Source organism: Hyperoodon ampullatus (genome assembly GCF_949752795.1).
Source record: "Hyperoodon ampullatus genome assembly, chromosome: 20".
Lineage (NCBI taxonomy): Eukaryota > Metazoa > Chordata > Mammalia > Artiodactyla > Ziphiidae > Hyperoodon > Hyperoodon ampullatus.
Window position 1 is genome coordinate 25,132,820 of NC_136933.1, and position 60,948 is coordinate 25,193,767.

Here is a 60,948-nt window from a genome sequence, read left to right on the forward strand (position 1 = left end):
GTGCGAGCAGGTGGCCCAGGAGGGGCTCTGTCCCTGACGGATGGTCTGGCTGATGCCGAGGGCTTGAGCGGCCAAGGGCCTCTGCTGAGAAGTCTGCTCCCTCAGAGGGGGGCCGACGGTCCAACCCAGAGCCCAGGAAGCCGCGAGCCCCAGGGGCCACGGGTGGGCTCGCTGCAGGTGGGAGCTGCCCGCAGGGAGAGCATTTGCCCGCCGCCCAGCCTCCTCCTCTCCCACCTGGTCCCCCCCACCCCATCATCAACCCCCTTTATCTTACAGCTCGGGAGGTCAGGGTCCTACTAGGTGTTGGCAGGGGAGGGTTCCTTCTGGCGCCCAGAGGAGAATCCACGTCTTTGTTTTTTCTAGCTCTAGAGGCTGTCTGCGCGCCCAACAGGCAGGACCCACAGCAGGCGGCCAGTAGGGGAGCAGGGTGGGGCCCCGGGGCTGTGCAGGGCCGGACCTGCGGGCAGGAAGGAGGACACAAATCTACAGCCTTCCAGAGTCCCCAGGCCCGGAGCTGAGACGCGCCTGAGCTCAGGGCGTGGCCTGCCAGTCTCCAGGGTCCAGGCTGGCAGGTAAGCAGCCTGGATGGTGCCACCCCTGTGGTTTTACAAGTAAAAAGCGAACAAATTGAAAATCAACAATGCTTCTTAGACCCCTCAGAGAACTGAGATCACCGGGCAAACCCAAGGTCTCGCCTGAGGTGGGGAGAAAACAGAACTGAGAGGCTCTTGTGAAGGTCACGGTCCCAGCCGCTGGCACCCTCAAACCTGAGATGTAATCACACTCCACCCCGACGCCCACCTCCCCACCCCCTGTCCCCCACACCCACGTTGCTGCCCCCCAGGCCTCTGCCCCCCAAACCCACGTGCCTGCCCCCATGCACCCTCGTCCCTTGGACCAGGCTCCTAGGCACAGGGGATTCCAGTGGAAAACACTGCACGTCTTGATCTCAGGTGGCCTTGGCCTGAGGCAGCCTGAGGCAGGATTTCGGCTCCTGGCCAGAGATTGAAGTCGGGCCGCGGCAGTGAGGGCGCTGAATCCTGTCCACTAGACCAGCAGCCAGTGACAAGGCCCTGACCCTTCGGCTTTGTAGAAATGAATTTCCACAGAGACGGAAAGCAGTGAAACAAGTAAAGTATTTATTAGGAGGAAAAAGAGTACGTGTGGATAGACACATAGATGGACTCAGAGAGTCGCGCCCTCGTGGTAGTTTGAATCACTTATATTCACTTATATTGGCAGTTCTGGCCAATCATCTTGCTCTGTCTGGCTCTGAGTCTGTATTTGGTTTATCTCAAGGTCCTGCCCTGTGTGTGCGTGCATCTCTTAGCCAAGATGGATTCTAGCACAGAGGCCTACGGTTAGGTTGACATCACCTACTATGGGGTGGCGCCCCCTCCTGTTGACCCCCAGGAGCCTTTCTGCACGTGTGTAATCAGGAAGTCTCCTTGACCTTGAGAATGAGGAATATGAGGTCTCCTTATCTCTTATCTGCACTGGGCTCAGGTCCTCCTCCCTCCTGCTGCTGTCTTCCTCTTGGAGTATCTGTCCAGGGGGACAGACTCCAGCTGCTCAGCCTGGGGCCATCTATCTCCCGCCTCACCAGCTCGCCCCACACGCACGTCCTATCGACAGGGCTCCGACGAACAGGGGATTCCAGCGGAAAACACTGCACGTCTGAGACCTTGTTTAAGGGGAACTGCCTCTCCTATGTCTCACTTCTAAACAGTAAATTGTTTATTATACATTTAACAAACCACCTTGTGAGAGCCGTAAAAAGAATGGAAGTTCACATGCAAATCCACTATAAACAGCATTGTGGCATCTACTCATCAGGGATAAGGAAACGTTACTGTGTTTCCATAACCATAAACCGCTTTTCCTGGGTTATCAGGAGGTCTTCCCTCTCACCAGGAATGGATGCGTAGCTCAGGCGGTCCCACCTCTGCGGCCTTATTCCCTGGCATTGACTCTGCTCACCCAGGGTGAACACAGGACTGGCGTTCACGTTCCCCAGCCTCAGGGACTACACCGTCCCTCCTGGGTTTCCTAAACCCTGTCCACACCGGTGTACATAGTCCCTTTACTAAATTCTCCTTCAACTACCCCAAATTTGAACGTTCCATCCTTCCCTATGGGGAGGTAGAGAGGGATCTACATCTGAGGAAGTAGAGAGGGATCTAGTATGTAATACAGACCTCTTTCCACTGGCTTTGTCAAGATAAATGCCTGTAGTTGCTAGAAAAAGCATGTGGTTTTCTGTACCTTAACCCGGGTGGTATGAATGCGTGAAATTTCACTGAGCCATCTCACCTCTTCTGGGGAGACTGGCGGGCAGAAGGAATGCCAAAGCACAGGTTAAATTAAACCCCAGGAAGCCGGAAGAGCCGGAGAATTCTGATTTGCTGCACTTTGGGCAAGGCCCTGCTGCAGAACGCTATTTTTATTTTTGCCCTTTTCTTAACCAAAATACTGTCTGAAATACTTTTACCATTTTCCTGTTGCCACTGTGAAAAGCACTGTTGGGGAACTGACACTGGGTCAAGCGGGCAAAGGTAATTTAACATTTAGTTTTGTTTTAGAAATTGCGGTTCTGTTCCCTTGATGCCATTCCCTGGAATAGCCCTTGTTTGCGCTCAGAGACCAGCATTGTACAGGACGTCGAGCAAGTGTTTTCCATGCGTACACAGTGTTCACAGAGCAGGAGCAATCGCGTTTTGATTCTGTACCCTTGTGTCACATTTGGCGCTGACCCTGGGCTGAGTTCCAGACGCAGTGGACGTCTGTGTGAACTGGGCCTTGCCCCTCTTAGACCTCAGCCGTTCTGTGAAAGTTCGTGGGTTGATTATGAGATGCCAGCCTCCCTGCTGTGTCCCCTGTGGAACATCAAACACATGACAACTGCAGACCACAGAGTGCGGGCCCTGTGCACCGTCACCCGCGGGGTCTCCCCCACCCAGCAGCGGTGTTTAGGCTGCAGGATGGGGAGCCCTCTGGGCACCGCGGAGAGCACAAGTTTTGCCCAGATTTCTCTGATTCAAACAGTAATTGCTTTCGCTTGTTTTACACATTAATTGAAAGCCCAGTCATTGGAACAAAGCGTTTGAGGGCTTAACAAAAATAGGAAACAACTGATCTAAAGCAGGGGCTTCCAAATCTGGCTGCAGAGAATCAACCGGAAAGACTTTGGGTAACAGAAGTGTGTGGGTTTTACCATGATCTTGGGTAACAGAAGTGTGTGGGTTCTACCATGATCAAAGCGAAGAGAATCTCATGGGGATGGGACGGCAGCTTTCACAAGCTCGTCGGGTGATCCTCGCGCACACATCCTGGCGAGCTTGGGAAACGTTCGTCTGGACCAGCAGTTGAAACTGTACTGTGCCTTAGAATCTCCTGAGTAGCTTGTAGATTAGCAGCTGCCCAGACCTCAGCCCCAGAAATTCTGACTAAGAAGCCACAGGTGTGCCTGGGATGCTGCATTTAAATAAACGCACCAGACGATTCTAATATAAGTAGTTTGAGGGCCGTGTGCAGAGAAACACGTGAACACAACTAACAGCACATGTGCCCCATGGTGGACCTTCCCTCTTCCAAAGGTGAACGTTTCCTGCATAGCTATCTGAGGCTTAAAAACGGCTTCTTTTAAAAACAACAGTGGTTGCTTCCGAGTGGTGGAATTATGGATGGTTTGTAGATATTTATTCTTTACACTTGTCTGTATTTTCTATTTTTCGTTAAGCGTATAGTATATTCCATCTACTGTATTGTTTCAGTAATAAAATAATAGTGATCAATAATTTTAAAATATGATAAAGAGGAATACAACTGAAAAATCTGTCTCCTTTCTAAGCAACAAGTTTAGAAAGACATTCTTGCCCATTTTTTAGAGTGTGGTTCTTGGACTCCATTTTTTACAGTTTGGTTCTTGGTCTCCTTTTCCATAGTACTCATGTCATGTGTGTTACATAGATTTCCCAAGGTAGCTCATTACAGCCTATTTAACCAACAGCAGCTGACGTGAGTGTTTGATCTTTTCATGTGTGCTGTCTGCTTTATAAACCGCAAGCTGTGTTGTCGTGCTCCACCTTTTTGTCTTCTATTGTCTTTTTATTTTCTTCTGACTCTTATTGTTTGTGCTCATATGTCCCTTATTCCTCATCCTCTCCCACCATCCCCACCTTGAATCTCTAGTTAATACAGGAAAAGCTTCAGACAAAGCACAGACAATGGTAGCTTTACAAGGCACGAATCCCATTCATGAGAGCTCTGCCTTCGGGGTTCAAGCACCTCCCAAAGGCCCCACCTCCTAATGCCATCACATCAGGCATTAGGAATGCACCTTGTGGATTTTGAGGGGACAAACTTTCAGGCCATAGTAACATCAAACTTTATCAAGTAAATAAGCAACATAATCTGGAAATATCTCCATTTACCGACCCTCCTGGTATATTCCTTCAATTCTGTTGTGACATCAATAGAATCTTCTGGTCTAGAACATGAACCTGCATATTTAACATTTTTTATATGAAGGATGTGTTTCATTGATTTGTTCATTCATTTATTTATTCAGCAAGTATCTAAGTGTCTAGTATGTACCAGGCACTGTCCTGGGAGCCGGGATGCATTGGTGAACAAAAGAGAAAAAAGAAAATTCTGCCCTGGTGAAGCTTACATCCTGGGGTAATTAATAAATTAATAAATTTATTAACACATTAATAAGGGTGAAAAATAGACCAGTGTGAGGGGGTTTCTGAGTGTCTGGGGGACGTTGCAATTTTAACTGAAATACCAAAGGTAGGTCTAATGAGAAGGCAACCTGTGAGTGGAGCCTTGATAAGGTAGGAAGCCATCATATGTAAACGTATGATACTTGCAAGTCACCTGAAGGCCCAGCTTTCACAAGATCTTGTGCAGACACTGTCTACCGGGCAATTTTCCTTCCATCCCAGGATAAGACAAGGCAGAGCAAGGGGGCACTTCACTTGTAACAGCAGGAATCACAGCAAGTCTGTGTTTCCTTCTTATAAATGCCCTTTTAAGGTTTTATAGCTCTAACAACTATTGTAGACAGCACAATTGTCCTTCAGTCAAAGGAGAAACGTCTATATAAAGTAGCTTATTTATTTTCCTCTCAAGATTTTTCTTTAAAATACATGCAATTTCCATGGACCTATGAGGCTTTCTGGCTTAGAACGCTGGCTGAATATTTTCCATCAGTACACTTTTCCTCCTGGTAGGGAAGGATAATATCTTGAAATATGAATCTCCCTGACTTCTGTTTATCTACTTCCTTGTATGTGACTTTGCACTAGTTAGAGCATCCACGTTGCCTTGAAAAGAAGTAGGAGTTTTAGAGCTGGAATGAGAAGCAGAAGGAAGGGTAAATGTTTGATTTATTTTGCTGCAACAAGTCAACATGAGGCAGTGGAGCCAAGAAACAGAAAGTAAGCTCCTGTCTCTAGACTTTGCTGCATCACTGGGGCAACTTGACAGGGTCACTTAAGCAGCCACACTAATCCTTGGGATTTCCATCGGCAGCTGCCTACCCATCAGACCCATGGGTCACAGAGACGAGAGACCCCAGCTGTGCACAAAACCTCACCAAGTCCCAACCAAGTAGCTACACTGGGGACCCTCCACTGCCCTCCACAGCTCCGGACACGTGTAAGTTCCTTCCTCGGTTTGGTTGTGCCTCAAGGTTTCCCCGTTATATCTGTAAAATATGCACCTGGGATTGGGCTCCCTGCGTAAGCATGGTCCTCGCTTTAGCATGTGCTTTTCTTCACTTCTGCCCACTCAGACATAGTAGAGAAGTTCTTCTCGGAAGAATGACTTCAGCAGAGAAGTTGCAGGCAGGTATGTGCCATACCCTAAGTACTCCTCAAATGTTAGGCTTTCAGTGATGCTACACCGATCTGTGGCTCGCGTCACTTACGTTGCTCTGGGTTTCAGGTTGCAGTAAAAGCAAAGAGCATTTGTACAAAGACTGAGCAAAATTGTTGGTATTTTTGCTGTTCTTTGCTTCCCCTGTCCTTGGAGGTGGATTGAGACACTTGGAATGAAGCTCTGTGGGCCAGCAGATAGAAAAAAGGTGAGCCGTCATGGGGCCAGGAAGTGCCTCCTCTGTTTAGACATCTCTGTGAGTGTGGGTCCTGGTGTGCACAGAAACAAATTCTGGCCCTCGTACACACCTACTCTCCTGGCTGTGGCTGCCTTTATCAACTCGGTCCCACAGATGCAGACGCCCTATCGGCGCGAATTCATCCTCTTCCTGTCCTGCCATCCTCAGCATTTCAGATGAAGCTGAGGTTTTCATGTGAACAGAGAAGCTAAATTTCTGTGTTCTGGTTATATAGTTCCATGTGTGCATTAGACACTTTTTTCCAACAGATGAGAATCATTTCTGTTGACATTTTCAACCATTCAATTCTACTTGCTTTTCTAAATTAGATTTGCTTTAACTTCATTTTCTCCCAGACATTATTGGAAGAATGATTATGGAGCCCATTAACCATTTCATCATTTTATTGCTAATAGCCAAACCAGAATTAATTTTCCAAAATTATGTAGCACATTACCATAATGATTTACTAATTAAAACCCAGGTGTATTTAAAATACTGCCTTTCTATTGTTTCTGTTTCTTTTCTTTTTTCTTTTTAAAAATTTTTTATTTTATTTATTTATTTATTTATTTTGGCTGCGTTGGGTCTTTGTTGCTGCATGTGGGCTTTCTCTAGTTGCGGCCAGCAGGGGCTACTCTTTGTTGCCGTGCGTGGGCCTCTCATCGTGGCAGCCTCTCTTGCTGCGGCTCTAGGTGCTTCAGTAGTTGTGGCACGCGGGCTCAGTAGTTGTGGCACACGGGCCCAGCTGCTCCGTGGCATGTGGGATCTTCCCGAACCAGGGCTGGAACCCATGTCCCCTGCATTGGCAGGCGGACTCTTAACCACTGCGCCACCAGGGAAGCCCCTGTTTATTTTCAATTCTATCAAAAAGCAGTAAACTTCTGCTGACAAAATTGCTTGGAAAAACCCAGTTGTTCATCAGGCAATGTTGCTGTTTTCCATTTATTAGGTTTTTGTAGCCCTGGTGACGGGGGATCTGTGGCACATTGCCTTCATTTGTATGACTAGTGACCCTAACCGGGAACTCGGAAAATTCTCATGGCTGGACATGAGAGGATCTGCTCGTGCCTCTCCTTTCGAGGAAGCGTCCCCTTAATAGACTTTGCTCATCTCACCCAGAGGCTGCACCTCTGTGCTTCCTCCCAGGAGGGTATGGTTAGTCGTCCCCCATTCAGCAGAGGGACAGAGCCATGACGGGCAGGAGACCAGGGTCACCTAAGGTGACTGGAAGTCCGGGCCAGTCAGAGAGCAGCCCAGCAATGCTGTTGATAAAAGGCTACAGACACCTTAGCGACCACGCCCAGCCCATGGTGGTCTCGCATTTGGTGGACGTGGGAAGAGGGATCTGGGACTTCCAGGCTCAGAGGACAGCAGACACAGAGACCATCTGCTGTGTTAGGGGAAGAAAACCATGTTTGGCATGGGAGGCTCGCCTCCAGCTCTGCCGTTCCTCCCCCAGCTGAGTCTTGAAGGTGTGGCCTTATCTACAAGGACAGATTAGGCTCCACACAGAGTTCTCTCTTGGTTCTAACAATCTATCGAAGTTTATCCCATTGCTTGGATCTCACAGAAAGCAATATAGAACCAAGAGAAGCACATGCCAGCATGGAAATAACCATGCAGAGGACGAGCCAACTTCAATACCATATCTGAGGTGACTCTGAAGGGGACTTGTTCCCAGTGTTGCAGCTGTGGTCGTGTTGTGTAGATGAAACGATGTTGGCTGGATGGGCAGCCAGCCTCTCCCTCCCCTCTCCACCGAGAATTCTACTTTCAGGGCTCTGTAAAGTGTCACACCCTAGTCCCTGCCTTCAGAGAGCTCACGGTCTTCACGCAAAGCTGAGATGTTTTTATAAGTCGAGGGCAGGGCGAGCTGGGATTTAAGTAACTGAAAGACGTTACAGGAAACTGTGGTTGTCTAGTGACTGGTAAAGACTCAAGCACCGGAGGGCTGGGGGAAGGAGGATCACCTAAAACAGCCCTCTCAGGGGGGCACCTCCCAGGGAGGTGGACACGCAGTGATGGCGTCAGACAAGGCAAGTCACACCTGGATCCATGTCTGCCTACTTGTGGGGTCCCGGCAAGGTTACTGAGCTTTCTCGAAGCCTCGGGGCCTCATCTTCAAGACACAGTAATAACAGGATTGACCTTTTAGGGTTATTTGGAGCATAAGGCAAGCAGAGTGCTTGAGCACAGCCTGGTGTGCAGTGAACAGTAAGTAAAGGCTGGCCATTTACACCATCACTGTCATTATCAAAGCTGTCATTGTTATCAGCATATAAAGAGAGGGTTGGTCTGAGCCTTGAGGAGTGGGGTCATGTGGGCAGGCTGAGACTAACTCGGGACTTCATGGAGATGCTCCCTTGAATTCGTGGATGGAATTTCAAGACACCAGAACTGGGAGAGACTTAGAGATTTACCATTTTTGTTTCTAGATTGAAGTGCCTGCTTTCTGAGATTTACATTAGAGGAAAGGGAGCATGGCTCTAAGAGATGTTACCGAAAACGTCTGCCCTGTTAGAATCCGTATTAAGTTATGAAACTCTGTTTTTCCCCCTCACCTGCCAAAGTGAATTTTAGTGTCTTCTTATGACTGCTCAGGCTAAAGTGGTTTCCCTGCACCTGTGACCCCCATCAAAGTTCACTTGTGCGAATGACCTGGCCCTTCCTTGGGGTCTTTTGAATTTTCATTTAAATGTTCGATTGCTAACACTTCTTACATGTATTTCCTGCCTCAATCACAGAGCACAAGCTCCTAGCTGGCGGGGAAGGTTTCTACATTTCTGCAGTTCCCACAACTCTTGTTTTGTTTGTTTTTTTTCTTTTGCGGTACGTGGGCCTCTCACTGCTGTGGCCTCTCCCGTTGCGGAGCACAGGCTCCGGACACGCAGGCTCAGCGGCCATGGCTCACGGGCCCAGCCGCTCCGCGGCATGTGGGATCTTCCCAGACCGGGGCACGAACCCGTGTCCCCTGCATCGGCAGGCAGACTCTCCACCACTGCGCCACCAGGGAAGCCCTCATTTATCTTTGATAAATACCTAGGGTGGGACGTGCTAGGGCATCTGTATTAATGTAAACATGTCCATGAGTGGAGTTAGAGAGAGCCTTGATACCGAGCAGGGCCCAGTGGGGCTCCTGGGCACAAAATCCTTCCTGTGTCCCCATTTCTTTGATTATAGAAAACAGGCTTCAGTCAGCCTCCATGACCTTCCATGAGTTGCATGGGGCAGATTCAAGCAGTTGTTAATTAGGGAAGGGAGGGGGACTCAAGAGAATAGAGCAGCCTTGGGGCAGGGTCCTGGTTCCCCATCAAGGGATACACAGAACAACGTCTTTGAGCTGTTTTGCAGGTAGAGACCCCCACCAGGTGGGAGAAGTTAACGGTTAATGGCATGCTGCCCACAGAGGCCAGATTCGGCTTCAGCTCTGCGCCAGGTGAACAGAGAGGGTTTGGAGCTGGGTGAGGAGTTGTGGGCTTGCAAACTGGCTGCTCTCGGGATGAAGCCTGATGACGACACGTCTTGTCCGGCAAACACAGAGTTTCAAAAGTGGAGGGATGAGGTGCCTGCAGGTGGCTGTGCAGTCAGCCTTCCCATCCCTCCGTCCCACGCTTACCACGTGCTCCTGGCCACCTCTTAGTTCAGGATCCTAAGATTCTATTCCGATTCCTATTTGAAAGATAAGGAGGCCCAAGACAGAGAGGAGATCTGAAACAAGCCAGCAAACACAAGCTATCTCCTCTTCTGCCCTGGCCATCGCTGCCTGCTGGCCTGGAGGCATCTGTCAGAGAGGTGCTTTTGCCCCAGGCCTCTCCATATTTTGTACGTCTTTATAGCCATCACCCCATTTTCTCACTGTGTATTTGCGATCCTATATCTGCCTCGAACAGTGAGCTCCTGAAAATCAGGGATTTCAACTTCACATCCTCACCGCCTGCCATGGTGCCCAGCATGTGGTCTGCGTGGTCACCCTAATGTACCCACTCCTCTACCAAGTCTGCAGCAAGGTGACAGGGTTTTGTTTGGGTGGTTTGGTGTGGTTTTTATTTCGCACCCCAGTATTATCGTTGCATAGAAAATAGAATTAGTCTTCATGTGTTGTATAAAGATGCCATTAAACATCTTATGTGTTCCAGACAGGGTGGAGCATGGAAAAAGAGACAATTCCCTGAGCCTGGATGGAGCAAAGCTGAGCTTGTCTCCAGAGGATCAGGGACACACTCTCCAGCGGTGTAGCGGCCTTCAGGACGCGTGGGGGCCCCGTGCTGGCCGCACCCCAAGCCCCCAGTGAGGCATGGAGGCACCAGCACGCCTGTGACCAGTGACTGCCCCAGCTCACTGCTACGGCGGACCCCAACTTTGGGGAGGGGCTGCAACAATGTGTTTAAGTGTCCCCAAACCCTTGGATCGAATCACAATTGGATTATTTTTAGGAAAATAAAGAACTCGAAATTCTCCCTCATCCCAGTTGATAGACTTGTTAGATGAAGGGACACCGGCACAGTCTGGTAGGTAGGCCCCTCCTTCTGGGTCACTGTTCCTGAGGCTGCGCCCACCCCACGGTAACTCCTCCCTGGCCTCCAAGCTCCCTCCCAGGGGCTCTCCCCTCAGTCCCGGGGCTCCACAGCGCCCAGCCACACCCTGTCTTTGCGGAGCATCTTCCTGCCCCTCTGCTGCTTTCTCCTCCTCCACTGGTGAAGTTTCTAGAGGGCCGTGAACATGCTCCTCTTTACAAGCAGAAAGTGCGCTCTCAGAGATATTTGCTGGACGGAATTGACCTGAACCACTTGGGGGGCCCCTGCGTTTCTCTGCGGATGGCTGTCACTTTGCTTCCTCTCAATCCAGCCATTGGAACTCCTTCACAAGGAGCTATGTGGGCGTTGGCCAGTTAGTCTAGACTTCATACTCCTCTAAGCCCCGTGGGGTGCCAGCGGGGCTCTCTCCCTGGCAATGTCGACCACAACTCGACTTGCACTTGTCTTTGGCCCAACAATTCCAATGATAGTAGTTTACTCGCAAACACACCACCCCACAAATTTAAAAAAGAAACCAAAACCGCCCACGCATACAGCTACTCATTTATTTTTAACGGCAAAATACTGTAAGGAACCGAACGCTCATCCATGGACGATACCTAAAACTAGGAAAAGAAGGGGGCGGTTCTTAAACTGGGGATATGCAAGCAACACTGCTGACCTCTGTCCATAATCACTTTCCCATTATTTTAAAAGCATGTAGTCAAAGAACACAATTGTAATAAGCACATGAGGAATAATTTACAAAAATATTTTTCTAAAATATGAATACCTACTATATTTTACACATTTTACAAAAAGAAAAATACTAAGATCAAATACTTATGTCCTGCTCACCAAACCCCAGGTACTGTTTTGAATGTTTGACCATGTTAATTCAATTTTCATAAAGATCCTGGGAGGTAAGCCCCGCTGCCGGCTCCATTTTACTTGCAGGGAAAGTGAGGCAGAGAGAGGTTCAGGCCTTGGTTAATGCCCACGACCCGGCCGAGAGCTCGCACTGGCTAGAACCGGGGGCCCTGCTCCTACCCTGCCCTCCGGAACCCCACATCCTTGTCTCCTAACTGGGAAAACCCCACTAAATCGTTTATAAATACAAAGTACTTGGGCCTTAAAGCTCAGTATACAAGGTAATGAGGTGCACAGGCGGATTGGGGGCAAATCGAAGCTGCATTCCTGAAATTCAGGTTGGGTTGGAAAGCTGAACAGGTTGGGGTGAGCGGATTGGACTGTCTGTCTGCCATCGGCCCGGCAGTCACAACCCAGGTGACTCACGCCTTCTCTGCTCCCTCAGCACCTGGGGCTTCTCGGCGTCCGGACTACCCCCCCCACGCCTCCCCCACCAGCCCCACGTGCCGCACCCACTGCGCACGCGCGGGCAGCGGCACGGGGGCCGGGCGCGACGCCCACTGCGCACGCGCGCGCCGCCGACTCAGGGATCAGGGTAGCAACACGGCCGCGCGGAGCCGCGCTGGCCAATCAGAGCGGCCGGGGGCGGGGCTTCCCCGCGGCGCTCCCGGGTAGGCGGTGGGCGATTTCCGGCAATAAATCCCAACGGGCCGCCGTCAGGTGCCGGCTGGGGGTTGTTAGTGCGCCAGGTGGGGACCGGACCGTCGGCGCGCCAGGTAAGGACTGGGACGCCGCGCGCGCTAGGTGGGGACTATGGGTGTCCGCGCGTCAGGTGGGGACGGAGGCAGTCTGCCCGCCACACGGCGCGGCCCACCCGTCCTCAACCCCACGCCCACCCTCCGCGTCCCGCAGCCCAGCTCCCCTCACGCCCCCGCCTGAACCCGCTCCCACCGGGTCGGCCCCCTCCTCCCCCGGCCCAGGGCCTCCTGGACCACCCTTCCCCGGCCCGGCGTCTCCGGCGTCCGCCCTCCGGCCTCGTCCTCCCCAGTTTCTCCGCGCGGGCACCTGCCCGGGCCTGACCTCGTCCTCCCGGCGTCCGTCCTCTGCCCCCGTTCTGCTCCGGTTCCGGCCCCTCTTCGGTTGCCTTTCTTATTTTTCTTGAGCGGACGCGTTTCAATTTTGCGTCTTTCTCTTCGCGGTAAGCTCCGTTTGGATCCTTCTCCCAGCCCTGGCCCTGCTCAGACCCATCTTGAAGGAGTGTGGGGAATCGTGCCTTTTCCTGCGGAGCCCTCCTTTCTTACCTCTTCCAAATCCTTACCTCCAGCCCTAATCACAGAAGACGCGCTTTACCTTATTCTTTCGTGTTCCACTTTCCCCTCTTACAGGAAGGTTTTCCGTTTCCGTGAGGCATCTGTGATTATCTCTCAGGCCTTCTTGCAGTAAACCCCATTTCTGATTCTCAGCCCTCGATTTACCATTTCTTGATGGTCTTTCTGGATCAGATTCTTCCACATTTAAAAGCCATATTCATGTTTGACCCTCAATTATTTGGAAATCTTGTAAGGAAGAGAAAGCAGTAGAAAAAGCCAAATGCTTATCAAATTGAGGATCAGTCATTCTTATCTCAGAACAATGCAAATTATTTTCTCAAAATTTATGATGAAATTTCCAGTATAAGAAATACTGGAAGAGAAACTCCTTTGTCAGCTTTTTTTCTCTGAATATGAAAGTGCCTTTTATTTTCACTGTAACTTGTTTGTTTCTTATCTGTTTGTAATGTGTATAGCCATAGCTCTTGCTCTACAGGTATAGTCTTTATTGTTCTGAAAATCAGTTTAGTAACTGAGGAGATTAAGTACTGTTATACATGTAACCTTTTCACATTTTTTAGAGCTGTTTCCTGTCATGTTTTCCTTGTCTTAGTGTTTTTATATTTAGATCAGTCATTACCTCAGATCATATCTGATGATGTATGACATATAAGCTTAAAAATGTAAGAAAAAAAACCCCTGCAGTTTTATGACATCTGTTTCTAATAGGGTGTTCAGGAATTGCTGTTTTAAAAATATAGTGGTAGAGCATGGATTGTGGATTGAGATTCCATGACTGTAAATCCCAGCTCCACCAAACTTCTTGCCTCAGTTTCTTCATCTATAAAATAGAGATTTAAAACTTTTAAATGAGGATTGCAACATTTCCTATCTTTTTTTTTTTTTTTTTTTTTGCTGTATGTGGGCCTCTCACTGTTGTGGCCTCTCCCGTTGTGGGGCACAGGCTCCGGACGCGCAGGCTCAGCGGCCATGGCTCACGGGCCCAGCCGCTCCGCGGCACATGGGATCCTCCCGGACCGGGGCACGAACCCGTGTCCCCTGCATCGACAGGCGGACTCTCAACCACTGCGCCACTGAGCGGATTGGAAGCCAGGGAAGCCCACATTTCCTATCTTATACGGTAGTGTGAGGACTAAATGAGATAATAGAGGTAAATTGTCTAGGGTGATGCCTAACCCATACTGGGATCTAGTAAATGTTTGCAGCTGTTATCATTAGTTAACGGAAAGTGTGCTTGTTGAAGGAAAGACATTTCTTGTCTTGTGCAGGAGTTTCCACTGGCACGTGAACTTCATGAAGCCCTGTTCTCCTGCAGTGCTTCACCCCCATGTCCTGCCATACAAAATAGAGATTGAGGGAAGATCTACAGCAGATGGCCCCATATGCTCTCTGACATTAGTTGGCATGAAATGTGCACAAAATTGCAGATAGTACCAGCTATTTTACAAGAGTAGCCACTTTTGAGTAGTTGCTCTTACACATTTAATAATTTTCAGGAGTAATTTCTAGTTCTTATTTTTGTATTTGAAAATTATCAAAACAAAGGTGATTTTAATTAAATTTATAACATAGCAATTCAGATCTTTTAGCAGAACAGATAGATACATTTCCATAAAAAATGATGGGTTGTCGTCATTCCAAAAGTTTAACAGTATTTTTCAATTTGCAGACTTGTTAGATGCTTCAGACTGGGACTATTTTTGAAAATTTGAGACCCAAGCCTTTCACATTGCAACTCGTGTGTTTTTTCTTTCTTTTATTTTCTTTTCCCTCTTGGCTTTTTTGTTATTGTTTGTAATAACTGTGCTTCCAGTTCATGAACTAAAGCATAAAGTATAAAGATTACATATAAGTATTATATAAGGTTATATATTGTAATAACCTATGATGGGAAAGAATATGAAAAAGAATATGTACATAATTGAATCACTTTGCTGTACACCCGAAGCTCACACAACATTGTAAATTAACTATACTTCAATTTAAAAAAAAGTTATTTGCAAGTGTAAAGCATAAGTATAAAGATTATACACCTATATGGAATGGAATACACACATTTATTTTGAAACAAATCTTTTCCTCTGTGTTGAAAATAAAACTCTTGGAAATGTACTATTTTTATTTCCATGGTCCATTTAGCTGCATTTCACTCCTTCCAACCCATGGAAATATAAACACTTAGCAGCTGAAAAGTTCAGGCCAACTATATTTGTTTCTCACAGAGAGTTGTTAAAGTCAATATGAATGATCTGTAGAGTTTTGGTAGTTGTAAAGGAATCAGTTATCTTACAGGAAACCCCAAGCCGACTCTTAACTTTACAGCAGAAACTTAGTGTAAATGTTATAGGGATTGCTTGTGAGGCCTGAATATAAGTGCATTAAGTGGTGAGTGGGCATGGTGTCTAAATAGGCAAGTACAATGTGTGTCATCAAGTCTTAAAATATCTTATTAGCTGAGGTGTTGGTAAGAAGTTGCTGTTGCTTAAGTAGTTGTTCTTTCTGCCTCTGTTCTCCCCTTCAGTCTGTCCTTCACGCCCTGGCAAATTATTGTGAAAATAGCACTGCTCACATTGCTGGATTGCTCAAAAACTTTTAATTATTTAGAGAATGAAGTACAAACACTTTTGATATTCTGCATTCTCCTAGTCCCCTTTCCAGTCTGTTCTGTATTTCAGCCAGCCTATTCCACTTATTCTCAAATATGTCACATGTATTCCTGTCTTCATTTTTTTCACCCACCATGTCTGTGATTGGTATTTTTTTCCTTTCTTCATTCACTTAAGATCTAACCATGCTTTAAGGCCAAGCTCATGTCCTGGTTTCTCTTCAGAGGTTTCCCAGGTGGTTTGCTTTTTACTCTGAGTTTCTTCTAGTTATTCTCTCTTTACCACTCATTTAGTACTCATATTACAAGATTGCATGTATGCACATTTATATATATATATATTTAATGAGAAACCAATTTTATTAATTTAAATATATGAAGACTTCTAAATTCTACAAGAATGGAAAAAACTAAAATAATAAATTTGTAAAATCTGTGAGCATACAGATCACAAAAGAAAAAAGGAAACATACTGGGGACAATTCTTCAACTGCATCAGGAATCAAATAATACAGGTTAACAATGTCACCATTTCTGCCTTTCAGATCAGCAAGTCGTGTTCTATAAAAATTGTCACATGGGTAGTACATTTTCATCTAATAAAAGAAATATTAAAAATAAAAATGCCTCAAATAAAAAATAATGTAAAATCACTTGAAATTCAAACATGCAGAGATATTCACTGTTTACATTTTGCTATATCTGCTTTCAGATTTTTTTCTATACACGCATGTATAAACTTGTGCCTGCATGTAGAAATACACAGAAGTATCACATATATTTTCCTAAAACTTGCTTTGCTTTCACTTAATATACTGTGAGTATCTTTTCATGTTAACAGATATTTGCACAATTATTAATAGCCATTTACAATCCCAGTATAATAACAAATATATTTAACAAAACCTCTTTTAGATATTTTAATTGTTTATAGTTGTTGCAGTTTGTTCCTGTTACAAAGAATTCTTCAAGGGACAGTTTTTCTACATAACATCCACCTGCCTCGGTTTTATTGAGATATAACTGACATATAGCACTATGTAAGTTTAAGGTGTACAACTTGATGATTTGACTTACATACATCATGAAATGATTACCACAATAGGTTTAGTGAACATCTGTCATCTCGTATAGATACAACATTAAAGAAAAAGAAAAAATATTTTTCCTCATGATGAGAACTCTTAAGATTTACTGTTTTAATAACTTTCAAATATAATGTGCAGCAGGTGTTAGTTATCGTGTTGTACATTACATCCTTAGTGCTTATTTATTTTATGACTGTTGGTTTGTACATTTTGACTACACATATGCATATATTTTAAATATACTTACATATATTGTGTGTGCCCTAGGGAAGGGACACATAAGGTAATAACACATTTAGTCTGTGTTTATATGTTTGTCATTGAAGTAATACTGTATTTGACCTATTAGCAATATTCTGCACAGTTGCCACTTGATTTTTTTTAAACGCAGTTTAAATATGATATTGAGAGATACTTTGGCAATTGTCAGAGGTGGTCCTCAAAGACATTCTTCTCTTGTTTGTGTTTTATGAGACTAAATTTGCCATTTAAGCATCATCTACTACATCATGGTACTTGCCTTCTTTTGTAAAAGTATTCTCTGGCTTCTGTCTGAAGCTTCATGAAAAAGCATCAGACACTGCTATTGGAGACAACCTTAAATAATCTGGATGGACTAGACATGGGTGGTGGCTTTTGCATTTTAGGGTGATCAGTAGTTGTGAAACAAGAGCGTAAGATGAGGCTTATCAAAATGGTTTTGAAATTAAAGGAATTATTTTTAATTATCTTCTAAAGAAAGAATTTCAGTTAAACAATATATGACTGGAAAAGATGTGTTCTGATTATTACTTAGTTTAGCAAGGTTTTGAGATCCTCTTGGTACCGAGGAAAATGACTTCATCATACATTTCACGTTGAGCACTTGTAGTTGACACGGAATGTTGTTGAAGAGTTATAATTTCCCTCTGAAATTTTTTGTCTCTTCTAAGCCAGTATAAATGCCTATTTAATAGCCTATTTTTTGTTAGCTACATTAAATATATTTGGGAGATGGTATCTGAACACTTTCATCTCTTGTGTACTCTATGATATGATGTGATATGAGACTTCCACGTTAGTGAAACATCCCAAATCTACATCGTCGGACATGAGATTAATATAACACATTACTCTATGGAAACTTTTTGTTGAGTTATCAACTACCTTTTTGTAGCTAAATACGATGTATACCGTACTGGCTTCTTTATAACACTTTCCTCTCTGTTGATCATTTCTTTCTTACACCCATTCGTCTCTCGCCTTCCCACTTCCCCTACATCGTGGCTCTTCCTGTTGGGTGTCCTTTCTCGGCTTGTCTTCACCTGCTTGTCCCTTCAGTGTCAGCGACCCTTGGAGCTGGCTCCTTGGCTGTCTTCTGTCCCCACGCTGTCTGGTCTCTGTCTGTACAGTCTCGATGCTGGTGGTTTGCCTGCCTTGCTCTCCAGCCTTACCCTCCCCTCTGAGCCATTCATTCAGTGATTGTTGCGCTACCCTTGTGCGCCGGGCATCGTTCCAAGTGTTGGGACACAGAGTTGAACAAGACATTGCGTTTTCTTGAGGAAGGCAGACTGTAGCCATGTAAGTAATTTCAGACAGCATTTATTACTAGGAAGACACTAGGCTCTGGCAGAGACCGAGTAGCCCTGAGGTCTTTGTGAAGCTCAGATCTGGTCTCCCTGCGGAGTGGAGGTTCCTTCCTTGGCCGCTCGGTGTCCTCAGAGTGCAGTCCAGCTCCTTTGACTTCGTTTGCCCCCAGTGGCCTCTCCATTCTCACTTCCAGCCACTCCCCACTCCCCCCTTACGTAGTCAGCCTCAGGCAGACTGGACTGTGTACAGGGCTGAGCATCAGTGTTTCATGTTCTGTTGCTTCTAATTTCTGGCATGAGTTTTCTGTTCGGTGTCATATTCCTTTTCTTCCTCGCTCCCTGACTGCTTGTTCTTCAGGCATGAGCTGAGATGTCACCTCTGGGAAACCTTTCATGACACGTGCAGGGTTGGGCTAATAAATCCACCAGTCCTCATCCGTCTTATCATTTTAGTACAACTGAAGTCCTGTGTTACCTTCAGTGTTTCATCTCAGTGTCTAGCCGGCACGTAAGGCACGTGCAGACATTTAAATATTAAGTAAGAATTGTATTCATTAAAGTTAACGAATAAATGTTCTAAATGAAAAGAAACTTACATCAATTACACATACATTTTTAACCTGAATTATAGGAGAGCTATGCCATTTTTGGGCCAGGACTGGAGATCTCCTGGATGGAGCTGGATTAAAACAGAAGACGGCTGGAAAAGATGTGAACCCTGGAGTGAGGGACTTGAAGGAGAGAATAACCGGTGTGGCGCCAGCCACGGCACGTGAGTCGCAGCTCAGCAGAGCCACACCGTCCCCGCCTGACTCTTACGGCTTCACCTGTTGGAGCCCATGACTTACCGCTTGGCTGAGAGTCCCCCCCCGCACCTGCACAAGGCTGGTGTAAGGAAACAAGTTACTAGCCAAAGTCTGAGCCTGGTAGATCGCCTAGTGCCCACGCACAGATGCTGCCGTCTTCTTTTTAATTTGAAACGCTTAACCCTTACAGTAGCCCGAGAGATAGGTCTTATTCTTACTAACCTCCCATTACAGCTGAGGAACCTGAAGGAATTAAAAGATGTCGTTTTGGTGGCCTGCGTCAGAGGCCCATGGTGACAGTGGCTTGCGCGAGACAGGAGTCTAGTCTTCTCTGTCAGAGGCCTGAGTTGGTGAGGTGGCCTTTAGCTCTGCCATCCCCAGAGAGTAGCCTCGTCGGCGGGGTTCAGGGTGGATTTCTGCCCCCACCTCCGTGTTGCGCTTGGCAGGGTAGAGGAGGAGGGTACCTGTGCCAAACCTCACCGGCTGGAGTGGGAGCTGCAGGGCAGGCTGGGGGTTGTGGTCTTTCTCCAGATGAAGGTGAGAGATGGCGTGGATGCAGGAGCAGGCCCGTGTGGCCGTGGTGTGCTCACCCGCAGTCCCCGTCACAAGTGTACTTGAGCATTTGGAGGACTGGGGAGGTCTGCAGACCTCTTCCTCCAGAGTGTCACGGGCCTAGTCATCCATTTTACTGCGTATGTTTATCTCACATTTGCGTAACTCTCAATTGTATATTTCGAACTGACCGGTCATCTGTTTTTCTGATAGGAATTTGGTACCTTTAGACTGGAGATTGGGGTTTGCGGTATTTAAAGCAGAAATTAATTTTATATTTAAGATTATAGGAAGGGTACACACAGTGTTCGTTGAATTTATATTGTGGCATTTCTCTGCCATTCTGAATTCTAAAATGTCAGTTTAAAAAAAGCTGTAATCCATGAAATAGAATGTACTGCTACTTCTACACTAAGGAATTTGCATGTGTTTTTTTCCTCATGTATTCTTTATTTCCCCTCATTCCAAACATGTTGTGAATATCGAAGAATACTTTTTTCTCATACATGCATAGAATTAGAGAAACACAATCAAGACCTGTTTTCTTTGCGTGATAACCTCCATGTTCTCCTGTCTCCCTTCCCCCCTTCCCCACAGACACTCCCACTCACCCACTCCTATTCATACTCATTTGAAAATCCTTTGAAATATAAGTGGTGCTGGCAGAGGCCTCTCTGTGTGGGTGTCCTCACAGGGACAGGGGCTGTGTCACAACAGCCGTGGACTCTCCACCACGTGTGGAGTGAAGACACCTTGCTCCCATCCAGGTGCCTCGCAAGTCTGGGTGCCTTCTCTTTATACGAATGATATATGTAATTACCAACCTTACATAAACTTTACAAACAGGATGGGACCGTAGGCACGTCGCTCACTCCCTGCCAGAGAACATGGTGGGACCGTAGTAAATGAGTTGTTCTCAGACCCTTGCAGTTGGACTTTTAGTTTTCATCTTTATTAAGTTCATCCTGAATCTTTATCAGCTTCATCCAGACCACACAAAGATGTGTGGATCAGAGATGTTTTTATTAATTACCTTCTGTGAACGGAAAGAGGGTTGGTCTTCCCAGCCCAGTACTTACTCCAGACCCTTCACAGTGAGGGACCAGGAGAAGGTGACTTTGCTTTGCTTGTCCACAGAAAGGATGCGGCCGTCCCCTCCCCTCCAGAGGGGGCTCCTTGGAAACAGAAGGGGCCTGAGTCCTGCCTGTGCTCCTTTGGCGTGTAGATAAATCTCTCCATGAGCCAGACCTGAGACGCCTCTGGTTTTGTGATTACACATGCTGTTGTATGTGCTCAGTCTATACCGTATGTCGGGCATTTGCCGTGTATTCCCAGTGCTGGGATCCAGCAGTAAACGGAAAGAGGCAAAACCCATGCCTGGAGGAGCTTGCATTCTAGTGGGACAGTCAGACGAAGGACAAAAGGAGCTCCGCGTGGTCTGTTCCGTGTCGTAAGTGCTGTGAAGGAAAAAGCCTGGGGTGGCAGGGAAGACCGTTGGGGTGGGGGTGGTGCGTGCAAGTGTCGAGGCGGGGCCTCTCTGAGAAGGATCAGCTGAATGACACCTTGGGCACCGAGAGGGCGGCCCAGGTGGGGAAGGGAGAGCAGAGACCCCGAGGCAGGTGTCGTGACCTCGGGAGCAGCGGGGACAGCGAGATGGGTGGGATGAGGGCCAGCAGGGGACCAGATGGCAGCGTGGCCATGGCCGGTCATGGAGGGCCAGCTGGGTTTTCTCAGAGCTAGACAGGGGGTCGGCGGTTTGGAGCAGAGCGGGGGGGGTTTGTTCAGGTTTGTGTTCTAACGGGCTCCTCCTGGCTTTGGTGTTGGAAACGGGCTGCAGAGAGCTGAGGCAGAGCAGATAGACTCACTCCTGAGAGCCCGTGTGGTGACCCAAGTGGGAAGTGACTGCGGCTCAGGGAGGAAGGAGGTGGCGGGTGGTGAGAAGCGCTCAGATTCAGATGTTTTGCAAGTGGAGCTGGCAGGTGGCTGAGAGGCGGAGTGGGTGGGCAGTGGAGGGGGCGTCGGCGAAGGCGGGCAGGTGTTCGGCCTGCGCAGCTGGGAGGGTGGCCGTTCGTCTGATGACAGTGGAGTCTGACCGTGTACCTTCCTGTGCACGCGCGAGATCCTCAGGGCTCGTGCCCGGGACTGGAGCTGCTGGGTCACGGGCAGGCCCACCTTCCGTTTTCCAGTGAGGTGGTATCTATTTCTGCTCCTGCTGTCAGTGCATGTTCATCTGACCACACTGCTCATCCTTTTTAACCATTTTTTTATTTCTTGGAAGTAAATCTGGGCAGAGAAGAATAAGCTCAGCATCATTAGTCAGCAGGGAAGTGCAGGCAATCTGGGAAGACACGCGTCGCAGCGAGCCTGAGATCACAGCGCAGTGTGGGCTCAGCAGCAGACCAGCTAGAAACGTAAGGGAAGCTCCAGGGGAGTGAGACAGCCGAGGTGGCCTAGACAAAAGTGTGGAGAAAGTGTTCACCTGCCGGATAAGGTGCCTTGACACACCTACCGCAGTGGTTGCAATTAACAAACAACAGAACTCTACAGGTGCTGGTGGGGGCAGTGCCGAGTGCTGGCGAGAATGTCCTCTCGTAAGCTTGATGGGAGTGTGGGATGGCACAGCCACTTTGCTGACTAGTTTGGTACTTTCTCATTAAGTTAAACATACAGCTGCCGTCTGACCCAGCATCTCAGTCCTAGGTATTACCCAAGGAAAATGGAAGTTTATGTTTCCACAATACCTGTATGTGAACGTTTGTAGCAGCTTTTTTCCAGTAATTGCCAGAGCTTGGACCTCACCCATGCTCTTCAGCTCTCCGGGGGAGGGCCACTCAGGAGCGAAAGGAACGAACCGTTGATTGACACAACGTGATGAATCTTAATTTCATCTTGCTTAGTGAGAAAAACTAAACCCAAGAGGCTTCATATTGTGTGATTCCATGTATATGGCCTTCTGGAAAAAGAAAAGCTATAGGGACAAAGGGGTGAAAAACAGACCAGTGGATGCGAGGGGTCTAGAGGTAGGGGAAGGAGTTGATTACACAGGGCAGGAGGCTTTTTGGGGAGTGGTAGAGCTGCCCTGTAGGGAAGGCGCCGGTCCCTTTATGACTCTGCATTCGTCAAAACCCGTAGAGTTGTGCAGCACGAAAAGCAAATTTTGCTCTGTGTAAATCTTTAAAGAAAAAAAACCAACCAGGATGTGTGTGATGGGGAGCTGGTCACCCAGATGATCTAAACTGTGACAGATGGATGAGATTGTGTTACAGACGACCCCCATAACCACACTGAGGAGGGTGTGGAAGAAAGGAGCTGACCTGGGAACTTGGGAAAACCATGTTGACAGGATATTGTCAGGCTATAGACAGACACTCTAGGTGGTAAATGTGCTTCTCATGCCCCAGGGTGTGGGTTAGCAATTCTGAAACTGCTTTATTATGTATATAGGGTTGAACTGGGTGAGTAAATAAAATGCAGACAATGACAGCCAGATCTCTCACTTTGGAGAAGGAAGTCACAAAATCATGCTAGACTATACCTTGTGGTGCTGGATTGGTGGTGATGGTGTCAGTGTGTACTCAGGTGGTTGTTGCTCTTGTGGGTGGGTGGGTGGGTAGATAGGGATCGGTGTGTAGGTGAGTTAATATAACGTGTTCCCCAGTTCTGTCTACTGGGAGGCCAAGAGCGGTGGTGTCCCAGTAGCAATGAGCAGACTGAACACCAAGATCTTGGTTTTGAAGGGTTCCTGGGGAAGTGGTTGATTCCAGAGCTGGGGTAGGGAAATATAAGCTGAGTCTAGAGCATCTTGTGGTGTCCAAAAGTAAGGAAATACTTTAAAAAAAAAAAAGGGAGGGGGGCGGATGGGAATATGTCAGATGTCAAAAGGGCAGAGGCCAACCTGAAAGCAGTCCAGTGGCTAAAGCTGGAGCCATTTGAGCAAAAAGCAGATAATGGTGGTATTGGATTATAACTCAAAGGAGAAGATAAATACCCCTGAGTTTATGGGGATATAACACATGAATACGTGGGGAAGAAGGGTCAGCTCTTCCTGACAGAATAATTCCAGTCAGTGAATGTGGAAGGGATAGGGACGTAGAGTGTCACCATTAGGACACCGCAGTAATGATGGCCGCAGGCAGAGTCCACTGATAGGTGCTGAGATTCGTGGGTGAGATGTTAAGGAAAAACAATATTTGCAAAGCGTCCTCCAAAATATCTGTGAATTCACAAAGGGGAAACAGTAGCTTTGCAGTTGAGAACCCTGGCAGATCCCACCTTAACCGAGTGGTCCAGGTGACATGACCAGGAGCAAGACACAGGGGCAGCGTGTACCCGGATCGCATAGGTCCGGATGGGGTCCTGGAACGCGAAGGGCACCAGCGGGAGGCTGGCGAGACGCAGGTCTGTGGGCGAGTCCGCGGTGCCGCGCCAGCATCCACTCCTGGCTTTGGTCGCCGTCCTGCATTCATGTGGCATGGTGGGGAAGCTGGGGGAGGGGACTTCGTACTGTTGCTGCAGCTCTTCTTGAAGTCTAAACCGATCTTTGAAAGTTGCTTTAAAAAGTCACCATTGAGAACATCAACAGGCAAGCCAGTGACTGGGAGAAAGTATCGTGTTTTGTAAGCTGTCACTAAGCTGTTTTCTAGGCTCCGTTCTACCTGCTCACACCTCCCTATGACGCTGCAGCCGGTGGGCCCTGCTAGGCCCTGCCTGGGGAGGGTGCCACGGGGCCTGTGGGGTGGGACTGGGGCAGCTGCTGCCGGGGCCTTTCTGTACCTGTCCCCCCAGGTCGGCAGCACTGGACTCTCCCTCCGAGCTTTTCTGACATTTGCAGACCTGGCTCATCGTGTCCCTTCAACACCAGATGCTGGTGCCCCCACCCCACCCCGCAGGTGGACCCCAGGCCCTCGGGGCTTCTCATCTGAGCTCAGACTCCAGCACCAGCCAACAGTGCTTCCTCCTGCTGGTTCCAGCCTGTGCACTTCGCTCTCCCAGTGCAGTGTGGTGACGGCTGTTTGCAGTCACTACCTCTGGAATGCTTCAGTGTTCTTTTCGGCTTTTAGGTTACCTAGTTAACAATGTTTTGTACATTTTCATTTTAAGTTTCTCTGTTAAAATAAGTGATGTGGCTTCTGCGTCCTGATTGAACCCAGCTGTTATACTGACAGGCTTTTCTTCCAGGATTTCGGCAACTTAGTAGAGACAAGCAACTCAGTTAGCAGCTGGGAGAATGACTTGGACAAACATGCAAATGGCCAGTAAGATAAAAGTTCAAATCTTTAGTGATCAGGGAAACTAAATTAAAACCCCAGTGATGTGCACCTTCGTCTTGGTTTTGTTGTAAACCTAAAACTTCTCTAAAAAATAAAGCCTTTTAAAAAAGCTGCAGTGAGGTAGAACTATCCACCCACCAGAATAGCTGAAATTAAAAAGGCTGACAATAAATGGTGATGCAGATGTGGAGCAAACGGAACTCCCCCTTTCAGCTTTTCACCATTGAGTATGATGATAGCTGTGGGCTTCTCATATATGGCGTTTATTATGGTAAGGTACGTTCCCTCTATACCCTGTGTATTGAGAGTTTTATCGTAAATAGATGTTGAATTTTGACAGATGCTTTTTTTTTTGCTTCTATTGAGTGATCATATGATTTTTTTTTACTTCATTTTGTTAATGTGTATTACATTGGTTAATTTGCAGATGTTGAACCGTCCTTGCATCCCTAGAATAAATCTCACTTGATTATGGTATATGACCCTTTTAATGTATTGTTGAATTCAGTTGGCTAGTGTTTTGTTGAGGATTTTTGCATCTGTGTTCATCATTGATATTGGCCTGTAATTTTCTTGTGGTTTGATTGTGTGGTTTTGATATTAGGGTAATGCTGGCCTCACAAAATGACTTTGGGAAGTGTTCCCTCCTCTTTGATTTTTTTGGAAGACTTTGAAAAGGATTGGTATTAATTCTTCTTTAAATGTTTGTTAGAATTCACTAGTGAAGCTCTCTGGTCCTGGACTTTTGTTTGTTGGGAGGTTTTTGGTTACTGATTCAGTCTCCTTACTCTTAATCAGTCTGTTCAGATTTTCTCTTTCCTCATTATTTAGTCTTGGTAGGTTGTGAGTTTCTGGGAGCTTAACCATTTCTTCAGGGTTGTCCAGTATGTTGGCATATAATTGTCCATAGTAGTCTCTTAAGATCCTTTATTTCAGTGGTATGAGCTGTGATGTCTCCTCTTTCATTTCTGGCTCTGAGTCCTCTCTCTTTTTTCCTTCCTGTGTCTTGCTAAATGTTTGTCAATTTTGGTTATCTTTTCAGAGAACCAGCTCTTAGTTTCATTGATCTTTTCCATTGTTTTTCTACAATCTTTTCAAAGAACCAGCTCTTAGTTTTATTGATCTTTTCCATTGTCTTCCTACTATTTGTTCCATTGTTTTTAGGCTTTGTTCTTCTTTTCTAGTTCCTTGAAATATAAAGTTACATTATTTAAGATTTCTCTTGTTTCTTGGTGTAGGCACTTAACACTATGAACTTTCCTCTGAGAATTGCTTTTGCTGTATACCCTAAGTTTTGGTATGTTGTATTTCCATTTTCATTTGTCTCAAGGTATTTTTTTGGTTTCTCCTTTGAATTCTTCTTTGGCCCATTGGTTCATTAGCATGTGTTTAATCTACACATATTTGTGCATTTTCCAGTCTTTGTCTTATAATTGCTTTCTTGTTTCATATCATCAAGGTCAGAAATGTGCTTGATATGATTTCAGTCTTTTTCTAATTTATTGAGACTTGTTTTGTGGCCTTATAATATGATCCATCCTGGAAAATGTTTCCTGTGCTCTTGAGAAGACTGTGTATTCTCTTGTTTTTGGATGGAATGTTCTGTATATGTCTGTTAAGTCCATGTGGTCTAATATGTCATTTAAGTCGCCTCCTATTGTTGTATTGCTGTCTATTTCTCCTTTTAGGTCTGTTAATATTTGCTTTATTTATTTAGGTGCTCCTGTGTTTACAAATGTTATATCCTCTTGTTGGGTTGATCTGCTTATCATTATATAATGACCTCCTTTGTCTCTTATTACAGTCTTTGTCTTAAAGTCTATTTTGTCCATTTCTGATGTAAGTTTAGCTACCCCAGCTTTCTTTTGGTTTTCATTTGCCTGGACTATCTTTTTCCATTCCTTCACTTTCAGTCTTAGTGTGTCTTTGCACCTGAAGTGAGTGTCTTGTAGGCAGCATAAAAATTGGTATTGTTTTTTTAATCCATGCAGCCACTCTGTGTCTTTCAATTGGAGAATTCAGTCCATTTGCATTTAATGTAATTATTGATTGGTATGTACTTACTACCATTCTGTTAATTTCTGGCTGTTTTGTAATTGTTCCTTTCCTCTTCTCTTGCTTACTTCCTTTGTGGTTTGATGGCTTTCTTTAGTGGTATGCTTAGTTCCCTGTCTCTTTATCTTTTGTGTATCTACTATAGATTTTTGCTTCGTGGTTACCACAAACCTTACATAAAACAGCTTGTATTTGTAATAGTCTGTTTTAAGTTGATAACATCTTATGTTTTGAATGCATTCTAAAGCTACATATTTACTCTCCCTCCACGTTTTATATTTTTGGTGTCGATTTACATCTTTTTATGTTGTGTATCCATTAACAAATTATTGTAGTTATAGTTATTCTTACTACTAGTATTTTTGTTTTTAACCTGCACACTGTCTTTATGAGTGATTAACCAACTGCCTTTACATAGATTATTCTTAATTTTACTACATATTTACCTTTACAAGTGAGATTTATACTTTCATGTTTCCCTCTTTGTATTTAGCACCCTTTCATTTCGGCTTAAAGGCATCCCTTTAATATTTCTTGTAGGGCTGTTCTAGTCTTGATGAACTCCTTTAACTTTTGCTTCTCTGGAAAATTCTTTATTTCTTCTCAATTCTGAAGGACAACTTACTGAGTAGAGTATTCTTGGTTGGCAGTTTTGTTTTTTTTTTTCAGCACTTTGAATATATTGTTCCACTCCCTTCTGGCCTACAGAGTTGCTGCTGAAAAATCTGCTGATATTCTTATGGAGATTCCCTTGTATGTAAGGAGTTGTTTTTCTCTTGCTGCTGTTAAGATTCTTCTCTTGTTTTTAACTTTTGAAACTTTAATTATACTGTATCTTGGTGTGGCTTTCTTTGGGTTCATCTTATATGGAACTCTCTGAGCTTCCTGGATCTGAATGTGTGTTTCTTTCTCCAGGTTAGGGAAGTTTTCAGCCATTATTGCTTCAAGTAAGTTTTCTGCCTCTTTCTCTCTCTCTTCTCTTCTGGGACCCCTATAATGTGAATGTTGGTCTGCTTGATGTTGTCCCATAATGCCTTAAGGTATCTTCACTCCTTTTCATTCTTTTTTCTTTTGGCTGCTCTGATTGGGTGAGTTCCACTCCCTGTCTTTGAGTCACTGATTTTTTTCTTCTGCTTCATTTAGTCTGCTTTGAAACCCCTCTGTTGTATTTTTCAGTTCAGTTGTTGTATTCTTCTGCTTTGTGACATCTATTAGGTACTCTTATATTTTCTATCTCTTTGTTGAAATTCTTACTTTGTTCATCATTTATCCTTCTCCAGAGCTCAGTGAGCATCTTCATGACCATTATTTTGAACCCTTCATCAGGTACATTACTTATTTCCATTTTATTAAGGTTTCTTCCCTGAGGTTTTATCTCGTTCTTTCATTTGGAACTTAATCCTCTGTTTCTTCATTTTCCTTGACTCTCTGGGTTGGTTTCTGTGCATTAGATAAACAGCCACCTCCTCCAGTCTCGAAGGAGTGGCCTGGGGTAGGAGATGAACCTTTCTGTTCAACCCTGCCCCAGCTCTTGGTTGTCTCTCAAACCTCTGTGATTGTCCAATCAGCCTACTTTATTTTTAGTCTCTCTCAGTAGTTGAGGGTGTGCCAAGACCTGTCAGTGTCACAAAGGGGACCATATCAGTTGTTACCTAGATTCAAGCTGATTGGAAGCCAGACCCTGAGGCAGCAGCTTATGCACGTATACCTCTCAGGGAAGACTGGGAGGTGGGCTTTTCTGTCGGTTTCCTCTGAGTTGAGCCCTGGGGTAGCCAGTTAAGAATGGTTTCCTTCTCTGCTACTGTCCTGTTGAACCCATGAACACAGTACCACTGGCCACCAGAGCCAGGCTATCCAGGGTTGGGTTCTCTGGGCAGCAGCCATGACAGTCCGCGTACCAGGTGTGTGCATTGCTCCTCGCTCAGAGATGCTGATGACCCGCAGTGGGGCAGGGAGAGAGTATGAATGAGGTGCCTGCCAGGCTCCTGTCTCTAGAGAGGGTTGCAGTCAGCCCCCAGATGAGTATTTCATTAGCACCCTGCCCCTCCGGCCATAGCTGAAGGTAAACTGACAGGCCTCTTTCACAGGGAGGCTGGTGCGTTTTGGGCTGAGGTCTCTGTACTGTGTTCTGGAGGCAGCTGGTGGGGAGCTCTCTCTGGATGTCTGGGGGCTTGTCTCTCAGGTGCGGGTCTTAAAAGTTGGGGTGCTGATGTGGGTTCACGTCCCTCACTCCTCAGAGAGAAGCTCCAGCCTGGGAGTTCCCTCCCGACTCTGGGCAGCCCCTTGGGGCTGAGGTTTGTGGTGAGATGTGTCAGGGCTTCTCCTACCCACTTAAATGTGTTGTTTTCTTGTTCAGCTGATGTGTAGGGGTGCTCTGCTGGTTTGGGGTTTTTCCCCAGGGAAAATTGTTCCATATGTAGCTGTCAATTCCGTGTGTCTGTGAGGAGGTGAGTTTGGGGTCCTCCTTTGTCACCATCTTGAACTGGACCAGAGGCAGTTTTCGTGAGGCTTTATAATTTGTTTTAGTATCAGGTAGGACTAGACTTCTCCCACTGCTGTTCTTGTTCTGAATCGTCTCCTAATTCTTCCTCGCTTTATTCTTTTTTTTTTTTTTTTTTTTTTTTGCGGTACACGGGCCTCTCACTGTTGTGGCCTCTCCCGTTGTGGAGCACAGGCTCCGGACGCGCAGGCTCAGCGGCCATGGCTCACGGGCCCAGCCGCTCGGCGGCATGTGGGATCTTCCCGGACCGGGGCACGAACCCGTGTCCCCTGCATCGGCAGGCGGACTCTCAACCACTGTGCCACCAGGGAAGCCCCCTCGCTTTATTCTTAAATGACCTTTGTATTTAACTAGCTCTAAGGGAAAAATCTGATATTTTTTTATTGGTTAAATTTATATTTTTAAAAAACTTGTTTCATTTCTTCCCATTTATTTACAAAGAGTTTTACAAAGTAGCCTTTTACGATTTTTAAAATTTCCTGTCTGTGCTTGTGATTTTCTTCTTGCCATTAATTTTATATAGTGTACTTTGTCTATTTTTTCTGCTAAGGTATCTAGTGGTTTATCCTGCTGGTTTGTTTTGTCCAGTGAACCAGCTTTGGGGCTTATTTTTCAGTTCTACTCTTTTACTATTTATTAATACCTGTTTTATCTTTTTTTTTTTTTAATTTATTTTGCTGCGGTGGGTCTTAGTTGCAGCACACAGGATCTTTTAGTTACGGCATGTGGGATCTAGTTCCATGAGCAGGGATCGAACCCGGGCCCCCTGCACTGGGAGCGTGGAGTCTTAGACACTGGACCACCAGGGAAGGCCCCACCTGTTTTTATCTTTAACAGTTCTGTCTTTTTGTTCACTTACTCTTTTTCTAGCTTTCAAGTTGTATGTTTATATTATTTACCTTTTTATCGATATATGTATTTAATGCTATAAAGTTTCCTGTCACAGTTGTCTTTCTTGGGTCCTGTAAATTCTGATGTGTACTTCCCCATCCTGTTATACGTGTGGGTATTCGGTATGGTGTTTGTCTTGCTTTGTGAGCCAACCCCAAACACTTTTCCTTTAAAAGTGAGCCAAGCCCCTTCACACTTACTGCTCTGTTTGGCCGCAGTTCCCTGAAATTAGTGTTTTGGATGTACAGTACACGTCTGCATCTGTATCTGTCTGTCTTTATTTATGTTCACCTCTCTCACAGACACAGCAGAGAGTCTGGCCCCTTGTGTTTTGTTTTATTTGCTTTTACTCTTTTGATATTTAGGAAGTTTTTTACCTCTCATTTTCACCTTTGTGCTCATACCTTTGTGTAGGATCCTTGGTTTCTTCTTTTTGAACACTGACTGCTGGCTCCGTGCAGTGTGTAATATTGCAGTCAGCTGCTGACCTGTCTCCCCTGCCCTCCCCTACCTTGCTAGTCATTGTTCTCTGCTATGTGTCTTACAGCCATCACTTGCTGTGTCTTTTCTGTCATCACGGACCCTTCGTGTACGTGTAGAAACATGGAATTCTACAAGGACATACATGTCACTTGTTGAACACCAGCCTTCTTGCCTCTGCCCCTCTAGTCCTGGTGGCTTCCCGAGCTCATTCTGTAATGGATTCTCCACTCATTTCCTGGTTGCAGTACTTCTCTGTTCATGCACATTCATAACGTTTGTTGTGACCTTTACCTTGAAGACTGGGTTTATCTAAATGATAAATCCTTGACTCACTTGAGTATGTTAAGTATGTCACCTGAACCCATTCCATTCCTGGCCTGTGATTCCTCCTACAGAACAGCTGTCAAGTCTTTGTGTCATGTTATGGACATGCACTCTTAGAGTAAGCGGGAGTGTGACCGTCATGCGGTGCTCGGTGGGTCTCGGTCAGGCGAGGCAGCAGGTTGGAGGCAAGCCGTCAGAGCACGCCTGCGGGGCGTCGGTGGAATGCAGAGTGTGGCCGCTGTGCCCTCGTGCCCTCCCGGCTCTCTCTCATGGAGTCTGCAGCTGCTGTGGTTGGACTTCTTACACGGCCCTTCTCCAAGAGAGCTCCCTCTGGAACCTCTGAAAGATGGTGTTCCGCTCGCCGAGTTGCATGGAGGGTGTCCCCTGCTTCTCCCGCTGGCAGAGCCGTGGGGCTGCCTAGGCTGCTGTCCACCTTGGTCTTCAGTATCCCATCCTGCCATCTGCCTGCTGCTCCCTTCATGCATCATGTCTGCATCAGATTCCTTAAGCATGTCACATGAGATGTTTAGGTCAGAAATGCTAATGCTAAAACCAAACAGGTTTTGCATTTTTTTTACCTTAAAAAAATTGGACCTTTTTTTTAAATATATTTTTTGCAAAAGAGGCTAATAATACACTGATGCAAAAGTGACTTTATATCAGGAAAACAAACATGAACATTTGGCCAGCAGGAGAAAGTAATATAACTCTGACCCTTTGTGGGTAATGTGAGGATAAAAAGCTAAGTTTAATAGGTGACTGGCATACAACTGAGAACAGTAACCCGGGAATGTTAGAGCAGAGACTGTGGCCCTGCTGGGAGAGAAGTTTCTTTCACTGAGAGAAACGCCCGTGGAAGTCAGCTTGGCAGTCAGTTACTGGTGACTGTGTCTGAGGGGTTCCTCTGTTTTGTTTTTTAGTAAAATGATCACATTTTGTTTGTCATGTTTACTTTAGTATGTTAAATATTTCATTTCGCTGAGTTTTTTTTCCCAGAGTCTCCTCTATTTGTATGGTAGAATTGATAGCCCTTATGTGCTTTCAAGAGCAATACCAACTGAGGTAATTTAAGAAGATAGAGAATTGTATTAGTTTTCTAGGGTTGCCATACCGAAAACACAGTGGTATAAGACAACAGAAATTTTTTCCTTGCAGTGTGGAGGCCAGAAGTCCGAAATGCAGGTGTCAGCAGGGGTGGTCCCTTCTGGAGGCTCTTTGGGAGAATTTCTAGCTTCTGGGGTTGCCAACAATGCTCGCCGTCCTTCAGCTCCAGTCTCTGCCTCTGCTGTCACTCGGCTGTTGTCCCTTGGCTGCTGTCACCCGCCATCCCCCCGAGTCTGTCCTGTGTGGCCTCTCCCCATATAAGGTTTAGGGCCCATCTGGTTAATCCAGGATGATTTTGTCTTGAGATCCTTCATGTAATTATGTCTACAAAGACCCTCATATTCACAAGTTGCAGGGGTTAGGACTTAGACATATTTGAGGGGCCACTATTTAACCCAAGGCAGTAATAAATATTTCTGGTTTAGTACAGTTTTTAAGATTCTGATTTCAAGCAATTGGGTGGGGATGGATGCTGCAGTTTCCCCTCCTATGAAAAATCCTAGAAATGATAAAAAGGATATATATTATCTTAAATACTGTAAATATATATTGTACTTGAGAAAAAATGGGGGGCACAACTCTCAGTGTCTTGGTGCACCCGAAAGGGTAAGGAGTCTGTGAGACACACTTGCATGGTCTGTAGCTGAAGGGCTTCCCGGTGGGGAGAGTGTGGGGTGGTATCGCCAAGGAGGTGGCTGCAGCAGGGGGCTCCTCCCAGGGACAGCCTCGGGGTATTTACTTGAGAAATGCAGTAGGAGCACCAACAGAACACATGCTGGGCATCCCTCCCTCCCCCAGGCCGTGGAGGTATCTGACGCCAGCACTGAGCAGTGATGTGGTCAGGGCAGCACCATAGGTGGCCGGGGTGCCCGCAGTTCCAGACCTGATATACACACGGGCCAACAGCACAGCCCACCTATTCCCCATCTCTCACTGAGGGCCAGGCAGGGGCACCCAGGCAGCAGTGCCTGCCCATCCCCCAGCCAGGGGGTAGTCCAGCAGGAATCCCTGCCTTCTGGGCACCTTTAAGAGACATCGGATGCTGATGGGAATGCCCCGAAGAACTCATCCATGAAGAAACACTAATTACACAACTCACAGCAGGACTAAGTATCATCCTGAGACGTTTACACCTGAAATGATAGCCTGTCTGGGATTTATGTCAAAATAATTGAAGTGGGTCCCCGGCCAAGAAATGGGTGGAGAGAGAGATGAGGTAAGCTGGGTTATGAGTCGATGATCGTTGAATGATGAATTGCCAACCAGAATGGAGAGGAGGGTAGTAATGAGGTTAATTCCTTGTCTCTGACAGGCAACTCAAAACAGAGGTATGTGCCTGGGTTTTTTGTTTTGTTTTGTTTTGAATTATAAAATTAGCAACCAGAACAAGTGAAGATAGAAATAATGAAAATTTACCCAATTCTCAGGCGTGAGATTGGCAAGGGAGACTTTTCATTTTATACTTGGTTGTTTTTTTGTTTTTGTTTTTAGCACAAATTACCTTTATAAATATTAAAATGTAAATCATTCACAAATGTTGGTAATTTTTCTTACTAATTACAAAACTTTTGTGACTTGTCTTACAACATTACAGTTACGAACTGCCGATTAACCATTTTCAAAACCGGAGGTTTACCCTCCCTTGTCTTATTTCCTAGAATTGGGTGGAAATGATTGGAAGGTGATAGCCCATCACAGAGTATTGCATTCAAGGCTGTGCTGACCCAAGAAAGGTCTAGGGATGAAGCTTAAGACCATGTTATGTGACTCTTGAGGAAAATGTCACCTGTTGTCTAATGGGTCATCACTAGGGTGAGGATCATAAGGTGGGAAAAGGTCAGGTCACACTTGGACAATGTTAAAAGCTGCAGGCTGACTTCAAGGAGTGAGTTAGGAGACTTCTTTCCTCGGCCCTTGGTTATTTCTGTCAGGAGATTTTTTTTTTTAATTGAAGTATAGTTGATTTACAATATTGTGTTAGTTTCAGGTGTACAGCAGAGTGATTCAGTTACACATATATACGTACATATCTATTCTTTTTCTAATTATTTTCCACTGTATGTTATTACAAGATAGTGAATACAGTTCCCTGTGCTATACAGTAGGTCCTTGCTGTTTACCTGTATGTCAGGAGATGTTTTTGATGGTTCTTCTCCACATGCATCCTTGTCTTGGTTGGAAATGGACGTGGGGTGTGGGGAAGCCATGCACCTTTGGTGGGTTTATCAGAAAAACATTCCCGAGAGAGAGGGTGACGGAGTGCTGAGCGGTGGGCGTGGAGAGCTGAGAGTGTCGCCTTCGTAAGTCAACACGGTTGAAATGTATAGATGTCTGTGCTTCCTTCCTGTACGTCTGTCCCCTGGGCCTGTTGCCTCCCTTCAGAGGGCCCAGCCCTCCCAGGGCAGAGTCAGGGCAGAGCACACGTGGGCGCTTGCCCAGTGCCCCTCGCTTGCCTGCGCCTAGCCGGGCCCGGCTCCCTCTCCCAGGAGGTAACGGGCGGCTCCCGCCTCTCCTGGTGCCTGGTTTCCTTTCTGTGATGCTGTTTCTGGAGAGCACTGTACTTCTGCTTTCCCTTGATGCCTTTGTGATTGTAGTTGGAAAAGCTGTTCACATTTGAAATCTTCTACCTTCAGTATTTGAATCAATGACAACAGACCAATGTGAAATACAGCCGGGATCAACCCATTTCTGTGAACTGGTGTTATTTAACACCTGCCACTGAATGTTGTTTGTTTTTTCTAAATGCACTTTTGCTTGTCTTCATGATTTACAACTATTGCCAGTGTTCTTTAAGTCTATTCTGATGGTGATAAATGGATTCATTTGGGAAAATCAGCTGCTTTGATTAAAAGTGAATACAGGTTAGAGGAAGGAGCTTGTGTACAATTCTCTTGTCAAAGAGTGGCGATGAGGCAGCCAGCAGGGTTACTCCCTCGGCTTTGAGTGTCAGTCCCTGGCCCTCCGCTAGCCAGCTCATCTCCACAGAGCCCCTACTTGCTGTCAGACTGAAAATAATCCAGCTGTCAGTGTGCTGAACATAAAAATTGTGTGCATCTTTAGTTTTGAGGGGGTGGACTGCTTTTTGCATAGTCTTATTTATTTATTTTTTACTACGAGGAAGAAATTTTTTTAAAAAAGAAAGTGTATTCAAGTTGTTTAGTTATCACCTTATGATTTTATTTTCTTATTTCATCCAAAAGAAAAAAAAAAGAAAAAAATGGGAAACCTTTTAATTAGATGTATTTAAGTGGAGAAAAGAAATGTTTTACTTCATCTGGCTTCAGTTAAACACCTTAACAGGTAGCATTATTTGGTTGATGCTTAGTAAGGAAATACAGTAGTTCCAGTTAAGTCTTTGGAAGTATGGGGACAAAGAGAAATGTTGAGTTTACTCAGCACTGGGTCAGGGATATAGCAAATCATTAGTATTAGGTATCATGTTGTCACATTAACTTTTTTCCAGAGTATAAACTATAAAACTATAAGTTTTAAAGTCTGAAACTCCCTTGGTTGAGCATTTGAAAATCCTTAGGCGATTCTAAAACTTGTGCATCACTTCCTGATACAGCATTCTGATAAGAACCAGGAGAAATCTCAGGTTTCTCAAAACAAGCAAAAAACGTAGACATTAGCCTTGTAATTTCAAACCTGTGATTTGTTGCTTTGAAAATTAAGGATTGCTTTCAGAATTTAACATGATTTTTATTTTGGGCTCCTGAATTGCAAACCAAATATTTCTTTTTTCTTTTTAACAAAAGAAAATCCAGATGAAGAAACCCCTGTAAAAATATTTTAATAAAATGTATCTTTATTTCAGTATCTTAAATAGTGAAGATGAAGAAATATTCAATAATGAAGAGCATGAATATGCATCCAAAAAAAGGAAAAAGGACCATTTTAGAAATGACAAAAATACTCAGTGTAAGATCATTTTCATTAATAATTTCATATTTACTTGTTGAATATGTTGATAAATTGAATTGCATTGACAGTGCTGTCTTACGACGGTAAATGCTGATACAGTTATATAAGTAGCAGCACTGTATCCAGAGTTGCCCACTGACTTAGTGGTCAGATATTTGCAGCTCAACCATTTAGTTGAGTAAGTCATTAGTAAGATTTGCTACAATGAAACCAAAGACAGGAAAACCTACAAAACAGCCTCTATGTCTGAATGTTGAATAGCAGTCCTCAATTCAGGTCCATTCCCTCCCAAGCAGTGAGGCCAAACCTTAGGGACCTTGACATTGGGCTTTGGTGCAGGAGACGCTGCTGGTTCGGAGCAGAAGGTAGACATGGTCAGAGCTGGAGCCATGCAGGCAGGACGGGGATGGGGAGGCTCTGAAAGGGCCCCTGTGCAGATGCCCAGACTTGAGTCCCTGAGACCCTGTTGGTGAATTCAGTCGTGCGCCCTCTGGAGGCCCCCATGGACAAAGTAGTCATGATCCTTGGAGCTTTGGAATATGAGTGACTTGGAAAGTGTATTTAAATGGAACACCATATGGGGCAAGGAAAGAGGAAGAGAACTTTTATTAGGGTGTATACCAAATGCACTTTTATAACCATTTATGTTTGGATATGACTGCAGTCACTTGGTGACACTATTTTCTTCCAGGTTACCTAGACGTGGTACTGTCATAAATCATCTTTCATGTAAAGATGTTTCAGTACCTCTTAAACTGATATTAGGAAACGAAGCAATTCTGGTTGCATTTAGCCAAGTCAAAGCATCTCTTATCTATATGATGTCAGATAATTTTGTTAGCATGTGCCACTGTTGAAGTTCCTTAAAATCTTCATTTTGTAATGATTCACCAGCTTTTAAAAACAAAGTTAATTTTTATTCTAGGTTTTTATCGTGAAAAATGGATCTATGTCCATAAAGAAAGCACAAGAGAAGTAAGTATTCTGTTATAAATAAGAGTATATATTTTGTATTGTTACTGTTGAATATGTGATGTCACATTAAATTGTTTCTTTTGCAATATCAGACCTGTGTCCACATTCTAAGAGGTGAAAGCGTAAGAGGGTCTTGAGACAGTGTTTCGTGTGTGTGGTGTATGTCAATGCCCCGTACGAATCTGAATCAGCAGAGAGTTGTTTCAGAAGAAGTATGGACCCCCAGGTACTTGGATATTTCCTCCCCTGCCCTCCCCAAAAGCTGTTGGTAGTGAGCCTCTGGTACTAGTAGGGCTGTGTCTTGGCTCTACTGTGTTTTGGGTTGGTGAGAGCAGTTTGTAAACCCTTCATTTATCTTGTAGAGTAGTAGCTAAGGTGATGTTGGTAGTTAAGCTGGAATCTGCAAAGAGCAGTTCGAGCCCTGCCCGCCTTTCTTTTGCAGAAGGTCTGTTCACCTCAACTCTGCATGTTTCCTTTTTCTCTTGGTATCTGGAGAAGCTTGCCTCCATCTGTTGTCTGGGAAACTCTGCATTTGCCTTATTTTGCAACAATGGGGGGAAATATTCAGGGAGCAGTTGTTTAGCATGTATTATGTTAGCATAAGTTAGGGGTTCCAGAAGTGTTAATAGTGGGTGTTCTGAAACCAGTCCAGCTTCCTAGAAGCTTAAGGATTAGATTCTGAGATAGAAAATTTATCCAACCTATTTGGCGATGGTTAACATTGTTAAATGGGTATGAAACCACCCTAACCCGTAATATACACTCCAGTACACCATTGGGAGGCGTGTGGCGAATCTGACCTAGTTTGAGCTTATGAAAGACTGTTAGACATTTGGACTTCCCTGGTGGCACAGTGGTTAAGAATCCACCTGCCAATGCAAGGGACACGGGTTCTAGCCCTGATCCGGGAAGATCCCACGTGCCGCGGAGCAACTAAGCCCGTGCACCACAACTACTGAGCCTGTACTCTAGACCACGAGCCACAACTACTGAGCCTGCGTGCCACAACTACTGAAGCCTGTGCGCCTAGAGCCTGTGCTCTGCATCAAGAGAAGCCATTGCAATGAGAAGCCCTTGCACTGCAACAAAGAGTAGCCCCTGCTCGCCGCAACTAGAGAGAGCCCGCGCGCAGCAATGAAGACCCAATGCAGCCAAAAATAAATAAAATAAATAAATTTATTAAAAAAAAAAAAAAGAAAGACTGTTAGACATTTCATTTGCTGGGTGTCACCACACTGATTACAGGACAGAGGTCCAGGTTCGGCTGCACACACAGCAGAGGGGGAACTTGCTGTGAGTCTGCGGGGTGTTGCATGGGTCCTGGGAACCGGCACAGGCAGGCACAGGAAGGGACCAGGACTCGGAGCTGGTCCCATCTCTCTCCGCATCAATCATGCCTTTGGTCTTCTCACCTGGGGCCCGCCAGGTGTTTGCTGCTTGTGTGCTTCAAACGTGTGATTTTACTTCCCCCCAAAGAAGAGGCTGTTGTGAGATGGGTGGCTGCCTGGAAGGAACACCAGTGTTTGGAATTCTGTTCACTGAGAAAGAGAATAGTTACCGGCTGTGATTGATTTCAGGTTATGATCGATATCCAGTTAATCTTGGCTTCCTCCACAGCTCCCAGGAAAATATTTTGTACTTAGTGGATATTCAGTAAAAATACATAATGAATGTTTTAAATAAGTGTATCTTGTTGGCTTGTGCACACATTGAGAGTGTTGTTGGGATTTGGGTGTAAAACCAAATCAGCCCTCACGGTGCGTCTTCCGTCAGAGACTAAGGATTTCCCCTCCAGCTCCCCCTCTGGCCCCGCTCCTGTCCTCTGTTTGAAATGTGAGGCGTGTTTGTCACCTCATGTCTTCTGTGATTATTCCCCACTTTATCTGTACCCACAACTCTGCATTGAAGATCTCTTTATGTTCTAAGTATTCCAATACAGAAGATGGAGTTTAAAATGTCTTCTGAAACCTAGGGTAGAGATCTGTACAAACCAGTACGGAATATAGGGCATGTCACTGCCCACAGTCACGTCCCGTCACCTCTAGCCCTTTGCACCCACACACTGGTATTCAGAACCCCACCCCACTCAGGTGCCTCTTGGCCTTGATCCTGAGCGGCTGGGCGTACGTCCAGGCCTGAAGGCACACAGGACTCCCCGCAGAGGAATCGAATTCCAACGTGTAGTTTATAGCAGATGCTTCTTCATAGTGGCCAAGCATGATTTATGTATTAGTAGTTGCACAGCCTAGAATACATCCAGTTATTTTATGATTTTAGGCTTAATTTTGTCCTCCCCCAAATGCATGCCAAGAAAGGAAATTGACAAATATTTAATCAATATTTATCCTTGTCATTAAGTGGTGTAGAAATGTCAATGCATAGTGTCTTGATTATACATAAATGACTTAAATTTAGCATTGTTTTAATTTTACACTATTTTCAGCTAAATATCGAATAGATCATAATAAGAACGAATATCCTTTGCCAAAATTAAAAAAGAAATCGCGCAGACTAATTCACGTTAACTGTTAGCTCATTTTGACTCATGACTCATTTGACAGATTTTCATTTGTGTCTGTTTTTCCAGAGACACGGCTACTGCACTTTGGGAGAAGCTTTTAATCGCTTAGACTTCTTCAGTGCGGTCCAGGACGCCCGGAGGTTCACTTACGTGGCCAGAGTGAGTATTTTATTTCAGAGACACTTGATGACACTTTGGAGCGACTGCCTTTTGAGGATTATCATGTGAAATATTTAAGATGCTTTTGACAGCTGCGTACAGTTGTGCTTGTTCGCTGGTAGAGAACCCCTGGGGGCGGGCAGTCGGGCGAGGCTCCGGGCTGGCACTGGGGCTTCTGCAGGCTCCCGCAGGGGCAGGGGCACGCTCCCCGCCCGTCGCGCTGTTGGAGATGCAAAGAGAAGGCGGAAGTTATCCTGGGAATCCTTACTTGGTGGCTTCACATGCGTTTTCTACTTTGTGTTTTTCACGGAGTATGATCCCTGCTTACTAGAGGGACAGTGGGCTAACAGAAAGGAGGAAATTTATACCGAATGGAACTCCACAGAAGCCTTATTGTGTTAATAACATGTTTTTAGAGGAAATTTTTATCTTGGCCTACATTCAGAAAAGAAAGGATCTTGGGCTTCCCTGGTGGCGCAGTGGCCACAACAGTGAGAGGCCCACGTACTGCAAAAAAAAAAAAAAAAAAAAAAGGATCTTGCCATATATTCCATTTACTGTCTGCTTTTATTTGCCTAACACATTTATTCACCCTCTTACTATTATAGGCAAAGAGTAAGTGATGGGTCACGAAGCTGTTAATTTTGGATTTTTTTTTTTTTTTTTTTGGCGGTACGCGGGCCTCTCACTGCTGTGGCCTCTCCCGTTGCGGAGCACAGGCTCCGGACGCGCAGGCTCAGCGGCCATGACTCACGGGCCCAGCCGCTCCGCGGCATGTGGGATCTTCCCGGACCGGGGCACGAACCCATGTCCCCTGCATCGGCAGGCGGACTCTCAACCACTGCGCCACCAGGGAAGCCCAATTTTGGATTTTTAATGGTGCTGTGAGACTCTGGAAAGATATTCCTTGTAATGGCTGCTAGGCATTTGGAAGTGCTACCGGAAGGACAGAAAACTGGGTGGTTAAATGATTTTAAGCCTGAGTGTTTGGTTTGGTCCCAGTCAGAGTTTGCCGGGCATCCATGTGACCAGCACCTGGGGTTCCTAGCCATGTGCTCCCTGCAGCCTCGCCAGGTGGGGGCTGTGTGGAGGCCGTGGTCCCTCCAAGGGTTCGAGTTCTCCCAGGTGCCTGCGCACCAGACGGGGGCCTCCGCCAGCTACCTCTTCCCTCCAGGTGACCGAACCGGGATTTGACTCCACTTTGTAGAAATGCCAAGATTTGAGTATCCAGGAAAACGTGTGTCAGCAGAGAGGTCTGTTTTACAGTAAGCGTTTACCCACATGCTTTTTGATAGTTCAGACCATGCTTATTGTCTAATACCAGCCGCTCTGGACCGCAATCCACACAAAGGATTTTACTCGTGGGGGTGTGAGAGAGACTCGGGGGCAGGACGGAGACGCGGGAGGGAGAACCGAGCCTCCTGGTTTCGGTGTCGGGCTTTCTGCTCGTCTTGCTGGTCCAGGCCCTTGGTTTGCTGACCAGAGAAGGTCTGAGCGTTCTGTGCTCTGTGTCCTACTGAACCTGGTCGCCTGAACAGCCTTGGGATCTTTGTTTTGTCCGCATGCTGATCTCTTTTTCACTGAAGAGCCTTTCTTCAGATGTTGTCCTCATCCTCGACAGTAGTACCTGGCAGATCGTAGACTTTTCTCTGCTGGTTCTTTTGTAGTATGTGTAAAAAAATACATAACTAAAAAGTAAAATGCATGGTGTGTCCACGTGCAAACGCATGAAGTGGCATTTCTCTGCATCACCTCTAGAAACGGCCGCCGGGGCTGGTGGCTTTGGCAGCTGCTGAGGCCACTATACGAGGCCCACCAGCACCAGTGGGCCCTCCCACACGGCTGACCTATCTCTGTGGCACTTCCGTGATGGCCGAGTGCTCCCGCCAGGTGGGGCCTCCCCATCAGGGATCCTCACCTCTCACCCTCCTCCTGCCCCTGCTTCCTGCTCCTTCAGACCCTTTCCGAGGCCAGTTACCTTCCCAAACTGATCTGCTTATGTCTACCTTCTCCGAAAGACAAAGACAAATGAAGCCAGCTGTCAGTGACTCTGTGATTGGGTCCATGTGCCGTGGCCGTGGTGTGCTGTCCCCTGGCCCTAGTGACTCTGTGATCGGGTCCACGTGCCGTGGCCATGGCGCATTGTCCCCTGGCCCTAGTGACTCTGTGATTGGGTCCATGTGCCGTGGCCATGGTGTGCTGTCCCCTGGCCCTAGTGACTCTCTGTGTTCGGGTCCATGTGCTGTACTGTCTCCTCTCCCTTCCTTTTCCTCCTGTTGCCTCCCCAGCAGGCCTGATGCCCCCACTTGCTTTCTTTTGATCGTGCTCCGTGCCTCACCTCTGGGTGACATGTCCCCCTGCACTTGCTGCCACCTTGTCTGTGGGGGTGGGATCCCCTCCCCCTCGGCACCCGCCACTGGGGTGGAAGCACTGCTTTGCGGGTCTGTTAGTGCGTCATCGTGCGGTCAGTACCCCTGAATCGCACTGAATCGTAGTTGGCCTCAGTGGCTGGAGCAGTGTACTTGGCACTTCTCTGCTGCTTTCATGTTTACACCACACTTACCAGGACAGTGAGGGTCTCTTGCAGTTCTTCTCAACAAGACAGTTTCCCATAACTTGTGCTGTGTTGTCCAGATGGCCACTCCTTAATATTAGAAGAGCTGTAGATGTACACGCAGTGGTTTTGAAATGACTGATGAAAGAGCTTCCTTACATCTCGGATGGCATGCAGTAATACTTTCCCTAAGAATTTATATGAAAAAATTAGTAGAATGCATCTTTTAATTAACATTTTATATGAAATCCATTTGTTTATCTAAAATTAACATTTTAAACTGAGGCTAATCCATAATTACTACATAGTTTCGGAATAAAAATAGTATTAGAGTTTAGTGTTCAGTATAAATTGTTTTAGTTGTCAAAATAAAAATAAGTAGTTTGGAATGGAAGTTTAGTCTTTATTCTCCTGTACTTCGGCAGGAATGGAAATTTGACGTCTTCTAATTACACAAATCCAAATTAAATTGTCCCTTCCACATCCTGTATATGAAATAAGCCACTTTTGGTATTGTCTGTTAAAAAATATGTGAAATGTCTTCATGCCTAGGTTACTTTTACAATTTTTCAAAATTTTAGTCTGATTTTGAGGAATAAACATTGTTTTTCCAAGCTGCATTCGCTCAACTTTTTAAAGAATAGAGAACTAATTTCATGTGCCATGTTCCTCAGAACATGGCACGTAATTTAGGGTCACTGTTGAATCACATAGGCGGTGCCTGCCGGCGCTGGTGGGAATCGTAAGGAAACCTGTCAACGTGGGGTGTGAGCTGCCCCTCAGCACTGTGGTGGGACGAGTGGGTGGTCTCTCACACGCTCCTCGTGCATTCGGCCTGTTCTTAAACCTCATTCATGTTACGTTTTGTCCATCTGGCCACGGATAAGTCCAAACACCACTTCTTGCTCTGGGCTAACACGTGCATAAACACACACACCGCCTCCGCTGCTGAGCTTCGTCGGCACACTTGTAAACAGTCGTGTTCTTCACCACCATTCAGCAGAATTTGTGTTACAAATGTAATGCTGTATATTTAGTTTCAGACTAGTTGGTTGTCAGTGATATGGCTATTGTGTTAAACTGCTGTTAAAACTATCTTGTAATTCACCAAAAAATGCTTATTTATAGATTGAGAATGTTGTCTTGGCCGGCTACTGAAAAGCCCTTAGCATAATTTATTGAACTATTACATTTATTTCCAGAAAATCAATAAAAACTGGTCTTTACTCACTAGTAATTTTTCTCTCCTTAACTGATTATTTGCAGTTATTATTTTATAATATGTGCTGAGAAACTTCCTTATTGGGGGAAAAAAATGACAGTCAAGATGCAGTTTAGATTTGGCCCTGGTGAGTGGACAGTTCTTAATATCTGGTCCGTAATTGAGCTTACTTCTCATTCATCCCATTTATATGTAATGTATAAGTAAATTAAAAGCATTTTTGGTCAGTTTTAGGACCTTACTTTCATTAAGATAAATCAAAGACTTAAATTTGATGGAATTTTGAAAATTTTAAGTAGAAAAATTAACCAAAGGCTTGGAATTATTAGCACATATGTAGTTATTTTGCCACAAAGTGGGAGATTTATAGCAGTCAGAGTTGGTATTTTAAAAGGCCTTTGAAGTGGGCTTTTAGCTCGGTGTCATGATTGGAGACTGAGTGTCCACATCTTGACCTCCCACCTAGTAGTCGGTGTCCCCTGGTCTGAGGTGGGAGGGATGAGAATGTTGGTGCCCACATTGCTGAGCACCCTTAGGAGAGGTGCACGGTCACATCCTGTGAGGTTGACTTGTCTTTCCAAACTAACAGTGTCAGGGAATCTTCTAATTCACACTCCAGCCATAGACCTCGTCACATCTGTCAGCGATATGCACTGAAGTTTCAGCAGTGCAGAGAGGTGGCGTCTGTCCGTAGTGTCAGTGCACACCCGGCAACTGGGCAGCCCCTCAGTGCCAGCCCTTCCTAGGGGAGAGTTGGGTTGTGTCTCCCTGTGGGGCGTGTAGGTCATGCATGGTGGCTCCCTGGTGTCCGAGGCCCCCCAGCACTGCGGGGACAGCAGCTGCAGGTCCCCTGGGAGAGACGGGGTGTGCTCAAGGAGGGCATGGACTGGAAGGGTCGGCATCTGGGGGCGGTGGCTAAAGAGGCTGTCAAGAAACTCCCTGAGAGCAGCACAGGGTAGCAGTTGAAGTGCATAAAAATGCCAGGTGTGCTGTGCTTCCTTAAGTAGGTTCCTCTTAGGGGAAAAACTCTCAGAATCGTTCCGTTTATGTACCTTTATTTGGGTTATTTGGAAAATGAGTTTATACTTCATTCCCTGCCTGTGGTCAGTGAGCTTTGTTGCCATCTGTGATGACACATTATTCACTTTATTTGGCTTGTAAATGGTGACTTTTTTTTACCTTGGTTACCTTAACTTCCTCACATTAACTTCCCTGTAATTGGAATGTGTTACTCACTGAGGCTTGGTTTCTCTGAGCTTTATTTGAAGCCTCGTCACAGGAGCATCAGGTTTTATCTGTGACAGTAACTCAGCCTCTTGACGGCCCTTCCAGCTCGCCCGAGGCTCCTCCCTGAGCTCGGGGAAGCCGCGCCCGGCAGCGGGCCGTCCTGCGTGTCGCCCAGGGAGCAGCGCGAGGTGCCGGATGCTGGCTGTGTGTGCTGCACCGTCATATTCGTAGCGTTAGGAGAGTTGAACTCTGTGGCTTAGTAAAATATTTGTTGAGAAACATTTTAACAGACGTTAATACTCACTGCTAGCATTCATGGCCTGTTTAGAGAATAGGTGCTGCCCGGCGGGGCGGGATCTGTGAGGTTTAATAATTGATCAGGCCTTTCCAGCGGTGCTGGTGAACCTGTCGTCTGTGACGTATTTAAGTCCCTTCTTGTACTCGGGGTCGTACAGAAGGAATCTACTAACCCCCTAGTCACAGTAGGGGATCAGGAAATATTAATAAATACAGGGTGTGCTTAGGGTGTAACAGGTGCACTTATTAGGGTGCTTACGAGAAGTTGGTCATGGAAGGTTCATGTTTATACAAGGTGGAATTGCGCAGAATAGTAATTTCTTCATTCAGAACATTTCACTAAAGGGGTAGGACTTCCCAGAAGCGCATACGATACTCTTAAAGGATTTTTCAACAACTTTATGACTTAGAAGGAAGTTTGGCAGTGGAAACCGGATTTCTAAGAGGGATTGTTGGGTAGGGGTAGGGGATTAAGAGGAACAAACTACTGTGTATAAAATAAACAGGCTACAGGGATACACTGTGCAGCACAGGGAATGCAGCCAATAGTTTATAGTAACTGTAAATGGAGTATAAGCTTTAAAATTGCCAGTCACTGCATTGTGCACCTGAAACTTATACAAATGAATAAAATAAAAGGATTGTTGAGTGACTTGGCCAGGAGGATGCAGCAGGGCCGATTTCCTGGTTTTGCGCTGTGGCTCTTGAAGTGAAGGGTGCCAGGGACCAATGGTCGGGCTTGGAGGCCCCACGGACGCCAGGGGAGCTCTGAGAGGCCACAGCGAGTGCAGCCCCTCTGCAGCTCAGCCCGGCCCCCAGGGACTGCCCGCGTTTTGTCACAGACGTGTATGTGCAGGATCCCACCCTGAAGAGCCAGAGACGAGGGTGTCGGTGTGAGCCGGAAGAGGGGCAGTGAAAAGGTCTGGTGACAGGAGGCCAAGGGGACGAGTGCGGATGCGCCACTTGATCTCAGTGGACAGACCCTGAGTTCTCACTGTCCTTCGAGATGGCACACCTCTCATCACTGTCTTTCCATTTTTGTCCTGTGTCAGGATTAACTGCGGGAGGTGGTGGTCAGAACGGGACCCGGCCTCGGGCCGAGGAGTCGGGCGGCTGAGGGGTGGGCCCGGCCCTGCTCCAGGTGCACACAGGCCATCCCGGGAGGCTCGACGGCTCACAGAGCGCCCTCCCTGCCTCTTCACTTCTGATGCTCTGCCAGCTCGGTGGGCTGGGTCACCGTGCGCGGCAGATGCTGACGTGAGCCACAGAGGCGCTCACGTCTTGCGCATGGGTTGCCTGCGTGAAAAGTTTAGTTGTAGAGTTTTGCTTAAGTCTTTTCACTGTTCCACATTCCTATATTAGAGGAATGACCGTGTTTTTGAGGAATTACTTCTAAATAGCGAGTCTGCGGGCCTGAACAGCATCCCCCAAAGTTCACGTCCACCTGGAGCCTCAGAACATGACCTTATTTGGAAGCGGGGTCTTTGCACGTGTAATCAGTTAGGATGAGGTCCTGCTGGAGTGGGAAGGGCCCCAAACCGATGACTGTGTCCTTAAGAGAAGAGGAAACAGAGGCGCAGTCACAGGGAGAAGCCACGTGAAGAGACTGGCCCAGGGACTCCACAGCACTAGGAGCTGAGTGAGGCAAGGAGGTCCCCTCCCTGGGCCAGGACGTCCCAGGGCCCTGCCGACACCGGGGTCTGGACCTGCGGCCTCAGAACCGCTGACGTACCCCGCGCGGCGTGGGGCTGCCTCACGGCAGCCGCGGAAACTGTGCAGAAAGGCCGTGACTTCTCCCCTGGGGCACCGTGTGCTTTTCCCCTTGAGAGGAGCGGTCATGCTTGTTCATGTTTTGTCTTCTGCGAAGGACCAAGCATACTTCTTCACACGATAGTCAGATATTCTCACACCATCTCACTTCGAACATGTGGAAAATGAGCCTGTGTTAATTCCTGACATGCGTGGAGACATTTTAAAACAGTGGCCTTTTGAGTTCAGGGCGACTGTTGAGAGGGACCATCCATAGAATCTCTGACCTGAGCCTTTGTGTGTCACGTTGCAGTGTCTTGGGTCGCAGCCCAGCTTGGTCCCTGTCACGTGCCCACCCGCTGGGCACCCCCCACACACACACGCCCCCAGCACCCGCAACAGACCTGGAGCTGCTCCACTCGCAGTGAGGGGATGGATGAGCAGGTTGTCTTGTGAGTTGTTCTGGTGATTTTTTCCATGGTAAACATTCTGCACAAATTCTACCTGAATATGAACTGGCTCGTAAGAGACTCTAAAATAATTAATTTGCCAGTCGTTTTACTGAACCTGCAGGCATCTCCTCTTTTAAGAAAACTGGTATTTAGAAATGGAGGAAGTTCCTTATTAGAAAACAAATTCTTCACAAAAGGAATGCCCTCTGAGTTCCTTAGCACAAAAAGATACGTTTACATTTTATTAAAAACGTCCTTCTTATTGATTCAAGAATTGGCTATAGGCTACTTACTCCAGGAGTTTCCTCTAATTTTTCCCTTTAAAAAGTGTTGGATTAAAGTGAGCTAGCAAAATATGTAACTGCTCGTAAGAACAAGATTCATGAAGGATAAGAGACCACGTGGGACCTCCCAGGGATGCCTGCTTCCAGTCGAAGGAAACACTACTGGACACTAACTGGACAGTTTGACCTCAAGAGAATTAAATTAGATGTTGTAGCTCTGACGTTTTATGGGATGTGTGTGCCCAGCCAGCAGGAGTGCGCTGATTAGATGGCATGTCCTCTGGAAATTTGACATGTCACTAGCACAGAGTCTGCAAGTGTCCAGTACCATCTTCATTTTTCTTTAACTTCCCGCATATTTATGCTGCCAATAATGTAACTTGTAGAATGTGACCAAACGCAAGAACTAAGAAGTCTTTTAACAAAACTGAAATTATAGATTATGTAACAGTTCAGTTCATAGAAGATAACAGTTTTTCCTTCTGCCAGTATTAGAAGTCAGTGACTAGGATGAGAGTCAAATGAGGTGTTAATTCCCACGGAGGGTGGACAAGAGGGACAATCCGAAAAGAGGTCACTTCTCACAGGCCATCTGCCCGAGCTGGTCCCCCAGATGGGACCCTTGTTCTCGACGCAGCCTGCGTTCGCCCTGCGTGAGATACCCTCATCCCTGGGGGAGGAACGGGGCCACGGACCTTGAGAGAACCTGATGGAAGCTCCTGACACTCCCCAGAGAGTTATAACAACATGGATGCAGAGTCTGCGAACAAGCCTGGGTGCTGGCACTACTCTGGCTTTGTGAACATCTCCGCGAGAATCTGCTATTGCAGAGTTTAGGTCTCATTCCTTTTTCATTAAATACAGTCAAACTGAGAAGACTTTTAAAATCAGGTAATCAACTTGCACATCGCTGAAGCCTGTGGAAGCTGTTCGCTGCGTCCTGACACGCGTGAGGTGCACGGGACGCAGCGTGGCACGAGTTTGCAGTGTTTCAGTCCTGAATCTGGTCCCTGTTACTGTGTGACTTTGGGGTCATTTTCCTCATCTCTGGGCCTCAGTTCTCGCTGTGCAGCGTGATAATACAGCACGTCTCCTAGGGGTGTTGTAAGAATTAGGCAGTCACGTCCAGCCCTTCCGGTAGCGCCTCGGTAATAACGGGTCAGTGTGGAAATCTGCGTGAAGCCAGGAGTGAAGACGGCACGGCCCCCGGCCTCCGCCCGTTGAGGGTGCCCTGTGCTGCACGAGCGCTACCAGGTGCCCTGTGCTGCACGAGCGCTACCAGGTGCCCTGTGCTGCACGAGCGCGGCCCGAACACAAAACCTTCACCCTCTGTCCTTCATGCACACCCACGCTGTCATCCTGACCACATGACGCGTGCGCTCGGGCATTCCAGACGTGCCTGGGAGCTCAGATAGCTGAGGTTTTCTGTACTTTTATTTAATTCTAGCTTTAGTACATTATTATCAGAGAGTTCGGCCTGTATGACCTCTGCTTTTTTGAAATGTGTTAAATTTTCCTTTGTGGCCATTTTCATAGTTGATTTTTGTAAATATTCTATTGACACATAAGAAAAATGCAGATTCTCTATTTGAAGGATCTAAGTTTTTCTGCTATTTATTAAACAAGGTTTGGCAGTTATATTATTTATTTCTTCCACATCCTTACTTGTTTAGAATTGTTAAATTTGAAGAGACGTATAAAAATCTCCCACAATATTTGTATTTTTGACAAATTCTCTTTAAGTTTCCAACAGATTTTGTCTTATATATCTAGCTGAATAGAGGCTAATGCGTGGTTATATCTTCTTTGTAAATTGTCTTCTGGGGGCTTCCCTGGTGGCGCGGTGGTTAAGAACCCACCTGCCAATTCAGGGGACATGGGTTCAAGCCCTGGTCCGCGAAGATCCCACATGCCGCGGAGCAACTAAGCCCGTGCGCCACAACTACTGAGCCTGCGCTCTAGAGCCCGTGAGCTACAACTACTGAGCCCATGTGCCACAACTGCTGAAACCTACGCCCCTAGAGCCCATGAGAAGCCACCACAATGAGAAGAGAAGAGAAGCCACCGCAATGAGAGAAGCCACCGCAACGAGAGAAGCCACCGCAATGAGAAGCCCGCGTACTGCAACGAAGAGGAGCCCCCGCTCGCCACAACTAGAGAAAGCCCGCGCACAGCAATGAAGACCCAAAGCAGCCAAAAAATAAATTAAAAAAAAAAATTGTCAGGCTTCCCTGGTGGCGCAGTGGTTGAGAGTCCGCCTGCCAATGCAGGGGACACGGGTTTGTGCCCCGGTCCGGGAAGATCCCACATGCCGTGGAGCGGCTGGGCCCGTGAGCCATGGCCGCTGAGCCTGCGCGTCCAGAGCCTGTGCTCCGCAACGGGAGAGGCCACAGCAGTGAGATGCCCGCGTACCGCAAAAAAAAAAAAAAAAAAATGTCTTCTGCACTTTTATGTTAATTACCATTTTAACCTAAGATTTCACTGTCATCTATTAACATGGTCACTCTTGTGTTTGCACATCCCACTGTGGTGGTTTTTCTGGTGGGTGCCCTGTGGATAACTAGCTAACCCACCGTGCCAACCCCATGCCTTCTGCTAGTGAGTTCCGCCTTTTTCTAAAGGATTTTTTTACGTGGTATTAGAAAACTGTAGTTTTTGTTGATGATAGGAGGGGGTAGTTGGAATACTTATTCCCTTTTGTGACGATATCCATTCTCAGACTAAGACCTGGTATCAGGGGTCCTCCTCACTTTGAAACTACTGAGGACCCCAAAGAGATTTGCTTATGTGGGTTTTGTCTATTAATATTTACCATATGGAAGTTAAAATAAGTTTTAAAAAAATTTCTCGATTTAAAAATAAAGAGTGCCTGTGTCCTCCCGTGCCCATCCTCGCAGCGTCTGCGATGGTGGAAGATGGCGCGTTCTCAGGGCTGGATTCAGCGTGTGCAGCATCCTCGTGGGGCCCCGGGACCCTGCACTGCACACGAGCGAGGCGGCAGTGGTGCCAGGGCAGTAGCGTAGATCTGGGGTCCCGGGGGCTCCCTGGCCAGCTCTCTGAGGGCCGTGGCCCGCAGGCTCCGCGCTTTCATTTTTCTTTGTGGAACAGGAGAGGTGTGTATTTGCGTATTCTGGTCTGTTTCTCTCGGGTCCTGAGGGTCTTGAGAGCAGGGAGCCTGTCAGGGAAGGTTGGTTGATACTCACTGCCCAGGGCCGGTGGCTCGGTCTGTCGGGTCAGCGCTGGGAGCCCCACCCCTTACGGCTGTCGTTAGCAGTGAAGCTGGCCTCAGGTCTCTAAGTTGGTTGTAAACGCAGGCGGGGGAAAGGGTCTGAGTCAGTTAAAGTGGTGCTGATTGTGATGCTGGTAGAACAGGGAAGACAGAAGTTGCTAACATTTTGCTTTGTGACCACCTAGAGGGGTGGGACAGGGAGGGCCGGAGGGAGATGCAAGACGGAGGGGATACGGGGACATGTGTATATGTATAACTGATTCACTTTGTTATACAGCAGAAACTGACACACCATTGTAAAGCAATTATACTCCAATGAAGATGTTAAAAAAAAAAAAAGATTGAGGGGCCGGACTGACCTTTTGTAGCCTTGGGCTTCTCAGGTGTTCTCTGGCCAGGGCCCTGGAGTGTTGTTTCTGTATTCACTGCAGTACAGGACACTTTTATGTAAATATACTGGAAGTTGCAGAATGATTTTTTTCCCAACAATCATCATGTGATTGTCATATTTGTAATTGTTTTTAACTTCCACGGTCAACATGGCAATGTGAGTATGTGAGTTAGCATTTTCTTTTCTCCCTCTGGAAACTCACAGAGGCAGCTAGGAGGATTGGGAAGGAGGGATGGAAAATTCCTTTTTCAGAGAAATAGGCAATGTAATTCACAGATTCTAAAATCTGTTTAAGGCTTACCCAGAGTGGCTGAGATTGGGCAGAAACAGTATGGGAAGAAGTGAATGGATATGTCCAGGTGGCGAGGACTTGGCAGAGGCAGCTCTGGACCACACCAGAGACACGCGTGGTCCAGGGTGAGGCCCCTCGTGGGAGGTGGAAATTACAGGACGTGAGGGGACACGGGGAAGTGGCCGACACAGGACTCCTGAGACCCAGATTGTACAGAGAGGTGGGCCGTGGGTTCACCGAAGACTGATACGGATGAGCCGTATTTGTGACAACCAGCTCTCCCCGGAGCATCACAGGGGAGGGGACGGCACTGGGGCAGAGAAGCGGGAAGGCTGTCCCGTCCTTCCCAGGCCTTCCCCACCGGCCGCCGTGCCGGCATCGTGTGCTGAGAGCAGCTGAGCCCCTGACGAGCAGGAGCCTGGGAGGCACGCCGGGCAGCAGCTGCGGGAGGAGCAGTGCTGTGCGTGTCAGGCGGGAGGCTGGGGGGCAGACGTGATGTGAGGCCATCGGGGAAGGTCCGGCTCGGCTCGTGTCAGGCTAGGGCATTCAGAGGCGAGGGCACAGCAGGGCGCTGGGTGGACCCCCAAAGATGTGCCGTCGTGGGGAGGGTGTCACGGCCTGCGGCCTGCGCTCTCCTTCCCTGTCGCTTGGGGGCGTTTCCCTTCAGAGGTGATGCGCCCCTGTAACTCCCCCCGTCTTCCCCCCACAGCTGTTGCAGCTGATCGCAAAGTCCCAGCTGACCTCGCTGAGCGGTGTGGCCCAGAAGAACTACTTCAACGTTCTGGATAAAATTGTTCAAAAAGGTAAGGTGATGACTGATAGTTTTAATAATCTAAATCTTAATTAGAAATTCGGTGCAAGGAGGTTGGATTTTTCTTTTATTTCCCCCCAGTATTAATGGTGTCAAATAATGAGATGGTGTCAGGGCAAGGGCTCGGGCTCGGCTTGGCTGCTCAGTTCTTACGGTGTTATTGCTGTTCTTTAAAAGGTGCTTTTGCATACAGAAGAACATATTGTAATGAGAAAGATCATTTTTTTTGTTTTGGGGCCACATTGCGTGGCATGTGGGATCTTAGTTCCCCAATTGGGGATCAGACCCATGCCCCCTGCAGTGGAAGCGTGGCGTCTTAACCGCTGGACCACCAGGGAAGTCCCAGAGAAAGGTAATTAATCCCTGAGTTTTAAAAAGACACTGTTTCATGGGTAACTAGTTACAGCTCACCTTAGCTGTATAGTGTTTCTATAATTAGCAAGGTTGTGACTTAGTTCTTAGGCATCAGATAAGCCTGTCATTTTAATTTAATATTTGTCCTGATTAGTTAGTGGCCAGTAATAAATGGAACTTTGAGTTTATGCATATATATGCCATTTAAAATATCCATTCTCATGATTAAGTCTAAAAGAAAACAGAGTCTGACAGGTTTAAAGGCAAAACTGTAGACTCAACCAAAAATACACTATCAGACAATATTTTGAAGTTTTAAAATCTCATCATACTTGTGATATCTCAGAAATGATGCCACTTTGGAGTTGCAGTGAAATTAGATGATAATTTTTTATTGTGGTTAAATATACATAAAATTTACCATCTTAACCACTCATAAGTGCACAGCTCAGTGGTGTTAAGTACATTCACATCATTGTGCAACGATCGCCACCATCATCTGCAGAGCTCACCTTGCAGAGCTGACACTCTGTCCCCATGAACACCAACCAGCACGACCGTCCCTCCACTGCCCAGCCCCTGGCGCCCACCATCTACTTTCTGTCTCTATGAATTTGACTCTTCTAAGGACCTCATGTAAGGAGAATCACACAATACTTGTTCATTTGTGGCTGGTTCTTACCATAAGGTCTTCAAGTTTCATCCACATCATAGCACATGTCAGAATTTCCTTCCTGTTTAAGGCTGAGTAATATTCCATTGTGTGTATATATCACACTCTGTGTATCTGTGTTATATGTTAATGGGCCCTTGGGCTGTGAAAGCAGGTCATTCTTAACAGTGGGGGTTGACTGTATCAGTGTATTGTTTTTGTTGTTGTTTCTTCCAGTTCTCGATGACCACCAAAACCCTCGCCTAATCAAAGATCTTCTCCAAGACCTAAGCTCTACCCTTTGCATTCTAATTAGAGGAGTGGGGAAGTCCGTTCTGGTGGGAAATATCAACATTTGGGTTTGCCGGTTAGAAACTATTCTCAACTGGCAACAGCAGCTACAGAATCTTCAGATGACTGAGGTATGCATTTCTTGGCCTACAAGTGAGTACGCTCTGTTTTTCTATTACAAACACTGTTGTTACTTCTAAGCGTATGTGAAAGACTATTACAGCTTCTCCAAAGGTTTTTTTCCTTTACATCTCATAAATATTAAACTGTTGTAAGATGGATTAAGACCAGAAGACCCTTTAGTGGGTTATAGGTGTCATTGGAAGGACGGTGGGGATGGTAATTATTAAAAAGAGCTGATCCTGTGGGTGATGAGGTGGTGAATTAATTTACCTTTACAGATTAGGTATTTCAGGTTAAGATAACGTTCAGTGAATTAAGGCTAAATTGCATAGTAGTGACTGTGTTCATCTGCTGTGGCTTCTCTAGGGTTGACGTGTTGTACGTTGCATGGTGTGTGTCCATGTGTGTGTAGTTCAGAAGGACCATGCAGATAACTCCAGTTGTTCTGATGTTTTTGGTTTATTCTGGGAACTAGTTTCATCAAGAAAAATGTTGACCCTATTGACTAAAGTGTTTTAGGTTGTGTTTTATTTATCTCTGGTTGCTTTCAAAGGTGGCCTTGGAACACCGTAACTTTGGGCCATTCATTTGCCATCTAAATGTGGGATTTACAAAGAGCAATGATTCCCTAATTAAGGCCCTGCAGTTACAAGGGACAGTCTAACATCCAGTGTCCAGGCGGCCTTGGTGTGAGCGCCGCACAGACCCCCCCTCGTTCCCACGGGCAGGGGCTTGTGCTGTGAGGGCCACCTGCCTGAAGACACATGCACCTGGGGTGTGTCTGCTATCCAGGCCTTGATAGACGTGGCCAGGTGCCACTGTCCCCTAGTAGCTGATGCGTGGTGATGCCTCGTCAGCTGGCGAACTCGGGGAGCATGGGTGTCAGTGGTCGCGATCCCCAGGGAAGGGAATGCTTGTCGCACAGGTCCAGGCAGGGCCGCTGCTGGGCGTCATCTGGAGAGAAGTGGGGAGGAAGGGGGGCGGGCGGCCCTCCCGTCGCCTGGGCCTCAGACGTCAGCGTGAGCGCCCGCTCCTGCGCCTTCTCACTGGAGTAAGCGCGCGGGTCCTCCCAGCAGGTGGACAGCGGCCTGACGCTCAGCGACCTTCCCGTGCACATGCTCAGCAACATCCTGTACAGGTTCTCGGATGGGTGGGACATCGTCACTCTGGGTCAGGTGACCCCGACGCTGTCCGCGCTTAGCGAGGACCGGCGGCTGTGGAAGAAGCTCTGCCAGTACCACTTCGGCGAGAAGCAGGTGAGCTTGGGCTCCGGCCCCGGCGGCCAGGCCCGGCCACTTCGGGGAATGGACTAGAATCACTTACGGGAAAGCTTGTTCTTCATGTTGAGAATGAGCTGTGATTCTAAACACAGCCCAGAACAGAGAAGCAGAACAAGAGCAGGTTCTTCCTGTCGAGGACGGGCCCCTCGTCTTTCCCATAACTCAAGGCCTCTCTCCGGGTGGTGTGTCACCTCTGAGATCACGGGTGGCCATCCGCTCCCCGCACCCCTGCCCTCCCAGGACCGGGACTAGCCACGGGGACCGGCGGACTCGTGTGTGTCCCCCTCATCATTGCCCCCCTCTTCACCCCCTGCCCCGTGGTGTTTCTGGAGTGCAGCACCGACAGCTGGGCATCCACGACACGCACGGCAGCGTCAAGGGCAGGGGACAGTCTCGGACGGGGCAGGGGGCGATCCTGCCCCAGGGGGTCCTTGCCGAGGGGACAGACGTCACGTGTCTCTTCAGACACGGGCTCGGGGGACGTGTGGGGTCACGTGCCCGTCCCCCAGGTGGACACGGCCACTCCGGAGGGCATGGCAGGCAGGGGCGTCCTGGCGCTGAGCAGGGTCAGGCCCTGAAATGGAGAAGTGCGTGCTGGAGGGGGCGCGGCCAGGCCACGGGGCCGCCATGGTCCCCCTTCTCGGGGCGGGAGGTTGGGGGGGCGCCCCGGAGTGGAGTCCAATGTTCCGAGGAACCGAGAAGCTGTTTCTCAAAGTCGCCGCCCCATCGGGCAGCCCCCGACTGCTCCACGTCCTCGTCCCCGCCTGTTACTCTGAGTGTTTGGTCACAGCCTCGCGGGGGGTGTGAGGGGCTGCCTCCTCCCATCCCTGATGCCCGAGGCGCTGAGCATCTTTTCATGTGCTTGTTGCCCATTTGTATGTCTTTTCAAGTCCTTTGCCCATTTTGTATTTGGATTTTGTTTCTGTTACTGAGTTGTGTTCTTTTTGTGTTCTAGTTACAAGTCCCTGGCAGATACATGATGTATGTAACTTATTTTTAGCTTAGTAGTATGTCGTGGACATCATTCCAGATCAGAACCTTTAAGTCTGTTTAACAGCTGCATGGTATTCCATTGTATAGATTGAATTATATTTGAAATTTAATTTCAAATAATTGAATGTTTCATGCAGTATACTGCTTTTAAAATTGTTATGCTATGAAAATGGTCTGATTCTGAACAGAATTTTGTTTGTCTAGTTTTGTAGACACTTGATCCTTTCAGAAAAAGGTCATATCGAATGGAAGTTGATGTATTTTGCGCTTCAGAAACATTACCCCACTAAGGAACAGTACGGAGACACACTGCACTTTTGTCGGCACTGCAGCATCCTCTTTTGGAAGGTAAAAATTTCAGATGTACTCTTGGAGTTTGAGGATTAAAATTTGGAGAAACAAACTATTCACCTAACGGTAATGGTAAAAAAAAAAAAAAGTTGTATTTGTGATAAGATAATTACGTATCGCCAAGGACTGAGGCAGGGGAACAGGTTCACAAAAGTAGAATAACTTCGGTTGGACCTGAACGTCGGGCTACCCACCCCGTCCCCTTGCACTGTGGTAGCAGGTGGGGGCCTGTCCCCGAGGGCGGTGAGCGCGCTGGCTGGCGCCTCGGCCCAAGTCCTGGCGGGGCTGCTTTCTGCTGTTGTCGAGGCTCAGCCTGAGATGAGGCTCAGGATCCCCCACCCTCTTCTGGAAGCTGAGGGGGGCCCCTCACCTGTCCTCCACACTCGGCCTCAGCCTCCACTGTCGGGACCCCCGAAGACGGCAGCTCCAGGGGGCTTCTCCTCACAGCCCTGTGCCTGGAGCGGAGGCGAGGCCCACGCAGGTGCCCGGGTTTCTCATGTGTTTGAGCCACACTTGGCAAGTCTGGTCCTCGGTGGAGACGGAGCCATGTCCGCAGTTGTCTGGGCCCATGCCCTCCCTCTCTGGCTCCCTTACTCTCCTGTCCAGACTCTGATAAAAACAAGTTTCCAGGGCGGGGGAGTGGGGTGCTTCCGTGCACCTCCTCTCAGTAAAATCATTTCCAGAGTTTGCCTTGAGTTTGAATTTGCTTATTAACGTTGTGAAATTTCACTGGGGAGAAAAGTGGCGCAACTGGCAGGCGGTCTGCGCCTGCCCGTCCGTGTCCTCGGGCGTGGCTGTAGGGCCGCAGGCCTTCCGCCTGGTCAACACCTTGGCTGCTTGTGTATTTCTTTTGCTCTTCGTTTATCTCTAATTTGCTGCCTGGATTACATGGCAGACTCTAAACTGTTGGGAGAGAAATGACTACTTTAAATTGTTTTCATTTCAGATGATATCCGTGGTAATGTGGCTCTTTTTTAACTATAACCTGTGGTTGTGGGGTGAGAGGCCCTGTGTCAGCAGAGCTGTACCTCCTGTGCTGCAGGCAAGCAGGTCCTGCCGTCCCCACCCGTGACCAACAGGAGGTCACGTTATTGGTAACTTGTTGCTTTGTATTCTAGTGTGGCTTTTCCCACACAATTAAAAAGGAGAAATGTGTTACGTGGCTGCTATGGCTGTTCTGTGGAACCTTGTTCCTCTGGGGCAGGGGCACCTCGCGCTCGTTCTCGCCGGTGTGCCGGCTGTGTTCCGCGGGGACGCGGGTGAATCAGTCAGCGGGATTACAGGACATAGAGCGGAGCCCTTATTGTGCGCCCTTGGTCCCAATCACAGGGATAGACACGCACAGCTGGGCAGGTGTCCGTGGAAAACACGTGAGGAGGCGTCTTCACGGCTGAGTCAGAGCAGATGAGACCATCTAGTTGCTGCTCTGAACTGACGCTCCTCCCCCGGGTTTTCTGTTCTCCTGAGCAGACCACTTCATTCCAGAGAGAGACTGGGAGCAGCGGTGTTTCTTCCTGGGGCGGGAGTCTCCGCCCTGGCATGTGATGGGCGTTTCTCTAAGAATGCCGTTGCAGAGCGTGGGAGCCCTCCTCCTTAGTCTCCCTGTGGTTGGTGTAAGAATGTGCTGCTGAGGCATCAAGAAGCACGGAAGTTCTGGATTTTTTAAAACTGAGACGTGATTTTTTAGGTTTCCAGAGGAATTGGCCTGCAGATTTTGTTTATGAAAATTCAGAACAAGTGTCTCCTGCTGGTCTTTTGGCTCTGAAATGTTCAGTCTTGCCTTGAAGGCTGAGCACCTTGATGTCCATGCAGCCTCAGGGCCTGGCTCGGTCCACGCATGGGGTCACATTGCAGCTTTTTCTCCTAGAGGCCATTCCAACTTTATTCTGAATCTGTGGGTGGAAATTAAAAAAAAAAAAAGATGAGTCTCTGGAATTTCTGGTGGAAACTGCTTGCAGTGTCAGCTCCCGAGGAAGGCCCCCTGCGTTGCCCCAGCTGACCGGACTCTCCCCCCGGCTCGTCCCGCACCATCCCGTGGCCTCACCCCAGTTCCCAGCCTCGTGGAGCCTCCTGTCGGGGCAGACCTGCCGCGTGGAGTCGTGAAGGTTAAGCAGTGCCCTGCCCTGCGTGGGGCTGGTGCTCGGATGTGGCCCCTGTGCTTTGACTCACCTTCGCCAGCACTTTCTGCTGATGGGAAGACAGCAGCGTGACACCGTCAGATGCTGCCGGGTGCTGGTGGGGACCCACTATGGTCTGGCTCCCGCACGCTACCAGACTCGTCCTCTTCCGCCCATGTGGGCCTGGGCTCTGACCTCTCAGCTGCCCCAGCCATCCTGTCTGTTCTGGCTTCACTCTCTGGAGTCTGGGGGTCAGTTTTCTACCTGCCTTTGTGGCAACTCCTCCAAAGTGAAAGGAGGGGAAATACTGGGCTTAAGAACTGTGCAGCACAGTCTTGGAGTCACTGAGCCGAGTCAGCCAGGCGAGTGCAGGTGCCCGGCTCGGGGTCTGTCTGGCTTCCGTGGGGCGGCCCTCCCGGGTCGCTGAGTAGTGATGCGAGACCGCTGTGTTCCTTCCGCCTGACCGTCCTCCAGCTGAGTTTCTCGACTTCATGGAACTTTGGTCAACACTGGGGGTTGGGTGAGTTGGAAGCCGGACAGGATGAGTCCAGTTAAAGGCTGGGAATCAGGACCCCGTGTCCTTTTTTGTCTCAGCGTGTCCACTGCCAGGTCCACTCTGCGGGTCTGTGGCCGGAGCAGGGAGGCTGCTGGCCCCAGCCCGTGTTGATGGCCAGCCCCCGTCTCCAGCGAGGGTGGGGAAGCCAGGCCAGGTGGCCGGGCTGGCAAGAGGCGAGAGCGGCAGGTTGGTGCTGACTTCGAGCTGGAAACCGTGGATGAGCAGGCGTCCGTGCGGAGCAGGCTCTGGGGCGCCTGGGCTCGCGTGGAATCTGGTTCGTGCTCTGAATTCCACGGAGTTGACTCCCAGTAAAGTGGGAATGAGGGCACTTCCAAGAAACCTGCCGTAAATATTTGCAGTGTAAACCGTATGTGTCAGTGTCGCCCTGCGCACTTTGAGTGAACAGTTCCGACGAATATTTAGCCCTGCAGCGTCATCAGTTGTCAGTCCAAAACTCGAGGAAGTGGAAACTGTGGCAGTGTCCCAGACGGTCTGAGGGTGCTGTGGCCCTTCAGGTGCTGGACGGTGCCTTTGATTCAGCTGCCCGATGATTTTAGCCATTTTCGTAAATACACATCCAGCCTAAATGCTAAGTACAGTCTGGCTCTTCCTAATAACCCTGTTTTCCCTTTTTTCCTCCCTTCTCTGCACTCCTTCCTGACCCTTTCTCCGCCGTCTCCAAGGACTGCCGCCTTGCTTTATTACTCGAGGTACCTCCTGCTCTGCCCGCATCTGCGCGCGTCCCCAGGAGGCCGGTGCCCCTCAGGCCGCACCCTCTGCTGATGTGCGACTGGCCTGCTTGCTTTGCCACGACCGGGGGTCCCATGAGCTGCCCTGTAGACCAGAGGGAGGGTGTAGGCTTGGCCGCCGGGTCCCCAGCCTAACTGGATCCCAGTCCCGAGGCTGCTGTCTCCTGACCTGAGCCCCGTTTCTGCTGCGGGACGCGGTGCTGGGCCCTCTGGTGAGTGGGGTGGGCGGTGCTGAGAGCAGGTCCCGGGGTGGACCCTGACCCACGGTGGGAGGGGAGGAGCGCGGCCAGGACGGGGGCACGGAGCCCAGGGCTCCCTCTGGGGCCCTAACTCAGGGCGGCCCGTCTCCCCATCCACTGGAGCAGGAATTCCTTTGGGAAGTCTCTCCCCCGGGGAGCCGCGTGGCTGCCTTCATTTTCGTAGTTCTCATCGCTTGCTGTCCACGCACCTTTGTGGTGGGGTCTGGGGCGCGTTTAAACAAGCAGCTGGCGACTTCTGAGCTGCGTTCCCTCCAGAAACACGCCCCGTATGGTAACGACCCACTCCTCCCACAGGACTCGGGCCACCCCTGCACGGCTGCTGACCCCGACAGCTGCTTCACACCCGTGTCCCCACAGCACTTCATCGACCTCTTCAAGTTCTAAGGGCCCCGCCGTGCCGTGGCCTGGGCAGCGTGGTAGGACGCGTCCCCCGTGACTGAGCCGTGACCTGGTGCCCAGGCTGGAGGGCGTGGAGGGACGTGGAAAACTGCCCTGGCACCTGCGGGCAGGAGCACCTGTTGTTTCCACCTTTGAAGCGGGGTCAGGGAACCCAGGAAAATCATTTCTACTTCCTTCTTTAAAAAATTCTTTTCTTCTAAGCGCATTAAAATGTGCAACTTTGCATGTTTGTGAATGTGGTTCAAAAAGAGTATTTTCAGCACCGCATTCTGTGCTGAACTGACACTAACAGCCAAAAGCGTATGCTTCTTAATTGTCAGATGATAGTTGCCCGATTTTGTAGTGATTGGGGGCGGGGATAGATCATTGATCCTTGTAAGGACATTGTGCAGAATATTTATTTTTCTTGAGATGTATTTTAACTGTATTGGTCTTGTCCATATGAATCCTCTTGGATACAGAAGGAACCCAGGGAAGTATGTGCATGTCTTCTGGGTGCTCAGCGTTGGGTTGTGAATTGTGCAGACATCCGAGACCCACAAAGGCGTGAGTCTGGGGCTGTGATCCTGGGCTCATGGCCCGATGCTGGCAGGCAGGGGCCTTGACCTGGGGGCCAGACCAGTGTGACCTGCACTGTACTGCTCTGAATCC

The 60,948-nt window shown here is 47.5% G+C and overlaps 1 protein-coding gene across 1 annotated transcript; it reads left to right on the forward strand.

Moving 5' to 3' along the window:
* Positions 1-12,223: 12,223 nt before the first annotated feature.
* On the forward strand, positions 12,224-60,282 carry FBXO25 (F-box protein 25; the record flags this gene model as incomplete). Its single annotated transcript, XM_079726499.1, has 10 exons — positions 12,224-12,284; positions 18,732-18,872; positions 35,903-36,006; positions 36,935-36,984; positions 39,572-39,664; positions 52,071-52,164; positions 53,416-53,600; positions 54,666-54,848; positions 56,070-56,213; positions 60,193-60,282. The coding sequence occupies exons 2-10, from the start codon at positions 18,739-18,741 to the stop codon at positions 60,280-60,282; spliced, it is 1,077 nt and encodes a 358-aa protein (XP_079582625.1). The 5' UTR covers positions 12,224-12,284; positions 18,732-18,738.
* Positions 60,283-60,948: the final 666 nt, after the last annotated feature.